Below are 72,089 nucleotides of genomic sequence, written 5' to 3'. Positions count from 1 at the left end.
CATACATCCACTGATTCATGCCACACATCACCATATAGGTACACAATTCACAAGATAAACACATAGCGATCCCGACTCATATCCCATGGTGACCGGTTCAAAATTGTAGGGCGAGTTCGCGACTTTAGGACGTTTCCCAAGCCTTTGCATTAGCTCCTACAACCTTTACCCCGGGTTCATTTTAATTGACTTCCTATATTCATTAAATTCATTGGTTACAGGTTTCAGGATCGTCGCTCTGATACCATTTGTAACACCCCCATACTCCAAGTGCCTTACCAGACCACTCGGGTATAAGGATGCCACCATCTCTTACTACCCGAGGCATGATATTCATAAGACAATAACGAAACAACTTTAAAAGTAAATAAAGTTTAAAGTGATTATATAGCAATTCCAAAATGATAAAAAGAAATACAAGATTCTCAGACGGTCTACTGCTAAAACTATCCAAGCTATAAAACATCGTCTGACACAGCGGAAGACTTCTAACTGCCACGTGATGACTCATCCCAGCTATCCCATACGCGTCATATCATACCTGCTCAATAATCGCCACCACCCCGAATGGATCACCACGACTTTTAAAACATTTAAACGGGGTCGAAGACTAATCACACAATTTATATAATCCAACAACACAACAAACAACACAGCTCAAACGGTCACACACACACAATCACACCACTCCCATCAATCTCCGTCACCGACTGTCCACTGGACCAGCCCTGCCAGTGGGGGACCGCAGCCGTTCCCACCTAAGCCCCGCTCATCATACCGAGCGATAACCCTGTCCCATTAATGTGCACATCCCCTTCCGTGGCGGGTTCCACGAAGGGCGAAACTAGGGCGTGAAGCCACTCCTGAAAGTGACCCCACTCAGCCGAGGACACGCCTCGAGAACCATAGACAAACAATCACAATCAACAAACCGTCACAATACAATTTCTATATTATTCAATCAACCACAACACATCAACAATCATCCCCTTATGGGACTAATACTGAGTAGGAAATCCTACCTGGAAAGCACAACAGTCAGACGGTATCAACAGCTGTATCAAAAAGCCTCTTCTACAAAACCTCCTCCTATCATACAAACACATAAACACTACCAAATCACAATCTACACAAAACCCCTAAATCCCCATATTAGGGTTTAACCAACTTAAAGGAAAAACAGTAAAAAGGGTACATAGATCTTACCCTCGACGCAAGGATCCTAACGGTATAACAAACGATGAAAACCGACCTTCCAAACTCCGAGATTTGCTAACAATGCGATTAAAGGGATGAACGTACTTGCTTTCTCTCTTTGACAGTAATTTAGGTTTTGAAAGGTGTTTAGAATGATGACGGAAAAGGTTATATACCTTAATCGCATAATTAACAAAACCCGAGAAATAACTCCCCGTAAACCGGCTACTCGATCGAGTAGCTAAGGTACTCGATCGAGTGCCCCCTTACTCGATCGAGTATCCTAGTTACTCGATCGAGTACCCAACAGGTCAGAAACTATTTTAAAACGCAACTCACCCTTACTCGATAGAGTAAGGCCTACTCGATAGAGTACCCAAAGACTCATAAATACGGAGTATTACATGGACAGCGCAAAAGTCAAAGTATATCCCCCAGGTCAATCGAGGATTATAACCTGGAGAACAAAGCGACGTCGAGGCGGCTCGAAAGGACTCGGGCCAAGGACATGCCGTCGGGAAGGGCGACGTCAAGGCGACTTGGGGAAACGAGTCAAGGACCTTTCATCAGGAACAGTTTAGAGTCTGTCGACTGTTCGTGGGGGTCGTTTAATGTCCGTTAAACTACGTACGAAGGCTCGCCAACCATAAGAAGGAATCATACCTAAGGCATCTTCCGGATATGTCCTTGAGTTGTGTCCTGTTTGTGCGCGAAGGCTTGCCAGCCGTGTTGCGGATATGATGGGGCATTGAGGGTGCGATTTGAGGCTCGCCAGCCATGTCGAAGGTGCGTTTTGAGGCTCGCCAGCCATGTCGAAGGTGGTATGTTTTGAGGCTCGCCAGCCATATTGAAGGTGGTGCGTTTTGAGGCTCGCCAGCCATATTGAAGGTGCATTTTGAGGCTCGCCAGCCATATTGAAGGTGCGTTTTGAGGCTTGCTAGCCATGTTGAAAGTGCGTTTTGAGGCTCGCCAGCCATGTTGAAGGCGGTGCGTTTTCAGGCTCGCCAGCCATACTGAAGGTGGTGCATTTTGAGGCTCGTTAGCCATGCTGAAGGTGCGTTTTGAGGCTCTCTAGCTATATTGAAGGTGTGTTTTGTGCGTTTTGAGGCTCGCCAGCCATGTCAAAGGCGCGTTTTGAGGCTCGCTACCCATATTTGAGGATGTCTTTTGAGGCTCGCCAGCTATGTTGAAGGTCAAATAATCGACCGTGGGAAGTAGCCGTGTTGGCTGGGAATATTTCGAGAGGTTGTTGAGTTAGTGGGCTCCGTGGGGAGGTTTTCGATATCCTGCTGGGGAATTTTGGTGTTCATGTTGGATGATTGTGGTACCGAAATGAGAAAGGCTTGTGAGCCTGGATTCTGTGGTAGGCGGTGATTTTGAATCTCGAAGAGAGGTAACGCTTTTTATTGCCGTTTGTTTGAATTTATAGAAATAGCGGATGTGAATTCAGTCATTTGATGTTTATTTGGGAGGTAATGGTTTTAAATCTTGTTTTCTCGTGATTCGAAATCTATGAGGAGTAGTGAATTTGAATTCCACTTTCCTGTTTTTGTTTGAAAAAGGTGATGGCTTTTAATGCCGTTGTAGATACCCAGTATCTGCACCGCTAAAAAACCACCCGATGAGGATCGGACTATAACGTGTTTTTGATATGCGTGCGTGGATTGGCTATACATGAGACGGTTTAATGCACTACTCGGATATGAAAAATGATTTCAAAAATTGTTCTCTAACTTCATTTGCATTGAAACAACACTATTTAGAATTAAAACCGTCTTCGGACCCAAAACCGACTCAGAAACCCGCAACTCGAGTCAACCCGAGTCAACCAAAACCTCGAATGTCAAAAATAATGCCATGAATGTCTTTATCATGTCATTTCCATTAAAATGACCCTAATTAGAGTTAAAACCGACACCGGGCCAAAAACCGACTCTAAATTCAAATCCCGACTCACACGGGTCAAACCCGAGTCAAGCACACAAAACGCCTACCTCAAGTAACACCCAAAATCATCCTATTAGATGTCCATATTGTTACACGACATCCTATTTGGATACCACACATCAAACCAACCAAACAATAGATGGAGAATTGGCCATGTCCAAATTGAAAGGGACAATACACCCCTTTCAGTCACTAGGTGGCTCGCGCCTCTTTAGGCATGCCCTTGGCCAGCAAGCAAACTTAACCGACTTGCTACCATCCCCATTTCTCTATTAATACCCCCCATCACACACCATAATCCTCACGCGAGTGTCCGCTCCCTCACCTCTCTCTTAAACTTCTAGACTCGACTTCCGAAGTCACAAAATCGACACGTGTTTACGACCTATCGATCGTGAACACAAGCCTTACACATTTTGTTTGGTACCGTCGCCGTGCATTCGACCGACCCGTTTGACCAACTTAATTCATCAATCAATATGTTTTAATTAACATATTTTCAAAACAAAATCCTCGTTTAAGGCACTCTTTTAAACTTCTTTGATCGTGAGTAGTCGCTACGAGAAAACCATCTCTAAAGTTGTCTACGTCGCAAACATCAATACACGTAAGTTTCATGGTGTAAATATCTCATTTATTTCATGTCTTTACTGTTTTTATGAGTTTATATGCATGAACAATGCATAACACGATTCAAATATAGGTTAGACGAGCCAAAACCGTATTTTGGCTTGAGACAGGGGCTACTTACGTAGAAGGTAGGCTCGCTCCTCAATGCCCTCTCAGGCCTTAATCCAGCCGTGTTTGTTCTCGTCTTTTCTCTTTATTTCATTTCTTATTTGCAATCGGTTTTTACCATTTCAAATGTTTCAAATCATTTTTATGACAAACTTTTTAGCCATAAATTATAATCATCCTTGGTTCCTTATACCATGACGGTTTATTCCGTGACTCGATGATATTATTGGCTAACTGCATTTTAATGAGTATTTTAACACCCTTTCCTTTTATTTACCATTTTTCCCATTTATTTACACTTGCAAACATATTAGTCATAACTTATAATCATCCTTGGTTCTTTATACCATGTCGGTTTAATCCGAGTACGATGACAAACTTGACTAATTACAAATAATTAAACTTAACATAATTAGTTCAAATCAAACAGTTTCCTTTTACACATTTTACTATGCTTTTCAAACTTGGAAATCCGACAACGAATATTACTAACATAATCGTAATTATTCCGAGTCATGCAAATCATACTTGTAAATCATCAATCATAAAAAAACGGTTTTAAAAAACCTTTTTAACAACCAGGAGACGACCCCTTGGGTCCTCGTCTGACTCGCGCCCCAAGAGGCCGTCTGTTCTCATATTTCAAAACCTGGGTAGAGCCTTTCCCTCGCCAAAAGGCTCGTGCGCCAATGGGCTGCCTGGCACTGTTCTGTCCCATTTTGGTACTTGTCTAGGACGATCCCGATTACGGTTTATCCGAATACGTGACGGATCAGATTGATGAGTTTGCATTTTATACTTTGTCTTTTAAACACACATTTTCAAATAAATGGATCGTGTTAAGCATCATAACCCAAATTTTGTAAATGGATGTTTAATTTCCGTTTTCACATGCATATCAATCTAAATCCAACTTTGACACCAATTTCTTGGTACCTGGATAAACAAACCGACTTAGGAAATTCTCACATGTTAGGTTAAACTTTTGGATGCGCATTCATGCATTTTCCGTTTTATCAACTCTTGCACTTAAATAACCACGATCGATCAGTAAAGGCTGCTAACGCGGGCGGGATTAGGTGTCCGATTAAAGGGCTTCCCAATACGTACCCTCACCCCGTTATTCAGAACCGTTGGATAGTGGATGGCCTTATCCAGGGCGCACGAGAGTCATTTTAGGCATAGAATGATAAAAGGGGGACGAGTCCTTATCTTTATTACCTATGTCAAGCACTGCTTTTTGCCTTGACTGACCTAGGTATAAAGTGGATTCAAACGGGTTCCAAGCATCCCACAAATGCTTGGTGGCGACTCCGAACATCTCAAACATCATTTTGGGACCTTTGCCGAGACGAAACCGACCGATCTAAAGCGATCCAGTCGAAAGGCTTTTTACGTCACCGAGCGTGGCTTTCAAAAGATCGTTGCATGTCCACAATTTGGCTTGGCGTGCAGGTGGCCCGTGACTACGGAGCGGTAGGCGGCTTACGCCCGCAGACCGGCTTGTGGCCAATGTCCACAGATTGGCGACTCCGCTGGGGAAAACTAGGACACTTGTGTCTTTGTGATCCTTAGAGGTGAAACTCGAACGAGGTCGTGGTTAAAGTGCATTAATTGATACCATGGTCATAAGTCGGGTTCCTTGTCGAGGCCCACAACCTAACCCTTTTCGACTAATTGGCTCGTCCCGTCGGCGTGAGTTTTCTCATCCCCGCGTTTCGAATCCCGATTGTGTCAAGCAAACCGTTGACGTTACACATTTCTGTTTCGTCAAAGAGCTTTCATTTCCTTCGTGCACGAGGCTAGGGCACCCTTCTTACACATTTTGTTTGGATTGGTATCTCTCTCGAAAATCGGGGATTTATCGCTTGGTGTGTAACCACCCTTATTAAGCTAAAACCCGTGTCAGCATTATGCATAATATAATGAACTGTGAGTGCTTATGTGTTTTGTGATCATAAGTCCTGCCGTGTAATTTTTCAAACATTCAAAAACACCTTTTTGCGCCGTTATAATGGCCGTTTCAAACCTCGGTCTTTCGCCGACCGTTGCAAACCTTTTTTATGCTGTCGTAATGACGACTTTCAAAACCGGTTTTCTACAACCGTTTTCAAAAACAAATTTCGCGCTGTTATAATGGCCGTTTCAAACCTCTGTCTTTCGCCGACCGTTGCACACCTTTTTATGTCGTCGTAATGACGATTTCAAACCTTGGTTTTTCTATAACCATTTCAAAAGCACCTTTTTAGGCCATCATAATGGCCATTTCAAAACCCGGTTTCTATAACCATTTCAAATACACCTTTCTATGCCATCGTAATGACGATTTCAAACCCGGTTTTTTTACAACCGTTTCAAAACACCTTTTCATGCCGTTGTAATGGCCATTTCAAAACTCGGTTTTTCGCCGACCGTTGCACGCCTTTTTTGGCCGTCGTAATGACGATTTTCAAAACCGGTTTTTTACAACGGTTTCAAAACACCTTTTTATGTCGTCATAATGGCAATTTTCAAACTCGGTTTTTATAACCGTTTCAAAACACCTTTTTATGCCGTTATAATGGCCATTTCAAAACCCGTTTTTTATAACCATTTCAAATGCACCTTTTCATACCATTGTAATGACGATTTCAAACTCGGTTTTCTCAAACCATTTCAAAATATCTTTTTACGTCGTCGTAATGGCCGTTTCACACCTCGGTCTCTCGCCGATCGTTGCATTTCTCAAAGCACCCTTTTACGCCGTCGTAATGACGAATTCTACCCTTGAATTTTCAAAATTCGAAATCAGTTTTCAAACAAAAACGTTGTTCAAACCGTCGTAATGACGATTTCAACCCGTGCAACTTTTAAAATTTCAAATCTCGTTTTCGAAATCAAATTTGGCTTTTCTAAACCGTCGTAATGACGTTTTCAATCCTCACAATTTTCGATTTGCATACCGTCTTTCAAAGGTTAAAACGTTTTTCTAACCCGTCGTAGTGACGAATTCAATCCTCATAATTTCCAATTTCAAATCATTTGAAAACAAATTTAACCGTTTTCAAATTTCAATTCAAAATCAAATCTTTGAAAACAAATTTAACCGTTTTCAAATTTCAAATTCAAAATCAAATCTTTGAAAACAAATTTAACAGTTTTCAAATTTTCAACCTAATTTCAAATTCTTTGAAAACAAATATAACCATTTTCATGGCCATTGCGATGACGATTCCAGAATCTTCAATTCTCGATTTTCAAATCCGTGATTCAGAATTTCAAAAACCGTCTTTGGAAACAACACGTTGTTTTTAGAGCCGCCGCAATCTCAACTTAAACCGTCTTTTGAAAACAAACCTAAGACAACCCTTTCAACTGGCCGACCTTTGGAAAATTTGTACTCTTCGGAAGCCGTCCATAGAACGACAAATGAATCTTTTTGAAAATTTCTATTTTTGAAAATTTCAGTCCACCTTTCTGATTCAGCCTCGAGTCGATTAGAGTACGGTCAATTTCAAGTCAAGTCGTCTAGATAACGTCAAATCTCCGCCGAAGTTAGTACCTACCTTCTGGTCTAGGTCGTGTCGCCTAATTGTTGAGACATCTTCAATGGCGTTAGCAGAGTCAAAACCTCTCGGATATTAAACCCCTCTTTCCCCTACATTACGGGTCAAAGGTCAAGTTACAAGTCGTCTGTCAAGGCATCACTATGCCAAAGTTGACACTCGAGTCTAAGTTCAAAATCATGCACCAAGAGTTCAAACACAAGAGGTCATTCACGATCTTTAATGAACTCGTAACATAGTCACATCGTCGCGTCTCCACAACAAAACTGCCTTTTGTACATATGTGTCGTACTTGCCTTTGTTTGTGCAAGCCCCTGCCAAGAGAAGTTATAACGCCTATCGTTATGTCAATTAGGAATCCCTTGGGTGCCATCGATTGTCAACAAGAAACTCAAGAAGCTGATCAACCTTCATCTGACATGACTTCTGCCGAAACCAACAACATGGTCCTTCGACTCCTAGCAACCGTGGAAAACTTGAGCACTCATCTCTGCCAAGTTGAGGACAACATGATAACCGGGAATTTTCCCTCTTCTGATATTGAGCAAAGGGTTAAGCTCCTTGAAAGCCGGCTACTTGCCAACGACAAAACCAACCCTAGTTGGAGGGCTACAGAAACCACTAAAGCCAATTCCTTAGGTGCTCCACCAATCAAAACCAGACGACCTCATAGGTCCTTTCCTGATTAGGGTATGCCTTATGCCACAGCCTTGGAAAGGCTAATCTCCAAAGGAAAACTCCAACTGATTGGTCCAACTTCGGACCCTCTACCAAACAAGCAAGGTCGAAGATGGAATGAAAACTTCTTTTGCCAATATCACCAGGGTCGCGGACATGACACTGAGATGTGTATCCCTCTAAAAGGTGCCATACTTGATATGATTGAAAAGGGTGAATTACCACTACCTCCCTCAACAAACAACAAAAACAATTGTCCAGAAAACCCTATTGGACACAGTCAGGAATCTTCCCTAGACTGCTCTCATTCCATCTCTCCTGACGATGAGAAAATTCATGCAATTGATGAGGATGGCATACAGAGCGCTATAATGATGCTCTCCGTCTCTATCAACAACATATTCTCAAAGCTGGAAGTGGCTATCGATGATTTGAACACTCGGGTAGCTAATTTGGAGAAGAGTTTTGGTAGTACCGAAAATTAACCTGACCATCAAGGAGAAAACCAACCCCCCGTTCACCAACCAACAGCTGTAGAAAATGAGGAGTCATCCAATGGTTCCCACATCCATGAACCCACAAACAAAGAACATGAAATTGCCTCACCAAAATACCCTTCAAAATATCAAGCAACATCCCAAAAACTTCCCATTGACAACAACCAAATCCTGCTTCCGCTCAGGGCTGACAAGAACAAAACTCACAAAAACATCCCAAAAAACACCAATGTTGGAACCATGGAAAAACGTCAAAGGGTATTCACAGATCTGGAAATAACATATGGCACCGCTCTGGGGATAATTGCTTCAGAAGGAATGCTCCAAGCCATTGGCCCGATTCCGGACCCACCAGAACACAGGACAAACCGATTCTGGGACGGTAATGCATATTGCCAATACCATCAAAGCAAGGGCCATGACACCGAAGCCTGCTTCAAACTCAAGAATGCCATTCAAGATACGATTGAAGTTGGCAAAATCATAATTGCAGCTCTCAGTCAAGACAGTCCTCTTGGATGTCTCAAGTCAAACATTCAGGTTGAGCGTTCTCAAAGGACATTCACCAAACTCAACACAACCTATGCCGCAACTCTTCAAAAGATTGTGACTGAAGGGAAGCTACAACCAATCGGGCCCACTCCAAACCTGTCTGAACAGAGGAAAACCCGTTGCTGGGACGGCAGTACCTATTGCCAATGTCATCAAGGAAAAGGTCATGACACTGAAACATGCTTCAAACTGAAACATGTTATTCAAGATATGATCGATAACCATGAATTGATAGCTTTATCCCTATGCCAACCAAGTGATGAAAACAACCCTCATGAACATCTCTTTCTGCAAAGAGATGAAAGCCTCATGGACTGTTATCCTCATATCGTTCCCAACAATGAGAGTGAAGTGCTCAAGTGGGTCAATGCTCAAGACTAGACATTCAAGCTGCTGGATGCTGTGAAGGAGACCTTCGAGGAGGAAAGTGATGATTAGGAGTTCGTATCTAAGATCGAGTCAGAGTCAGAGTCTGAGTCCGACTCTTAGTCTTTCTCATATCTATCCTAGTGTCTGTGCTTTTATTCCTAAGTGACAAACTGGGGGCTGTCCCCATGAGTCACACGTATTCATCGAGTCTGTGCTAATATCTTATTTATCTTAATAAAAGCACAATTTCCATCTATCATATATTCTCCACTTTACCATTTCCCGTTGATAATGAGAATTGATTTGAGAATTGATTTAAAACAAACAACATGTTCCAATTCAACGTGAGTATACTCGAGTGACATTCCGTACTGAGCAAGTAAAGGACCCGAAACTCCGTGTCCATTTTCTTTACCTATTCCATGTCTGGGAATAGAAACCTTTCAATAACACCCAATTTAGAACGAGCTTTTATCAAAGGGATTCTACGACGAACCTAGATAACGAAACCAGAACATCTCCTTGTTCATGATCAATGACGAAAGGCAAGCCCATTCCCCACAAAAACATCCCATCACCAAGTATCAACCTCTCACCAACGGGTACATCCCCGTCTGCACCTTTACCTTCCTCGAACGAAGGACGACAAAGAACCAGTAAATCAAAAACCAAAACCAAAAGGCCAAAAGCCATTCAGCCAATCTCCAAACACAAAGCCAAAGCCAGAGCCAAAGCAAAAACCCAAGCCAAAAGTCATTCACCCATGGCCAAAACATAAGGCCCAAGCCAAAAGTGATTCACCTAAAGGCCAAAACCAAAGTCAAGGCCAAAAGTCATTCACCAAAAGCCAAAGTCTAAGCTAAAGCAAAAACCAAAGCCAAAGCAAAAGCCAAGGCTAAAGCCAAAACAAAAACAAAATAGTGAAATTCAAATTCGCTATTTTCACGAATTTCAACGACGGAATCAAAAACCGTCATTTTCAAATTACAAATACAAAATAGTGATATTCAAATTCGCTATTTTCACAAATTCCAAACGACGGATTTAAAAACCGTCCTTTTAAAAAAAACTGAAATAGTGAAATTCAAACTCGCTATTTTCTCACAATTCCAAATGACGGATTTAAAAACCGTCCTTTTCAAACAAAAATGAAAAAGCGAAATTCAAATTCGTTATTTCCTCTCAATTCCAAACAACGGATTAAAAAAAAAACGTCCTTTTCAAACAAAAACGAAATAACGAAATTCAAATTCGTTATTTTCCCACAATTTCAAATAACGGAATTAAAACAGTCACTTTTCAAACTTCAGACAAATAAGTCCAACACACCAAGTCCAGAACCAACAAGTCCAAAGCCCAAGACCCATAAGTCGAACACACAAAGTCCAAGACCAACAAGTCCAAAGCCCAGGACCCATAAGTCCAACACACAAAGTCCAGGACCAACAAGTCCAAAGCCTAGGACCCATGAGTCCAACACACAAAGTCAAGGACCAACAAGTCCAAAGCCCAGGACCCACGAGTCCAACACACAAAGTCAAGGACCATCAAGTTCAAAGCCCAAGCCCCATGAGTCCAACACACAAAATCCAGGACCAATGTACAAAGCCCAAGACCAATAAGCCCAAAACACCAAAACAGGAAAACACCAAAGCTTGATGTCAAAGAGCTAAAATAAGAGCTCAAGACCAACAAATACAAAACACAAAAACACCAAAACGTGATGTCAAAGAGCTAAAATGATAGCTCAAGACTCGTCAACTAACAACAAACCCAACCTTTCTTCACCCTTAAGTCCTTCTAGAGACTGTCATAGGGAGACCTATCTAGGATCCTGGGGATTCCCCTCGAGATCATAACCAACACTGCTTCTTCCCTAAGTCCTTCTAGAGACTGTTATGGGGAGAACTATCTAGGCTTCTGAGGATTCTCCTCAAGCTCGTAATATCACACCTTAACCTTTAAGGTCCAGACATGGGATTCTGATCCCACATTTGTATATCAACCATTTCGTGCTCGGGCCACATTAAGCCTGAGACCCCATTCCACACCACATTACAAGCAGTAACCCATCGGCCTAAACATCACAAAATATAAACTCCATATTTTTATCTGTCAAATAAACCTTTTATTACCAGGCTCCACATTCCATATTGTCGAAGCCATTTTCACCCTGACCCCAATACGGAGTCTTCAAAAACATTGCTTTCATAGAGTCCACTTTTTAGTGTGCTCACGTAACAAGCAACATTTTCATGAACTATGCCTCTTCGATCCATGATCAAGAGGAAATTCTCCCCAATCAACTTTCGAGTCACCAAACGGAATTTACCATCGTGACCTTCAACCCCAGATTTTTATCTGTCAAACAAACCTATTATTACCAGGCTCCATATTCCATAATGTCGAAACCATTTTCACCTTGACCTAGATACGGAGTCTTCAAAAAACATTACTCCCTAGAACGAGACATGCCCATTGCTTTCTTAGAGTCCACTTTTTAGTGTGCTCATGTAATAAGAAAAATTTTCACAAGCTATGCATCTTCAATTCATGATCAAGAGGTAATTCTCTCCAATCAACCTTCGAGTCACCAAACAGAATTTACCGTCGTGACCCTCAGCTCCATATTTTTATATGTAAAAAAAACCAATTATTACCAAGCTCCACATTCCATAATGTCGAAGCTATTTTCACCCTGACCCAGATACGGAGTCCTCGAATGCTTTGCTACCGAGAACGGGACATACCTAATCTACCCTTAGGGTCCACTTTTTAGTGTGCTCACATGATAAGGAACATTTTCACAAATTACACCTCTTCGATTTATGATCGAGGGGAATCCTCTTAAATAAATTTTCAAGTCACCAAACGGCATTTACCGTCGTGACCCTCACACTTTAAGGTCCTAACAACTCGCTAAGGAACACATTCAGAACTACGATCTGGTTTGATTTCACTTCACGTGAATACGTAGGCAGTCCTTCACGGACGTAACTATACACCTCAAAATAAATTATCAAAACACATTCAGAACTACGGTCTGGTTTGATTTCACACCACGTAAATATGTAGACAGTCCTTAAAGGACACAACCATACACCCCAATTTCAATTATCAACACACACGCAGAACTACGATCTGGTTTGATTTCGCAAACACGCGAATACGTAGGCAGCCCTATTACGAGGACACAACCACACCCCCACACACATTCAATTTTCAAACCTTCAATTTGCAATCCATTGCAGACACACACGCAGAACTACGATCTGGTTTGATTTCGCAAACTCACAAATACGTAGGCAGTCCTACTACAAGGGCACAACCGCATACTCTTTTCAAAACATTTACAAATTTCAATCCTCAATAACCAGCTCAAAACTACGATCTGGTTTGATTTCGCAAACACGCGAATACGTAGGCAGTCCCCCAACAGGGACACAACCGCACACCCATTTCAATCTCAACCTTCAACATCAATCCTCAAAAGCAGCCCACCCAGCCGCAAAAATTAATCTTATACCTCTTTACTGGGGACTTCTTCCTTAAGATGTCACCCATTCCTTGTTTAGTTAAATTCCTACCTTCTCACTCTGGGGGCTTGTCTTTCAAGACGCCACCCATCCTTTATCCTCGAACATCTTTTGAGTCTTAACTACAGTCCAAAATAAAACCGCCCATAGCCTAGTGCTCGGTTCGAACAATGACAAGGTCTTGGTTCCGCTCTCCGAATCATCATGCCTCGAGAAGGGATCTTAAACCAGCAAATGGTGGCGAGGGTGTCTGGAGAAGATAATCAATTCGTATTCCCCAACCGAGCGGACCTTCTACCTCATGGATTTGATACGCGTTGTCACCCTTTCTTGGCTAGGAGTTGTACACACATGTGCAAAGTCTGTCAGAGTCAACCCCGTGTTGTGTCGATACTGAGTTTGTATCATGTTCACGACCGTCTGTTTGTCAGTCTGTCAGTATGCATCCATGTGAGTCAACGTCGCAACGGTCACGTGTCTCAAATCTATCAAATCACGAATTTACGAGCAACAAGACTCAATTTTAAGCTTCACAACTTTCAAAACTTCTATCTCCCCTCACGTGAGATATTATATGCTAGTTACTTATATGTTAATTGCTCCCATGCTTATGTGCTTACGTGCTTATATGCTTGCATGTTACGTGCTTGTCTATGCGACTGCGGATTTGTGTGGTCACTAACCATGCAGATAATCTTGAGAAGAAAAACGCACTCCAACTGGGTACTGGGTTCGTCCCAACAAACGGCGACCCATGAATTCCAAGGGCTTCAACCACATTGATTACATGGCATACACTACCTTCCAACGAGCAACAACTCATATCCCCGGCAAGTCCTGAGAAATTTCTAACTCCCCAGCGAGTGCCTATTTTCAAATGGATGTCGCATAGGTCTTTCAAAGATCCTCACAACATCATTCATGATGCCGACGCAGCGCTCCCCCTAAATGGTTTTCCAGAGAGCCTTGTTTATATGATTTATGCCCACGGAGTTCATTTTGGACCCCCATTTAGTTAGATTTCGTCCCTAGCCGAACTTATCAACGTCAACCTGGTTAGAAGTAATTACCAGACAATGTCTCGAAATACGCCCGACGTTTCAGGCTATTTTCCACAGTCGATCATTCGACCTCAACATGGCTGGCGAACCTCAAAACGCACAATCAACATGGCTGGCAAGCCTCTACGCACCGTCAACATGGCTCGCGAGCCTCAAAACATACCTTCAACATGGCGGGCGAGCCACAAAATACACGTTCGACACCAGCTGGCGAGCCTTTGCACGCAAACAATTCAAGGGCATATCCCGAAGATGACTCAGGTATGACTCCTTCTTATGGCTGGCAAGCCTTTATACATAGTCTAATGGGCTTGCTTGTTTTGATCTCAATTCATGCACATGTTATGTTTGATGAAATGTGAGCCTATGAATCCTTGCATTTTTTACCCATCACCTATCTTTTCAATGAGACTTGTAAGACATAAACCAACTCGAGTCTCATTAGACCATGTATGTTGTTGAGTAGGGAAGATTAAGTCGACTTGTAGGTGTTGTACAATCTAATCGATTCGGCTCCGGGACCCAAACTTTCCTAGGATTGTAAGATATAACCCAACTCAATCCATCTCAACAATAATTGCTTGCTTATAATTTGAGAACATGTTTGTATGATCAATTCCCATGATTCCCCTATGACCCCATGATACCCTGTGCTTTTTATCAATTGTTTACAACCCTTTCAATTCATCTTGCTTATTTACTTTCATTGCTATTTAGTTTAGTGACCTTCTACATCAACCCAAATTGTGACACCCCTAAGACACCACTAGTTTCAATAGAAATCTCATCTCAATTCCCGTCCCTTGGGATCCGACCTTTACTTGCCTCTTTACTAATTGTAGATTTGTTTGTGAAGTTATAAATTGTGTTTTGGTCTAGGTGCTTCCAACGACAATTGTTCCGAAAAATAGAATATAGCTCCGAACATAACCGATCAAAAAATAGCGCCGTTGCCGGGGACGGTGTTATCTTGATTTAGATTTTCTTATATTGTTATTAGTTGTGTCTTTCTTTGCCTTGGGGAAGTAAAACTCCTCAAGGTTTGCTCTAATTGTTTTCAAGTTGTTTGATATTTTGCATGTCTAGAAGGTCACAAGGTGATTTGTTACCTTTTGATCGTGAAATTGAAAGAACTTTGACAACCAATAGAAGACTTGCTAGGAGAAATTTGAGAGGTATTAGTGAGGTTGTAGATATTCAACCAACTATTGAGTTCATCAACCCTTTTGCAAGAGAAGGTGAGGAGAACCCAACACAAAATACCACACAAAATCAACCCACAATGCCTAAGTTTTCATCACATTCCGTACCCACCGAGGAGAACCTACCCAATGGTACTCCCACACCACAACATTTGACCGGAAATTTTATTGCCAAATCCGCCTTTATCCAATAGTCAAAAGGAGCCAATTTGGGGGGATGCCTAGTGAAGACCCTCATTCTCATATGGAAACCTTTTGTGACTATTGTGATGCGATTTCTCAAACCGATGTAACTCAAGACCAAATTCGATGGGTCTTATTTCCTTTTTCTCTAATTGGCACCGCGAAACAATGGTTGAAGGGCCTTGATAAGGCCACTCTCGGAATTGATTCTTGGAAGAAGTTGGCTCTAGCTTTCTACAAAAAATTCTACCCACCGGAAAAGACTGACATGCTAAGAGCTCAAATTACGGGTTTTAAGCAAAGGGATGAAGAATCTTTGTATGAAGCTTGGGAGCGGTTTGATGTGACCATAATTAGCGCATATTTAGCCCCCGAATTAGCCTTGTTCCCATGCTTTTTAGTGCATATTTGGGTCATTTCTTATCTTTAATTCTTTGTTTTGCATATTCTTTGAGATTTTGATCCCTTGGTAGGAAAGGAGTAAGAATCTTGCATTTTCATGGCAAAACGAGACTAAATTTATCGAATTCAATGACCAAGCATCAAGGAGAGACAAGATTAGAAGGCCTTTGTACATATTATAGTAGAAGAGCAATGTTGAGAAAGGATCCTTGAGTCCCCAAGGAAATCCCCAAGGAATTTATGAAGAAAAGGGAAGAAAAGAAGAAGATATGTTGCTGAGTGACAATCCGAGCGGATTGTCACCAATCCGTCCGTCCCCGTTGCACAATCCGTGCGGCTTTGTTTGAATCCGCTCGGATTCCACCTCCACAATCCGCCCGGATTCCCCGAATCCGCTCGGATTACAACGCTGACTCGCCCGTCCCGACCTTATTCCGCCCGGATTCGACTCCAGCACGAATTGTCTTCTCCAAGCAACGAAGAAAGAAGCCCTTCTCTCGAAAAATACCGGGTCCTCCTTGCTCAATCTAAAAAGTGTAATTACTAGTTTAGCCCTTAGTTAACCCTAAAGCATCCTCCCTAATTTCCACTATAAATACCCCATTAGTCTAATTAGAGGAGCATGTTCTTCTTATCAATAATTAGTGTAGTTAATATCAATCAAATCTCTCTTTAATATTGTAATCAAGTATTAATCAAGTTTTAATCCAAGTTTTAGTTCTTTAATCTCTCTTTTGTTCATCCTTTATTTTGGGTAATTGAAGATTATTTGGGTTATTGTTGGGAGATGGACAACCTCTCAATCAAGCATTCAAGTACTTCTTTTATCTTTTCTTTATTATTGGAATCATTAGTAGGTATAATCTCTTAATCCCTCTTTAATTATTGTTAATTACTTTCATTTATTCATCATGTTTCATATTGTTGGTATGATTGACAACCTTGCTAGCATGATCAACATGATAATGAGTGAGTAGTCTCTTAGCTAGGGTTAATGGGTGATTAGGGTAAACCAGCATGGGGAATGATTCATGCTTAAATTAATATGCTTTTATGTTTTATTTGCTTGCTTGGTTTGATCTCAACTCATGCACATGTTATATTTGATGAAATGCTAAGCCTATGAATCCTTGCATTTACTATCATCTTCTATCTTTTCAATGAGACTTGTAAGACATAACCCAAGTCGAGTCTCATTAGACCATGCATGTTGTTGAGTAGGGAAGATTAAGTCGACTTGTAGGTGTTGTACAATCTAATCGATTCGGCTCCGGGACCCAAACTTTCCTAGGATTGTAAGATATAACCCAACTCAATCCATCACAACAATAATTGCTTGCTTATAATTTGAGAACATGTTTGTATGATCATATCCCATGATTCCCCTATGATCCCATGACACCCTAGTGCCTTTAATCAATTGTTTACACCCCTTTAATTCATCTTGCTTGTTTATCTTCATTGCTATTTTAGTTTAGTAACCTTCTACATCAACCCAATTTGTGACACCCCTTAGACACCACTAGTTGCAATAGAAATCTCATTTCAATACCCGTCCCTTGGGATCCGACCTTTACTTGCCTCTTTACTAATTGTAGAGTTGTTCGTGAAGCTATAAATTGTGTTTTGATTCGACCGTGACCCAACGACCACATCTTAATTTGTGAACACTAAGCGGGATCGCATAAAAAAATGGCGCCGTTGCCGGGGACGGTGTTTGTTTGATTTAGATTTCTTTTTATTGTTATTAGTTGTGTCTTTCTTCGCCTTGGGGAAGTAAAACTCCTCAAGGTTTGTTCTAATTGTTTTCAAGTTATTTGATATTTTGCGAGATGGATTTCATAGATTGTTTTGTAGAGGACCACTTGAGTATCCCTTATTTCAAGGATCCCATGCAAGCATTAGAAGCCTTAGAAGCAAGTGAGGCTAAGAGCATGTATTGGGAGTTGGAGGTGGATCTCTTTGAGGCCGCTCTAGCTAACAAGGAACTTACTCGTGCACAATCCGAATTAGTGCATAATATTTTAGTGGAAGCATGTCAACCCATAGAGGATGAGCAATCCATCCTAGAGGATATTTTACAAACTCAAGAGCAAGAGGAACCCATCATGGGATTTGAATATGATGAGGTTGATGAAAGTGAAGTTGAGTATGCTATGAGAATGGAATGTCTAATGGAGATGGAGCAAATTCTCAATGAAACTCCAAAGGAGGAAAGTAAGGTACAAACTCCTACTTTGAAACCCCTTCCCCCAAATTTGAAATATGCTTACCTTGATGAATCAAAGACCAAACCCGTGATTGTTAATGATAGACTTGATGATGACCAATTGGGAAAGTTGCTTGATGTGTTGAAACAACATGAGAAGGCTATAGGTTATAGTCTAGATGACCTTAAGGGGATAAGTCCTAACTTTTTCATCCATAGAATTCATCTAGAGGAAGACCATAGACCTACCATTCAACCCCAAAGAAGATTGAACCCCCACATGCAAGAAGTTGTCAAAGGAGAAGTCATGAAATTACTTGATGCGGGAATCATATATCCCATATCGGATTCTTTGTGGGTTAGCCCCGTCCAAGTGGTACCTAAGAAAGGAGGTACCACGGTAGTGACAAATGAAAAGAATGAATTGATACCCACAAGAATGATCACCGGTTGGCGTATGTGCATTGACTATCGGAAATTAAACTCCGCAGCAAGAAAAGATCACTTCCCCTTACCATTCATTGACCAAATGCTTGAGAGGTTAGCCTCCAACAAATTCTTTTGTTACCTTGACGGGTATTCGGGATTGTTCCAAATCCCTATACACCCGGATGACCAACATAAGACCACCTTCACATGCCCTTATGGCACTTTTGCATATAGGAGGATGCCTTTTGGATTATGTAATGCCCCCGCCACTTTCCAAAGATGCATGATGAGTGTCTTCTCCGACTACTTAGAGACCATAATGGAAGTTTTTATGGATGATTTTAGTGTTTATGGAAAGGACTTTGACTCATGTTTGCATAATCTTTCTCTTGTGTTGCAAAAGTGTGAAGATGTTAGTCTTGTTTTAAATTGGGAAAAGTGTCACTTCATGGTCAATGAAGGAATTGTTTTGGGTCATTTGATTTCGGAAAAGGGCATCAAGGTCGATAAAGCTAAAGTTGAGGTGATAGAGAAACTCCCACCTCCCGTGAATGTTAGAGGGGTGAGAAGTTTTCTCGGTCACGCGGGTTTTTATCGTCGTTTCATAAAGGATTTTTCGAAAATAGCAAAACCCCTCACTCAACTTTTGCTTAAAGATGCCCAATTCTAATTTACTGACGAGTGTGTTGAAGCTTTTAATAGAATCAAAGAAGCATAAATCTCGGCACCAATCATTCAACCCCCGAATTGGGAGTTACCTTTCGAGATTATGTGTGACGCTAGCAACTACGCCGTTGGAGCGGTTCTTGGCCAACGGGTAGGAAGAGCTCTTCACGCCATCTATTACATAAGCAAGACCCTCGACCCCTCCCAAGTGAATTATGATACAACCGAAAAGGAGCTTCTTGCCATTGTTTATGCTTTGGATAAATTCCGTTCCTACTTGCTTGGATCCAAGGTGATTGTATTTTCGGATCACCGTGCTCTCCGACATCTCTTGATAAAGAAGGAGACAAAACCAAGATTGTTGAGATGGATTTTGCTTCTTCAAGAATTTGACTTGGAAATAAGAGACAAGAAAGGAGCCGAGAATGTAGTGGCGGATCACTTGTCAAGAATCCGGTTTCATGATGAAAATGGAGAAACCCCGATCAATGACTCATTTCCCGACGATATTTTGATGGCTATTCAAACACAACTTGAGAGGCACATCACTCCATGGTTTGCCGATTACGCCAATTATATTGTTGGAAAAGTGCTCCCTCCAAATTTGAACCACAACCAAAGGAAGAGATTCCTATTCGAAGTGAAGAGGTACTTTTGGGATGACCCAAACCTCTACAAGGAGTGTAGTGATGGGCTCTACCGGAGATGCATCCCTCAATGGGAAATCCAAGGAATCTTGGAAGGATGTCATTCATCACCCTACGGTGGGCACCATGGAGCAAGGAGAACCGTTGCAAAAATTCTCCAATCGGGCTTCTATTGGCCTACAATGTTTCAAGATACAAGAGAATTCATCATTCATTGCGATGCTTGTCAAAGAACGGGGAATATATCTTGGAGGAACGAAATGCCACAAAGGGGCATTCTAGAGGTAGAGATCTTCGATGTTTGGGGAATCGATTACCAAGGGCCCTTTATGACATCCAATGGGAATAAGTACATCCTTGTGGCCGTAGATTATGTCTCAAATTTGGTGGAGGCAATTGCCACCCCAAATGATGATGCAAAAATGGTTACCAAGCTTTTCAAGAAGATAATTTTCCCAAGATTTGGAGTTCCTAGAGAGATCATTAGTGATGGAGGAACGCATTTCCATGAGAAGAAGCTTGCATCCCTTTTGACCAAATATGGTGTTCAACATCGAACCGGCTTGGGATATCATCCTCAAACAAGCGGTCAAGTGGAAATTTCAAATAGAGAGATCAAGCAAATCCTTGAAAAAGTTGTGAACAAAACTCGGAAAGATTGGAGCACAAAGCTTGATGATGCTCTTTGGGCTTATAGGACGGCCTATAAGACTCCCATAGGAGCCTCCCCCTACAAGCTTGTCTATGGAAAAGCATGTCATTTGCCAATTGAATTGGAGTACAAAGCTTATTGGGCAATCCGAGCACTTAATCTTGATCTCAAGTTGAGTGGTCAAAAGAGGATGATTCAAATCCAAGAGTTGGAGGAATTCCGACTACAATCCTATGAGAATGCAAAGATTTACAAAGAAAGAACAAAATTGCTTCATGATAAAAGAATTAGACAAAAGGCCTTGCACAAGGGAGACAAAGTCCTTCTATTCAATTCCCGCACCGACTCTTTCCGGAAAGTTGAACTCTAGATGGATGGGTCCCTATGTGATAACCGAAGTTCGAAAATATGGAGATTTCGAACTCAAGGCGGAAGATGGAAGCAAGTTCAAGGTAAATGGTCAAAGGTTGAAGCCATACTATGAAGGAGCGTTTGTTGGAGAGGTCGAGGCTACCTACCTCGGGCCTCCTCCCCCTTGAAAGGACCATCTAAGGGAGAGTTTGGTGGAGTCCTCCCTAAACCACCACTTGTAAATATACTAACCCTCTAACTTGTATTTATTGCATTTGTTTTAATAAATAGCATGAACTCTTTTCATGAGCGTAAGTAAGGGAGGGTTGCTAATGAATTTTGAATGAAGGAAGGAACGAATTCTCAAGTGTGGGGACGTATCTAAGAGAGGAGAAGAAGTCAAAACTCGCACGCTGAACTGAATCCGTGCGGATTCCCCGAATCCGCCGCTTGCTGGAATCCGGGCGTTTAGAGGAGAAGCCGTCCGTCCAGCTGCGCTGAAAATTTGAAGATTTTTGGCCTGGAGTTAAATCCGAGCGTCCAACGAGGAAAAACGCCCGTCTTATAGAATCCGGCCGGACTTGAAGAAAGACGCCCGTCTTTCTGCCTGTGCTTTTCAAAGAAAATCATCGAGAGCGAAATCCGCCCGTCTTCTTAAGAAGACGCCCGTCCCATCATAAAAGAATCCGAGCGTCTCATGCACGGGACGCCCGTCTCGAAGCATCAAATTTTGGAATTTCTCGCTTTGATGAGAATCCGGGCGTATTGCCCGAAATCCGCCCGTCCGAGGAGCACGAATCCGAGCGTCTTCAGCTCGAATCCGCTCGTCTTCTCACGGTGTTTTGACCCGACTTTTTCCTAATTAAAATACACCCCACCACACATACAGTGACATATCACTACTCCTTCCAATTGCACTATAAAACCCACCTCCTTATGACTCCCATACATATCCAAATCACTCTCTTCACCCACAAAATCAAAAAGCCCCAATTTTCTAGGGTTTCCAACACTCAATCAACAAGGAACACCCTTACCCTTTCACAAATCAAAAGAACCCAACAAAAGAATCAAGAATGGCACCAAGGAGATCCTCTTTTAGGAGTGCAAGAAGACCAAGGATGATGGGAAGTTCTTCTACCTCCCATCTCAACACCATTAGAAGGGAACATGTAGAGATTGTAGATCTCACAAGGCTTGATGATTTCTGAAATGTGGAATTCCTCGATGATGTGCAGAGATTAGTCTTCCACCGGCTCCTAAGTAAGAATATTCTTCCCACTAAATTTTTATGTCATGCTACCTTGAGAAAACTTGGGATTGTTCACCAAGTGGAAGCTCTCTTTGAGGTTTTTGGCCTTTCAACCCTTTTTCGCATGTATGAACCAACCTATCGGTCCCTTGTGCTTGAATTCTTGAGCTTTTTGAAGATTACAACTTTGAACAAAGTGATATGCATAGAGTTTAGGTTGGAGAATATTTCTAGGATGATGACCCTTGTAGAATTCGCAAATGTGTTTGGACTTGATGTTTCTCCTACCCAAACATCCAAACCCAAAAAGTATAGTGTTGCACCTTTGTGGAGGGCCATGACGGGCCGGGATTTCATTCTTACCAAGGAATGTCTTGCTTTTCATATCCAAAACCCGATCTTGAGGCTTACATATCGATTTCTTTCGGGTACTCTCTTCGCCCGCCGAGATCCGGCCATCGTGAACCAATTAGACCTTGTGTTTATGGAATCATACCTCAACATTCAAGGGAGAGATGGGTATCACTTCAATGCACCTCTAGTTTTGCTAGAGAAATGGGCAAAGTTTAGAAATGGGGACGATGATGGAATGAAGCACATAGTGAATGGAGGACTCATAACTAGACTTGCAAAGCACTTCAACCCAAGGTTCAATGAGAACAATGAGTACACTCCACTTACGGGGAGCACGAGAATTAATGAAGATCTCCTTGTCGTCCAACACCATTGGATAACCCTTGAGGGGGTCGATAAGCGGATAAAGTGGTTGACAAAAGGGAGCGATCCGATCTATCTCCCAATAACCGATCTACCACGGATCTCCCCAAGAAGAGGAAACTTGTCCCGAATGCCCTCCTACCTCATCCCAAGTCAAACAAAGCAAGCTCCACCACCCCAAAATCCACCACCACAACAACAAGAATAACAAACCCAAAATGAGAAGATAAAAGTGCCTCCCTACCCCTTTCCCTACCAACCATATAACCATCCAAATCCCTTCATCCTCCCCCGTGACGACTTTGTCACGGGAATTTTGCAAGATTTACACTACCGTCAATACGAGACCTCCGTGGACACTTACTATGCTCTTTACCCCCAATACCATGAGATGGTTCAAAAAGGGCGGATTAGTGAGGAAGGAGCTTTCCCCTCATGGGCTCAAATGGAATTGCTCTTCCCCAACTCGGAGAAGGCTAATGAAGGGGCGAACGGTCGCCGAGAGGAGGAGAGTGGCAATTCTTGTGGAGGTGACACGGTGAAGGTTGAGAGTGAGGAAGACGAATTCATGGATCCAAGTTTAAGTGATGCTTCAAAGGATATTTGGGATACCGATATAGAGGGAGATGATGCCGATGTCTAGAAGACTACTTCATCACTAGGTGGAGCGGGCAAGGGGCACCCACCTAAGTTCAAGTGAAATTTTCTCATCTCTCCTCTTTATCTTTCAATGTTTTATGAAAAGAAGTTTATGTCTTGTTACCTTGTATTTTATTCATTGTTGGAGTAGTCCTAGCCCCATTAGAGGACTCGCACCTCGGTACCATTGAGGTGTTCTCATTTTATTGTTCCCATTTTCAAAATCCAAAATGACAAATTAGTTTCATGCATAGCATAGTGTGTGCATGAACTACACCCATCCTTGGACATTAGCAATAGTGTCTCACTCGGTTTGGGGAAGTTAATGCATACACAACGGGAGGTAATCTAAATTATCCTCTCCGTCATATCAAAAACCATGCATCATGAAGTATAGATTGCATTTAATATAGAAATCATGCATCATCTTTGCATAATTTCCATCATTTTGGCCATTGAGGACAATGCCCATATTAGTGTGGGGATGGGAATTCTAACATTTAACTCTTATTCAAAAATCCAAAAAAATTGAAAAATCTCAAAAATCATAAAAATTTGAAAATTGAAAACCCAAAAACATGTTTATTTCCTTTTGTAGTCTTGTATATATTGTCTTGTATATATTGTGTTTGTTCTATCCTTGTTCACATTGATTGACTACGCCACATACGAGACATGAGGATATTGAAGACCGCATGGTATGATCTTTCCAATCTCCTTTTTCCTCTTTATGTTAATGACTATGTGGCTTTATTTTGATTGATGTGGTATAACAATGTGAACTTAGGACTTGCATTTAGTTTATATGTCATATTAGTTGATAGAATCACTTGCATTAGGATGCTTATATTAGTTGCATCATGGCATGTAGTTGCATGTTAGAAATGTTTTGAAAAATGCCTATTTAGGAACTTTGACAAGAGCAACTAAGCCATTACAAATACTTGTTCAACTTAAGACTTTGCATACTAGAATGGTTGTAACACACCCTAGATAGTGTCATACTAGTGTCTTTTGACCCATGACCCAAAGCCTAGTCAAGGGTTTGCATGTGAGTCACCTATCCAACTCCGTGATGCGATGTGGACTTGGTTAACTTGTCTAGGTGACCTTGTTTGACCTTGTGGTAAGGCAACCCAAAAATATTTTCTATCAATAAGCATGAAGTGCTCATTTCAAAGAAATTTTGTCATGTGGAAGTAATGTAATGCCAAGGAAACCTCAAATGTTATGAATTGTTGAAAGTTGAGAAATTTAAGTTGTTTTGATGGAGGCGTACCACTTCGATGTGCTTTGGTGCGGGATCCATTGAATTGGGCCCCCATATGGTTGTGAATTCGGCCGCCTAGAGACAGAGTGACTATCACCCCGAAAAGCTATTGTCTAGAGGTTAACCGGTTGCCTAATAAGCGATTGGCGAAAGCAAAGGACACTAGCCCGGAAGGGACAAACCCCATCTTAAATTTTTGAAATGTGAAAGTGAAATGAGGACAATTTTGAATACTAGTCATATCCACCCGTTGTGAATAAAGATTTGAGCATTTCATTCCCAAAAAGCCTTTTGTCAAGCCACTTGGTCGAGTTTGGGACGATCCATGACCTTTACTTTTGTAGAGAATTCGAGACTTCTCATGTCATATGCTACTAGCATCATAGGGATCATCATTCCACCACCATCCGATCGCTCTTGACGAAAGCATTTGGAAATTGAGGACATAAGTAGTCTAGTTTAACACCATTTGGAGGTGATTTAGTGCCATCCTCTTAGACTTAGTAATTTGTTGAACTAGTATTTGTGAAGGATTACATGCTCTTAAATTTGTTCCTCTTTAGTGCCTCCGCCACTTGATGAGGGAGTGGCTATTCTTTTTGTAGATGCATCCATTATGTGATTTTGTGTGCTTAATGTTTGGATGTGTCGCCATTTTGGCAAGACCCACCTTGCCTTGCAAGAAGGCATCCTACCTCATGGTTGTCTTGTTGTGAGTTGAAGGGGCGGAGTGAGACCCGCTAATTGTCTCATATCGGCTATATTTTTAGGATAGGTTAGTATTGGTCCTAGTCTTTGTCACCTCTTTACTCGGGATGAGCAAAGGTTCGGTTTGGGGATATTTGATGTGACCATAATTAGCGCATATTTAGCCCCCGAATTAGCCTTGTTCCCATGCTTTTTAGTGCATATTTGGGTCATTTCTTATCTTTAGTTCTTTGAGATTTTGATCCCTTGGTAGGAAAGGAGTAAGAATCTTTCATTTTCATGGCAAAACGAGACTAAATTTATCGAATTCAATGACCAAGCATCAAGGAGAGACAAGATTAGAAGGCCTTTGTACATATTATAGTAGAAGAGCAATGTTGAGAAAGGATCCTTGAGTCCCCAAGGAAATCCCCAAGGAATTTATGAAGAAAAGGGAAGAAAAGAAGAAGATATGTTGCTGAGTGACAATCCGAGCGGATTGTCACCAATCCGTCCATCCCGTAGCTGCACAATCCGTGCGGCTTTGTTTGAATCCGCTCGGATTCCACCTCCACAATCCGCCCGGATTCCCCTGAATCCGCTCGGATTACAACGCCAGAATCCGCCCGTCCCGACCTTATTCCGCCCGGATTCGACTCCAGCACGAATTGTCTTCTCCAAGCAACGAAGAAAGAAGCCCTTCTCTCGAAAAATACCGGGTCCTCCTTGCTCAATCTAAAAAGTGTAATTACTAGTTTAGCCCTTAGTTAACCCTAAAGCATCCTCCCTAATTTCCACTATAAATACCCCATTAGTCTAATTAGAGGAGCATGTTCTTCTTATCAATAATTAGTGTAGTTAATATCAATCAAATCTCTCTTTAATATTGTAATCAAGTATTAATCAAGTTTTAATCCAAGTTTTAGTTCTTTAATCTCTCTTTTGTTCATCCTTTATTTTGGGTAATTGAAGATTATTTGGGTTATTGTTGGGAGATTGACAACCTCTCAATCAAGCATTCAAGTACTTCTTTTATCTTTGCTTTATTATTGGAATAATTAGTAGGTATAATCTCTTAATCCCTCTTTAATTATTGTTAATTACTTTCATTTATTCATCATGTTTCATATTGTTGGTATGATTGACAACCTTGCTAGCATGATCAACATGATAATGAGTGAGTAGTCTCTTAGCTAGGGTTAATGGGTGATTAGGGGAAACCAACATGGGGAATGATTCATGCTTAAATTAATATGCTTTCATGTTTTATTTGCTTGCTTGTTTTGATCTCAACTCATACACATGTTATATTTGATGAAATGCTAAGCCTATGAATCCTTGCATTTACTATCATCTTCTATCTTTTCAATGAGACTTGTAAGACATAACCCAACTCGAGTCTCATTAGACCATGCATGTTGTTGAGTAGGGAAGATTAAGTCGACTTGTAGGTGTTGTACAATCTAATCGATTCGGCTCCGGGACCCAAACTTTCCTAGGATTGTAAGATATAACCCAACTCAATCCATCACAACAATAATTGCTTGCTTATAATTTGAGAACATGTTTGTATGATCATATCCCATGATTCCCCTATGATCCCATGACACCCTAGTGCCTTTAATCAATTGTTTACACCCCTTTAGTTCATCTTGCTTGTTTATCTTCATTGCTATTTTAGTTTAGTAACCTTCTACATCAACCCAATTTGTGACACCCCTTAGACACCACTAGTTGCAATAGAAATCTCATTTCAATACCCGTCCCTTGGGATCCGACCTTTACTTGCCTCTTTACTAATTGTAGAGTTGTTCGTGAAGCTATACATTGTGTTTTGATTCGACCGTGACCCAACGACCACATCTTAATTTGTGAACACTAAGCGGGATCGCATCACGGTTCAAAGGAATTTGTCGCTCATGTCCTCACCATGGACTTAGCGAGTGGTTCTTGGTACAACAATTTTGGAACGGTTTATATGACGATTCAAGGAACATTCTCAACATGGGATCAAATGGAATGTTCACCGAAGTTGATGACAATCAAACTTGGAAAAAAATTGAGGAAATGGTGGTCCATAACTCATAATATAGTAGACCTCGCAAGGCTACTAGAGGAGGAAAGCATGAAGTGGACTCCGTTACTCAATTGGGTGCTCAACTTAGTGCTCACATTGACACAATCAATTTGAAGTTTGAAAAAGATATGGCTAGACTTGAAGAAGCCTCAAAATCACCAAAGCATCATGTTAATGCCATGACGGCATCTCAATCAATCCCAAGTGGGATATGTGAGAATTGTGGAACTTTGGGACATGGCCAAAGTGAATGTAGGGGAACAAATGAACAAGTGAATGCTTTCCAAGCATACAAGAGTGGTACCCCTTATTCCAACTACTACAATGAAAACACCAAATTCCATCCAAATCTCTCATATACAAAAGCCAAAATGTTCAAAATCCTCAAACAACATACACCCCACCTCCCATGAGAAACCAAAATCAAAGACCCTTTTACAACCAAAACCAAGGTTACCAAAATCAAAATCCATACAATCAACAAAATGACCAAGGTTTTGATGTTCAAAAAGCGGCCTCCAAATGGAAAAGAATCAACAAGAATTTTTCACTCAAATGCAAAAAGATAGTCAAGCAAAGGAGACCACCATCAACAACATTCTAGCTCACACCAAAATGTTGGAACCCCAATTGACTCAACTAGCATCTTCAAGCTCACAAAGACAAAAGGGGCAATTACCACCTCAAAGTAATCCCCCAAGACATGAAACGGTTAGTGCCATTCACTTGAGAAGTGGTACAAGGTATGAAGCACCGAAGAAGCAAATTGAGGATGAAGATGTGGAAGCTAGTGATAAGGAAGAAATTGTGCAAAACTCTAAAGATGGGGAACCATCAAAAGAAGAAATTTCAAAGAAAAATGAAGACAAGGTCAAGGAGAAGGAGTCCATTGTGATTAGACTTCCTTTTCCAAGTCGTCAAGCCAAGCCCAAATTTGATGACCAACTTGGAAAGTTTATGGAAATTGTGAAGAATTTGGAAGTCTCAATTCCTTTCACGGAATTAATCAATCACGTGCGGGCCTATGCGAAATACATGAAAGACATCCTCACAAAGAAGAAGTCGATCCAGAAGCTTGAGACTATCGCCTTCACTAAGGTGAGTAGTGCAATACTTCAAGGGAGTTCACCTCCAAAACTCCAGGATCCGGGAAGCTTCTCAATACCGTGTACCATTGGCGACGCCACGATCAACAAAGCGTTGTGTGATCTAGGGGCTAGTGTGAGTGTTATGTCGTACTCGGCGAGTAAAAGGTTGGGGATGGGAGAGCTTAAATGCACAAATATCACACTCCAAATGGCCGATAGATCGACGAAGACACCATTAGGGATATGGGAAGATGTTCCCGTACGAATTGGGAAGTTTTTAATCCCGGTGGACTTTGTCATCGTTGATATGGAGGAAGATTCCAACATTCCAGTCATTCTAGAAAGACCCTTCTTACACACCGCGGGTGCGTTAATTGATGTGAAATATGGAGAGCTCACTCTAGAAGTGGGAGATGAGAGTATAAATTTTAATCTTGACAAGACTATGAGAGCTCCCCGTTTACATGAACCGTGTTTTATGATCGATCATTATAGTCGGAAGGATGAAAAGAAGAAGTCGGAACTCCAATGGAAGAAGAAAATTGAAGATGCTCCATTCAAAGAGCAAGTGAATTGTGACAAAGAGAGCTTACAAAGCTCACCAAAGTCAAGCAATGAAGAAGATGGCCGTATTGGCCAAGAAAAAGAAATGGGAAAGTTGTCTTCACCAAATCAAGAGATTTTCAATGATCAACTTAATGAAGTTTGTGGTCTTTGGGACGACGAATTTGAAGGGATTTTTAATCCCTACATTGGTAATGCCATCGATCAAGACCGACAACAAGGGCCAAGTTCTTTTGAAGACCTCTATCATGATAATGAACAAGCGTTTGATTACTTTTTCAAGGTGTTGAGCAACATCAACAACACCTTGAACATGCCCCCTTGACATCTCATCAAGAATGAGAGTTTGGTGGAGTCCTCCCTAAACCACCATTTGTAAATATTTCTAACTCCCTAACTTGCATTTCAATTCTTATATTGCATTTTTGTCATTTTTGGATTTTTATACTTTGATCAAGATAAATATCATGTTTGAGAGAAGTGAGGGAGGGACTAATAATTTCAATTAAATGTGTAGTGCTTTAGCGTAGTGTGGGGACGGCAATTGCCTAGGCTATCCATGCCTTAGTAGTGCCTCCACAATGAAGAACACGAGATATGAAGAAGAATGGAAAAATGACAAGGGATATGCAAAGTACACGGATGGAACTCAATCCGGGTAAAAAGGGGTCGAATCCGAGCGGATTCAGGAGAATCCGCCCGTCTTCAGGCAATCCGGGCATATTGGGTAGAAGACGCCCGTCCTAGATGAGCTGAATTTTTGAAATTTCTGACTGTCAGCGAATCCGGGCGTCCTGCAGTAGAATCCGCCCGTCTTCATAAATCCGCCCATCCTGAAAGGAAGACGCCCGTCTTCTTGGCTGAGAAAAACAAGAAAAATCCCTGTAAAGGAATCCGCCCGTCTTGTCTAAAAGACGCCCGTACCGTGTTTGCAAATCCGAGCGTCTTCACTAAAAGCCGCCCATCTTTAGGCGAGTTTTTCCCAACCCAGAACAGGCAGAATCCGGTCGTCCCGAGCAAAATCCGCCCGTCTTCCCCCTGTATTTCAAATTTTTCGGGTTTTATAAACCCCCTCCCACATTCATTTCTTCATTCCTTCATTCATAACACTACTCATAAACCCCATAACTTCAAAACCCTCATCCTCTCCATTACAAAAACAAGATTCCTCAACAACATTCACCAAAATCAAATCAAAATATCCTTTTAACAACAAATCAGTCACTCCTCTTTCAACTAAAATCAAAACCAAGCACAAAATCTTCAACCTTTGAGTCAATTTTTGAATTCATAAAGGCAAAGCCTTTCACCTTTAAATCGATTTGGGTACACTAGAAATTGAAGATTTTCACTATTTTCTTGGTTTATTCATCAATGGCAAGGACTAAGGGAGAAACAAAAGCAACAAAAGCAACAAAGGCAAAGGCACCAAAGGCAAAGGCACTCTCATCAAGACAAAAGAGTCTTCAAGCAAAGAAAGCATTGGCTATGGTGGTAGCTAGCCCAAACATGGAAATGCAACAACAACAACCTCCCATGGAAGCAACAACATCTTCTACTCTGGAAATTGTACAACTTTCGAATTATCCGGAGGTAATTTTCATTTCCAAATCCCGTAGGGACACTTTTTCCAAGTTTGCTAGAAAATCATTTCTATCCACCAAGTTTATTTGTGAAGATACCTTAGATATGTTGGGTGTCCTTGAGCAAACTAGATCCTTCTTTAAAGCCATGGGGTTGGAGAAATTGTTTGAATCAAAAGAGTTGACATACCCCTCCCTTACCTTAGAATTTTTGAGTTTTTTGAAAGTCAACAAGGTTGAGACTATGGAGACCATCGAGTTTCGTCTAGCTAATGTTAGTAGGCGCATCTCCTTTGAGGAAATGGGTAAAGCTTTGGGTCTTAGTGATTCACCGAGTTATTTTAAGAATGTTGGCAAGTATGACCCCGACCCTCTTTGGGAGGCGATTTCCGGAAGGAAATTTGAGAACTTTCATGCTAGTCGCGCTCTACTAGTCCAACATCCGGGCATTAGAGTGTGGCACAAGGTCATAGGGAACACCATCATTGCAAGAAAAGACACCAACCATTTCACCAAACTCGATTTTATTCTTCTTGAGTCGGCTTTGAACATTGGAAGGGAATTCACCAAGCCTTTCAACTCTCTAAGGCTTTTGGTGGATAGATGGCTAAATATTGATTGTGGGAAGAAAGGCACTACCGTTATTGTGAATGGAGGCCTAGTCACTATCCTAGCTAAATACTTTGATCCAAACTTCAACAAGGATAGCAAGTATGAGGCGAAAGAGGGTGGTCATCTCATTGATATTAATACTATGATATACAAGTACAAGTGGGTTACCCATAACCCTCTTGACACCAAGTATGGATGGCTCACTAGTGAGGCTAGATCTTTCACTTTGCCTTCAAAGATTTGTCGATTGAGTGTCCACCGGACCAACTATCTACTTCCCCTTTTAAAAGAGGCCGAGTACATTATCCGACAACAAAAGGGTGAAATTGAAATGCCCTCCTCTTCCATTGTCACACCACCCTACCCTTTTGAGTATCAAGAGTTCAAGCCCGAAGGCGTTGAAGCAAGAAATAATTATTTGACTCTTCTCATGCAAGAGATGCACAAGCAAGCCTTCGAGGATCGGAAAAATGCCTTCGTGTCCTTTGCCTAGTTGGGCGGATAGGGAAGTCTTCTTTCCGAGTGCATCTAGGGTTGTTCCGGGTGATAATGAGGTTATCGGTAATGAAGAGGTTGATGATAACATTGATGAAGAAGCTAGTGAATAAGGAGAAGAGGATGATGAGCAAGGTGAACAAGAAAGTGAAGAAGAAAGTGGTGATGAATCCAATTCTAGTGAGGAAGATGATGATAGTGATGATATGATGGAAGATTAGCAAGCTTTAGAGGCTTCTACCCTCTTGAGGTTTGTCTATTTCTCTTTTTGTTTTATTTATTAATCTTGATCATTGTTGGAGTAGTCCTAGCACCATGGAGGACTAACACCTCGACCCCATTGAGGTGTTCTCATTTTATTGTTCCCACCTTTCAAAATCCAAAATGACAAAATTAGTTTCATGCATTGCATAGTGTGTGCATGAACTACACCCAACCTTAGGACATTAGCAATAATGTCTAGATCGGTTTGAGGAAGTTAATGCATACACAACGGGAGGTAATCTAAATTATCCTCTCCGTCATAAACAAAAACCATGCATCATGTAGTGTAGACTAGTATAGCTTGCATTTAGTGTAGAAATCATGCATCATGTTTGCATAATTTCCCATCATTTTGGCCATTGAAGACAATGCCCATATTAGTGTGGGGATGGGGAATTCTAACTTAACTTTTATTCAAAAATCCAAAAAATCGAAAAATTTCGAAAAACCATAAAAATTTGAAAATTGAAAAACCAAAAACATGTTCATTTCTTTTGTAGTGTAGTCATGTATATATTGTATATATTGTTTGTTCTATCCTTGTTCACATTCATCGGCTACGTCACATCCGAGACATGAGGATCATGAAGACCGCATGGTATGATCTTTCCAATCTCCTTTTTCCTCTTTATGTTAATGACTATGTGGCTTTATTTTGATTGATGCGGTATAACAATGTGAACTTAGGACTTGTATTTAGTTTATATGTCATATTAGTTGGTAGAATCACTTACATTAGGATGTATATATTAGTTGCATCATGGCATGTAGTTGCATTTATTTAAAATATTTTGAAAAATGCCTAATTGAGAACTTTGACAAGAGCAACTAAACTATTACAAATACTTTTTCAACTTAAGACTTTGCCTACTAGAATGGTTGTAAAACACCCTAGATTGTGTCATACTAGTATATTTTGACCCATAACCCAAAGCCTAGTCAAGAGTTTGCATGTGAGTCACCTATTCCAACCCCGTGATGCGATGTAGACTTGGTTAACTTGTCTAGGTGACCTTGATTGACCATGTGGTAAGGCAACCCAAAAATACTTTCTATCAATAAATTTGAAGTGCTCATTTCGAAAATTTTGTTATGTGGAAGTAATTTATTGCCAAGCAAACCTCAAATGTTATGAAATGTTGAAATGCTGAGAATTTAGTTGTTTTGATGGAGGCGTACCACTTCGATGTGCTTTGGAGAGGGATCCATTGAATTGGGCCCCTACACGGTTGTGAATTCGACCGCCCAGAGACAGAGTAACTATCACCCCGAAAAGTTATTGTCTAGAGGTTAACCGGTTGCCTAATAAGCGATTGGCGAAAGCAAAGGACACTAGCCCGGAAGGGACAAACCCCATCTCTAATTTTTGAAATGTGAAAGTTGAATGAGGTCAATTTTGAATACTAGTCATATCCACCCCTTGTTTATAACGATTTGAGCATTTCATTCCCAAAAAGCCTTTTTGTCAAGCCACTTTGTCGAGCTTGGGACGATCCATGACCTTTACTTTTGTAGAGAATTCGAGACTTGTCATGTCATATGCTACTAGCATCATAGGGATCATCATTCCATACCATCCGATCGCTCTTGACGAAAGCATTTGGAAATTGAAGACGAAAGTAGTCTAGTTTAACACCATTTGGAGGTGATTTAGTGCCATCCTCTTAGCCTTAGTAATTTGTTGAACTCGTATTTGTGGAGGATTATATACTCTTAAATTTGTTCTCTCTTAGTTGCCTCCGCCACTTGATGAAGGAGTGGCTATTCCTTTTGTAGATGCATCCATTATTTGATTTTATGTGCTTAATGTTTGGATGTGTCGCCATTTTGGCAAGACCCACCTTGCCTTGCAAGAAGGCATCCTACCTCATGATTGTCTTGTTGTGAGTTGAAGGGGCGGAGTGAGACCCGCTAATTGTCTCATATCGGCTATGTTATTAGGTTAGTTTAAATAATGGTCCTAATCTTTGTCACCTCTTTACTTGGGACGAGCAAAGGTTCGGTTTGGGGATATTTGATGTGACCATAATTAGCGCATATTTAGTCCCTGAATTAGCCTTGTTCCCATGCTTTTTAGTGCATATTTGGGTCGTTTATTGTCTTTAGTTCTTTGTTTTGCATATTCTTTGAGGTTTTGTGTCCTTGGTAGGAAAGGAGTGCAAACCTTGCATTTTCATGGCAAAATGAGACTAAATTGATTGAATTCAATGACCAAGCATCAAGGAGAGACAAGATTAGAAGGCCTTTGTACATATTTTAGTAGATGAGCAATGTTAAGGAAAGATCCTTGCATCCCCAAGGAAGTCCGCAAGGATTTTACGAAGAAAAGGGAAGAAAAGAAGAAGAACCAAGACTGAGGAGCAATCCGAGCGGATTGTCCTGAATCCGGCCGTCCTCAGCACGACAATCCGTGCGTCTTCTCCCAAAGACGCCCGGGCAGCAGCTCCAGAAGACGTACGTCTTCTCCCAAAGACGCCCGGGCAAAGGCTCACGAATCCGCCCGTCCCGTGCCTAAGACGCACGGATTCCAATCCAGCACAAATCCGTTTCTTCAAGCTTCAAAGAAAGAAGCCCTTCCTTCGAAAAATACCGGCGTCTCCCTGCTCAATCTAAAAAGTGTAATTACTAGTTTAGCCCTTAGTTAACCCTAATGCATCCACCTAATTTCCACTATAAATACCCCATTAGTCTAATTAGAAGAGCATGTTCTTCTTATCAATTATTAGAGTAGTTAATATCAATCAAATCCCTCTTTAGTTTTGTAATCAACAATTAATTAAGTTTTAATACAAGTTTTATTTCCTTAATCTCTCTTTTGTTCATCCTTTATTTTGGGTAATTGAAGATTATTTGGGTTATTATTGGGAGATTGACAACCTCTCAATCAAGCATCAAGTACTTCTTTTATTTTTTGCTTTATTATTGGAATCATTAGTAGGTATAATTCTCTTAATCCCTTTTTAATTATTGTTAATTACTTTCATTTTTTCATCATGTTTCCTTTTGTTGGTATGATTGACAACCTTGCTAGCATGATCAACATGATAATGAGTAAGTAGTGACCTAGCTAGGGTTAATGGGTAATTAGGGGAAACCAACATGGTGAATGATTCATGCTTAAATTAATATGCTATCATGGTTTATTTGCTTGCTTGTTTTGATCTCAATTCATGCACATGTTATGTTTGATGAAATGTGAGCCTATGAATCCTTGCATTTTTTACCCATCACCTATCTTTTCAATGAGACTTGTAAGACATAAACCAACTCGAGTCTCATTAGACCATGTATGTTGTTGAGTAGGGAAGATTAAGTCGACTTGTAGGTGTTGTACAATCTAATCGATTCAGCTCTGGGACCCAAACTTTCCTAGGATTGTAAGATATAACCCAACTCAATCCATCACAACAATAATTGCTTGCTTATAATTGGAGAACATATTTGTATGATCAATTCCCATGATTCCCCTATGACCCCATGATACCCTAGTGCTTTTTATCAATTGTTTACAACCCTTTCAATTCATCTTGCTTATTTACTTTCATTGCTATTTAGTTTAGTGACCTTCTACATCAACCCAAATTGTGAGACCCCTAAGACACCACTAGTTTCAATAGAAATCTCATCTCAATTCCCGTCCCTTGGGATCCGACCTTTACTTGCCTCTTTAGTAATTGTAGAGTGGTTTGTGAAGTTATAAATTGTGTTTTGGTCTAGGTGCTTCCAACGACAATTGTTCCGAAAAATAGAATATAGCTCCGAACGTAACCGACCAGTTTTGCATATTCTTTGACGTTTTGTTTCCTTGGTAGGAGAGGAGTGCAAACCTTGCATTTTCATGGCAAAATAGAGCTAAATTGATCGAATCTAATGACCAAGCATCAAAGAGAATACAAGACTTGAAGGCCTTTGTACATATTATAGTAGACGAGCAATGATGAAGAAATCCTTGCATCCCCGACTAAATCCCGGAGGATTATTGGAAGAAGAGAGGAAGAAAAGAAGAAAATAAAGGCTGGGACGAGATCCGCTCATCCAGCCATCAAGACGCCCGTCCAAGACTGCCAAGATCCGAGCGTCTTTGCCATATGGACGCTCGTCCAATCACGCCCCAATCCGCTCGTCAAAGCATCAATCCGCTCGTCCAAGCATCAATCCGCCCGTCCAGCGACCCCAGAATCCGCTCGTCCCGACCCTCGGACGCTCGGATTGTCTTACAGGCCCATATGTTCTCTTCTTCCCTCCATGAAAGATGCGCATATTTGTGAAAGACCGGCAAAAAGGAGACTCGCATCTTTTCTGAGAGGAGCGATTCCTCAAGGACTTAATCGTCATTTAAGCCCTTAGTAAACCCTAATTTGTGTACCTAATCCCCACTATAAATACCCCATTAGTCTAATTAGATTAAGCATGTTCTTCTTATCAATCCTTAGTGTAGTTTATATCATCCTAATCTCTTCTTAATCTGGTAATCAACTTCTAATCAAATATTAATACAAATCTCATTTCCTTAATTTCTCTTTTGTTCATCTTTTATTTTCGGTAATTGAAGATTATTTGGGTTATTATTGGGAGACTGACAACCTTCCAATCAATCATCAAGTACTTCTATTATTCTTTGATTTATTTTGGAATCATTATTAGGTATAATTCTCTTAATCCCTCTTTAATTATTGTTAATCATCTTCATTCATTCATCATGTTTTGCTTTGTTAATATGATTGACAACCTTGTTAACATGTTAAACTTGATAATGAGTGAGTAATTTCCTTAACTATGGTTAATGGGTAATTAGGGGAAACCAACATGGGGGATGATTCATGCTTAATTTAATATGTTTTCATAATTTATTTGCTTGCTTGTTGTGATCTCAACTTATGCACATGTTATGTTTGATGAAATGCGAGCCTATGAATCCTTGCATTTTTTACCCATTACTTACCTTTTCAATGTGACTTGTAAGACATAAACCAACTCGAGTCTCATTAGACCATGCATATAGTTGAGTAGGGAGTATTAAGTCGACTTGTAGGTGTTGTAAAATCTACTCGATTCGGCTCCGGGACCCAAACCTTCCTAGGATTGTAAGATATAAACCAACTCGATCCATCACAACAATAATTGCTTGCTTATAATTTGAGAATATGTTTGTATGATCAATTCCCATGAATCCCCTATGACCCCATGACACCCTAGTGCTTTTAATCAATTTTTTACATCTCATTTTAATCATCTTGCTTGTTTACTTTTATTGCTATTTAGTTTAGTGATCTTCTCATCTCATCCCAAATTGTGACACCCCTAGACTCTGCTACTTGCAATCCAAAATCCTACATCAATACCCGTCCAAAAATGAGTCCGACCAAAAATGGCGCCATTGCCGGGGACTGTGTTAACTTGATTTGATTTTCTTAGATTGTTATTTTGTGTCTTTCTTTGCCTTGGGGAAGTAAAACTCCTCAAGGTCTGTTCTAATTGTTTTCGAGTTGTTTGATATTTTGCATGTCTAGAAGATCACAAGGTAACTTGTTACCCATTGATCACGAGATTGAAAGGACTTTGACAACCAATAGAAGGCTTGCTAGAAACACTTTGAGAGGTATTGGTGAGGTTGTAGATATTCAACCAAATACTATTGAGTTCATCAACCCTTTTGCAAGAGAAGGTGAGGAGAACCGACATCAAATCAATCACAAAATCAACCCACAATGCCTAAATTTTCATCACATTCCGTACCAACCGAGGAGAACCTACCCAATGGAACTCCCACACCACAACACTTAACCGGAAATTTCATTGCAAAATCCGCATTTATCCAATTAGTCGAAAGAAGCCAATTTGGGGGGATGCCTAGTGAAGACCCTCACTCTCACATGGAGACTTTTTGTGATTATTGTGATGTGATTTCACAAACCGGTGTGACTCAAGACCAAATTCGATGGGTCTTATTCCCTTTTTCTCTAATCGGCACCGCAAAACAATGGTTGAAGAGCCTTGATAAGACTACTCTTGGAATTGATTCTCGGAAGAAATTGGCTCTAGCTTTCTACAAAAAATTCTACCCTCCGGAAAAGACTAACATGCTAAGAGCTCAAAATACGGGTTTTAAGCAAAGGGATGAATAATATTTGTATGAAGCTTGGGAGCGGTTCAAAGGAGTTTGTCTCTCATGTCGTCATCATGGACTTAGCGAGTGGTTCTTGGTACAGCATTTTTGGAATGGTCTTTATGAAGACTCAAGAAACATTCTCAACATGGGATCAAATGGTATGTTCACCGAAGTTGACGATAATCAAACTTGGAACAAGATTAAGGAAATGGCGGTCCATAATTCACAATATAGTAGACCTCACAAAGCTACTAGAGGAGGAAAGCATGAAGTGGACTGTATTCCTCAATTGGGTGCTCAACTTAGTGCTCATATTGATACCATTAACTTGAAGTTTGAAAAGGCTATGGCTAAACTTGAAGAAGCCTCAAAATCAGTAAAGCATCATGTTAATGCCATGGTAGCATCTTCATCAATCCCAAGTGGGATATGTGAGAATTGTGGAACTTTGGGACATGACCAAAGTGAATGTAGGGGAACAAATGAACAAGTGAATGCTTTTCAAGCATACAAGAGTGGTACCCCTTATTCCAATTATTACAATGAAAACACCAAATTCAACCTAAATCTCTCATACAAAAGCCAAAATGTTCAAAACCCTCAATAAACATACACCCCACCTCCCATGAGAAACCAAAATTAAAGACCCTTTTTCAACCTAAACCAAGGTTACCAAAATCAAACTCCATACAATCAACAAAATGACCAAGGTTTTGATGTTTAAAAAGCGGTCCTACAAATGCAAAAAAATCAACAAGAATTTTTCACTCAAATGCAAAAATATAGCCAAGCAAAGGACATCACCATCAACAGCATCCTAGCCCACACAAAAATGTTGGAAAAACAATTGACCAAACTAGCATCTTCAAACTCTCAAAGACAAAAGGGGCAATTACCACCTCAAGGTAATCCACCAAGACATGAAACGGTTAGTGCCATTCACATGAGGAGTGGTACGAGATATGAAGAACCAAAGAAGCAAGTTGAAGATGAAGTTGTGGAAGCTAGTGACAAAGAAGAAGTTGTGTAAAACTCTAAGGAAGGAGAACCAACAAAAGAAGAAGCTTCAAAGAAAAGTCAAGAAAAGGCCAAGGAGAAGGAGCCCATTGTGATTAGACTTCCATTCCCAAATCGTCAAGCTAAGCCTAAGTTTGATGACCAACTTGGAAAATTCATGGAAATTGTGAAGAATTTGGAAGTCTCGATTCCTTTCACGGAATTAATCAATCACGTACCGGTCTATGCTAAGTACATGAAGGACATCCTTACGAAAAAGAAGTCAATCCGGAAGCGTGAAACTATCGCCTTCACTAAGGTGAGTAGTGCAATCCTTCAAGGGAGTTCACCTCCGAAACTTAAAGACCCGGGAAACTTCTCAATACCGTGTACCATTGGCGACACCACGATCAACAAGGCTTTGTGTGATCTAGGAGCAAGCATGAGTGTTATGCCGTATTCGGTTAGTAAAAGGTTAGGGATGGGAGAGCTTAAATGTACCAAGGTCACACTCCAAATGGCCGATAGATCGACGAAGACACCGTTAGGGATATGGGAAGATGTTCTCGTTAGAATCGGCAAATTCTTCATCCCGGTGGACTTTGTCATTGTTGACATGGAAGAAGACTCCAATATTCCGATTATCCACGTTAGACCTTTCTTGCAAACCGCGGGTGCGGTGATAGATGTGATGCACGGAGAGTTTACTCTAGAAGTAGGAGATGAGACCATAACTTTCAATCTTGACAAAACCATGAGAGCTCCCCGTTTGCATGAACCATGCTTTATGGTTGATCACTATAGCCGGAAAGATGATAGGAAGAAGTCGGAATTCCAATGGAAAAAGAAAGTTGATGATGCTCCATTAAATGAGCAAGGAAATAGCAACAAACAGAGCTTGAAAAGCTTACCCAAATCCGACAATGAAGAGGATGGCCTCATTGGCCAAAACAAGAAAGAAGGAGAGTTGTCTCTATCAACTCAAGAAATTTTTAATGATCAAGTAGACGAAGTTTGCGGTCTTTGGGATGATGAGTTCGAAGGGATATTCAATCCCTACATTGGTAATGCTATGAACCAAGACCATCACGGAGAACAACAAGTGCAAAAATCTATTGAGGACCTTTATCATAACAATGAACAAGCTTTCGACTACTTCTTCAAGGTGTTGAGTAACATCAACAACACCTTGAACCTGCCCCCTTGACATCTCACTTTGGATGAGAGTTTGGTGGAGTCCTCCCTAAACCACCATTTATAAATATTCTAACTCCCTAACTTGCATTTCAATTTTTACATTGCATTTTTTGTCATTTTTGGATTTATATTTTTGTGCCTTGATCAAGATATTCATCATTTTGAGAGAAGTGGGGGAGGGACTTATGATTTTATTGATTTGTAGTGCTTTGACTTAGTGTGGGGATAGCAATTGCCTAGGCTATTCATGCCTTTGTAGTGCCCTCACAATGAAGAACACGAGAATTGAAGAATGAAAATGTTACGGGTTATGCAGTACCCGCGGATGGACCCGAATCCGTGTGGACAAGGAAGAATCCGAGCGGCCAAAAAGGAAATCCGCTCGTCGTCAAGGAATCCGAGCGTCCAAGGTGCAATCCGCTCGTCTGGCAGAGCTGTAGAATTCAAAAAAATGGTGTGTCACAGAATCCGAGCGTCCCAATTGAGAATCCGCTCGTCTGATTCTGGACGCTCGTCTTACCGAGAAGACGCTCGTCTTTCTGCTGTTGATTTTTAAAGTATCACCCTGTAACAGAATCCGAGCGTCCGTCCAGGAAGACGCTCGTCTCAAATTGAAGAATCCGCTCGTCTTTGCTGAAAGACGCTCGTCCTGTGGCGTCATTTTCTGAGTCAAAATACAAAGAATCTGAGCGTCCCAGCCCTTGGTCCGCTCGTCCCCTACTGCTGTTTCAAAAATAACGGGTCTTTTAAACCTTTTTTCCCTCATTCATTTTCATTTCTTCTACATTCAAACACTACCCACTACCCAAAAACCCTCATCCTCTACATCAACAGAACCAAATTTCCTCAACCAAATTCAACAAAATCAAATCCAAACTTCGTCACAACAAGATTTAATCACTCCTTTTACAACAACAATTGATTTAAACACCAAAATCTTTAACTTTTGAGTCGATTTTTAAGATACAAAGAAACATTCTTTCATCTTAAATCGATTTGGGCATAACTAAAAATTGGAGATTTCAATCTTTCTTTGGTGTAATCAAGAATGGCAAGAACTAAAGGAGGTAACAAGGCACCCCCAAAGAAGACACTTTCAAAAAGGCAACAAACTTTTCAAGCAAAACAATTGTCAAAGGCATTGGTAGTTCATGAGGCAAGGTTGGAGGTTCAACAAGGTCCCCCTATGGAAGCTACAACATCAACAACTCCAGTCATTGAGCAATTATCCAATTATCCAGAGGTAATTTTCACTTCCGACTCTCATAGGGATAAATTTGTTCTCTTTGCTAAGAAGACCATTATGCCTAAAACAATTATTTGTGAAGATGCTTTGACAAAGTTGGGTGTTCTTAAACGAACCAAAACCTTCTTTGAGGCTATGGGATTGGGTAAATTGTTTACCATGAAAGAATTGACATACCCCTCCCTCACCTTGAAATTTTTGAGTTCCTTGAAAGTCACAATGGTGGAAACTAGAACCCACATCGAGTTTCGTCTTGAAAATGTTGATAGACGCATCACTTTTGGTGAATTGAGTAAGATTTTAGGCCTTAGCGATACCCCGAAATATACAAAGATCCCCGACAAGTATGACCCCGCTCCTCTTTGGGAGGCAATTTCCGGAAAGAAATTTGTGCGCTTTCATGATTGTCGTGCTCTATTAGTCCACCATCCGGGCATTAGAGTGTGGCATATGGTCATAGGGAATACTTTGATAGCAAGAAATGGCACTAATCATCTTACCAAGCTCGATTATGTTCTCCTTGAGTCGGCCTTGAACATAGGCATGGAATATACTAAGCCATATAATGCTCTAAGACTTTTGGTTCAACGATGGCTGAATGTCGATTGTGGTAAAGAGGGCACCGCTTTCATTGTGAATGGAGGACTAGTTACCCATTTGGCCAAGCACTTTAACCCATACTTCAACAAAGACAACGCTTATGTGGCGGTTAAAGGAGGCCATCTCATTGATATGGACACCATGATTCACAAGTTTAAGTGGGTCAAGCATGATTCTCTTGACACCAAATATGGGTGGTTAACCAATGAAGCTAGATCCTTCACTTTGCCTTCAAAGATTTGCCGATTGAGTGTTCACCGACCAAACTACCTTCTTCCACTCTTCGAGCAGACCGAGTACATTATTCAACAACAAAGAGGCGAGATTGACGAGCCCTCCTCCTCCATTATCACACCACCCTACCCATTTGAGTATCACGAGTTCAAACCCAAGGATGTCGAGGTAGGAAATGATTACATGACTCTACTCATGAGGGAAATGCACAAGCAAGCTTACAATGATAGAGTGGATGCTTACAAGGCCCAATATCCGCCCCTCCTACATCTAGCTAGGCAAGGACTTCTTGATCCATCATGTCCTTTGCCTAGTTGGCGGATAGGGAAGTTTTCTTTCCAAGCACCTCTAGTGGTGGAAGACCGGGTGGAGAGGAGAATGTTGATGGTGAGGGTGTTTATGAAGAAGGTGAAGAAGAAGAAGAAGAAGAGGTTCAAGAAAGTGTTCAAGAAGAAGAAGCTCAAGAAGAGGAAGAAGAAAGTGAGGAAGAGCAAGGAAGTGAAAGTGGGAGTAGAGATGATTCCACATCTATGGAGGAAAATGATGATATGATGGAGGATTAGCAAACCTTGGAGGCTCCTACATTCTTTCACCCCTCTTACGGTTTGTCTATTTCTTTTGTTTTCTTTACTTTATTTTGATCATTTGTTTGTGGAGTCCTAGCAACATGGAGGACTAACACCTTGGCTTCATTAAGGTGTTTATTTTTATTGTTCCCAACTTGTAAAATCCAAAATGACAATTTGTAGTTTCATGCATTGCATTTCATGTGCATGAACTACCTCGAAATTCAAGACATTAGAAATAATGTCTATTTTGGTTTGGGAAAGTCCATGCATATGCATCGGGAGCTAATTTAAATTATGCTCCCCGTCATAACAAATACACATGCATCATGTAGTGTAGCTTAGTATAGTTTGCATTTAGTTTAGAAATCATGCATCATGCTTGCATAATTTCCTATCGTATTGGCCATTGAGGACAATGCCCAAACTAGTGTGGGGATGGTAAATTCTAACTTGACTTTTACTCAAAAATCCAAAAAAATAAAAAAAATTCGAAAAATCCAAAAAAAAATTGAAAAAAATCAAAAACATATTCATTTCATTTCTAGTGTAGTCTTGTATATATTGTTTGTATATATTGTGTTTGTTCATCCTTGTTCACATTGATTGACTACGCCACATCCGAGACATGAGGATATTGAAGACCGCATGGTATGATCTTTCCAATCTCCTTTTTCCTCTTTATGTTAATGACTATGTGTCTTTATTTTGATTGATGCGGTAAAAATAATGTGAATTTAGGATTGCATTTAGATTATTTGACATACTAGTTGGTAGAAGCATATGCATTAGGATGTATAAATGTTAGTTGCATCATGGCATGTAGTTGTATTTAGGAAAATTTTTGTGAAATCGTCTACTTGGGAAGCTTGACAAGTGAATATAGGCCCTAGTAGATGTTTTTTCCCTTTAAGACTTTGCTTGTTAGAATACTTGTAAAACGCCCTAGGATGTGTCATGCTATATCCTTTGACCCATGGATTAAGGCCTAGTCAAGACTACCTTGTGGTGTGATAACTCCTTGGCTACCGTTTATTCCAAGGTGACCCTTGAAACCATGCAATCATCATTCATCCATGTTCTACCATACATTTTGTCATCAAAGGGAATGGGCACAAAAATTGTTCAAATTTGAGTTCAAGAAATGAAAAGAAAAGTAAAGAAAAGTTTTCAAATTGCATTAAAAGAAAAGAGTAGTAAAAAAAATGAAAAAACTCCTATGCTTCAAATATAAGGCACCCTCACTAAAAATGGGGTGACTTTGAAAATGTTCAAAAGGAAATGCAAAAAGTTGAAAATTGTCAAGTACTGAAATGCCAAAAATCAAAAGAAATGGCAAGAAATTGTTCTCAAATGTTATATGCCACAAGAAATTGGGGCGAAAAACAAACAACAAAGCAAACTCCCAAAATAAAACTCAAATACTATTGATCCCTTATCCATCGTATCCACTTTTGTGCATGGTAGAGAGGGGATGACCCGGCCCTTCTTCCTGTCTAGGCAAGAGGGGGAATTCCGCGATCCTCCAGTGTTTCTAGCGCCATAGGGAGTCTATTCTTGACAAAAGCATTTAACGATTGAGGACAAAGGTACCCTAGCTTGACACAACTTGGAGGTGATTTATTGGTATCCTTCTAGGCTTAGTAGTTTGAAGAAATCGTATCTATTAAGGAGTGTGTACCCTTGAATTACTTCCCCTTTAGATAATTTTCGCCACTTAGATGAGGAAAGTGGCTATTCTTTTGTAGATGCATCCATTACTTGATTTTGTGTGCTTTAATGATTGGATGTGTCGCCATTTTGGCAAGACCCACCTTGCCTTGCAAGAAGGCATCCTACCTCATGGTTGTCTTGTTGTGAGTTGAAGGGGCGGAGTGAGACCCGCTAATTGTCTCATGTCGGCTATATTAGTAGGATAGTTTAAATAAAGGCATCCTACCATTATTTGAGCATATTTAGTCCCCGAATTAGCCTCGTTCTTATGCTTTTTAGTGCATATTTGGGTCATTTACTACCTTTAATCCTTTGTTTTGCATATTTTTTGAGGTTTTGTTTCCTTGGTAGGAGAGGAGTACAAACCTTGCATTTTCATGGCAAAATAGAGCTAAATTGATCGAATCTAATGACCAAGCATCAAAGAGAAGACAAGACTAGACGGCCTTTGTACATATTATAGTAGATGGGCAATGTTGAAGAAATCCTTGCATCACCGACTAACTCCCGGAGGATTATTGGAAGAAGAGAGGAAGAAAAGAAGAAAAGAAAGGCTGGGATGAGATCCACTCGTCCAGCCATCAAGACGCCCGTCCAAGACTGCCAAGATCCGAGCGTCTTTGCCATAGGGACGCCCGTCCAACCACGCCCCAATCCGCTCGTCCAAGCATCAATCTGCCCGTCCAGCGACCCCAGAATCCGCCCGTCCCGACCCTCGGACGCTCGGATTGTCTTACAGGCCCATACGTCCTCTTCTTCCCTCCATAAAAGATGCGCATATTTGTGAAAGATCGGCAAAAAGGAGACTCGCATCTTTTCTGACAGGAGCGATTCCTCAAGGACTTAATCGTCATTTAAGCCCTTAGTAAACCCTAATTTGTGTACCTAATCCCCACTATAAATACCCCATTAGTCTAATTAGATTAAGCATGTTCCTCTTATCAATCTTTAGTGTAGTCTATATCATCCTAATCTCTTCTTAATCTTGTAATCAACTTCTAATCAAATATTAATACAAATATTATCTCCTTAATTTCTCTTTTGTTCACCTTTTATTTTAGGTAATTGAAGATTATTAGGGTTATTATTGGGAGATTGACAACCTTCCAATCAATCATCAAGTACTTCTATTATTCTTTGCTTTATTTTGGAATCATTATTAGGGATAATTCTCTTAATCCCTCTTTAATTATTGTTAATCATCTTCATTCATTCATCATGTTTTGCTTTGTTAATATGGTTGACAACCTTGTTAACATGTTAAACTTGATAATGAGTGAGTAGTTTCCTTAACTAAGGTTAATGGGTAATTAGGGGAAACCAACATGGGGAATGATTCATGCTTAATTTAATATATTTTCATAATTTATTTGCTTGCTTGTTGTGATCTCAAATTATGCACATGTTATGTTTGATGAAATGCGAGCCTATGAATCCTTGCATTTTTTACCCATCACTTACTTTTTCAATGAGACTTGTAAGACATAAACCAACTCGAGTCTCATTAGACCATGCATATAGTTGAGTAGGGAGGATTAAGTCGACTTGTAGGTGTTGTACAATCTAATCGATTCGGCTCCGGGACCGAAACCTTCCTAGGATTGTAAGATATAAACCAACTCGATCCATCACAACAATAATTGCTTGCTTGCTTATAATTTGAGAATATGTTTGTATGATCAATTCCAATGAATCCCCTATGACCCCATGACACCCTAGTGCTTTTAATAAATTGTTTACATCTCATTTTAATCATCTTGCTTGTTTGCTTTTATTGTTATTTAGTTTAGTGATCTTCTCTTCTCAACCCAAATTGTGACACCCCTAGACTCCGCTACTTGCAATCGAAAATCCTACATCAATACCCGTCCTTTGGTATCCGACCTTTACTTGCCTCTTTACTAATAGTAGAGTTGTTTGTAAAGTTATAAATATTGTTTTGGTCTAGGTGCTCCTAATGACAAGTAACCGAAAATTAAGCTCCAAGTGAGTCCGACCAAATTCCGTCGTTGAAATTGGTGAAAATAGCGAATTTGAATTTCACTATTTGTTTTTTTTTGTGATGAAAATGACGATTTTTATTTCCGTCGTTGAAACTTGTGAAAATAGCGAATTTTAATTTCACTATTTGTATTTTTTTTTGTGATGAAAATGCCGGTTTTTAATTCCGTCATTGGAATTTCATAAAAATAGCGAGTAAATTGGGCCAAAGCCCAAAACTTCGCTGAATAAGCAGGTGAGCACCTCAAGGAGGTGCGAGCCATCTTGCGAGTTAAGGAGCCTCTCCTTTTTTCTGTAAAAAGACGCGAGAAGGTCGAGCTCCCCATTGTCTTCGTCTTCTTCGAAAAAAAATCGCAAAACTCAGCAAAAATCGCCTTTTCGACTTTGCTATTTGCTTGTCTTCATGCCCTTGTCTTCATCTCATCTTAAGATATGTAAATTCTCTTGAATCCATTTGAATTTGTTTGCCTTTTTGTTAATTGAATTAGGGCGAAACCCTAACCCTTCAAAAATAGTTTTGGGCGTTTTTGCTTTGCCCATTTTCGAGTGAAATTGATGATTGCATTAGGTTAGAAACCTGTTTAGGAGTATAGGGGTGCTTTTAGTTTGCATTTTTGTCTTCATTCCCGCGGTCTAGAAGCAAAAAACGTGAATGAGACAAAAGATCATCTTATTTCACAATGTTGTGCTTGTTTGCTTGAGTTGTGTGCCCCACTAGGTTGCATTGTAGTCGGGGAAGACCGTCTTTTCCATATTGAACCTTCGTTGGGCGTTGTGGGCAAAATTTGAATGTTTTCCTTTGTGAGACGGTCTTATGCTGACGAAATAAGCGTCTGTTTAGGCTCATACTGAGTCGGTTTGTCTTAAAATGGACCTTAAAGGAAGTTTAGGTCACTTTGAGATGTGATTAAATCACGTTGTTTTGTGCTGGTCGTAATTTGAATTTTTGACCTGTTAGTGCCCTAATTGCACTACGCCAAATAAGACCTTCAGTAACGGTCAAGTAACGCAATTACAGTTTTTAATAGAAACACGGAACCGTTATTGCAACGACGGTTGTTAAATATATACCACGGTTGTACAAATAACACGCGACCGTTATATAACATCAAGAACCGTTATTAAATCTTTCAAGAAACCGTTATTAAATCTTAAGAACGGTTTCAAATCCGTTGTCGTAGTTTACTATTGACAACATCTTATCGTTCCAAACCCGTTGTTAAATATTATATATGATAACGGTTTATTTCGTTATCTTATTTAATTGAATGTCAAAATTTAACAACGGCTTTATTGCGTGCAAACCGTTGTTATATTCATCTTTTGACAACGGTTCTGCTTAAATAAACCGTTGTAAAAGTTTTAAACTCGACAACGGTTATCGTTCGTTATCGTATATTTTTGGCGGTTTGAATGGGAGGATAAATATGTCAACGTTTATTTATATAATTAAAGCCATTGTCAAATAATTGTTTGCAACGGGTTGTTTTTAACCGTTATCGTTTTTAATTATTTTTTTTTAAAAAAATTATTTTTGCTTTTTTTGCAGCTGCTAATATGCTATTTTTTTAGCAACGTTCGTAGCTTCTGCTGAAAATAGCATTCCAGCAGCTGTGCACTGCAAAAATTCAATTTTGCATAAAAATATTACACCCCGCGATCAATTAAACCCAGTGTCAAAACAATACAAACAGGATGATCAAAAGTCAAAACACAACTTCCTCAGAAAAAACAAAAGAAGCCAATACACAATGGCTCTATATATACACACTCGTACATAATAAAGAATCATTCATCATTAGCCAAATTATGAATACAAATAATATCCAAATACCAAATAGACCCTCCATAGAATCCCCACGAGTTAGAGCCATTTTTTGTTAAGATCAAGGAAAGCACTTTTTCTTGCTCCGTAAAGAATTCTTCTAAAAATTATGAACCTAATCTTTTCAAAAAAGCACGCACAGCACTTTTGTGTTTACGAGCCAAAGTTCTAGCATGAGAAAACTATTGAGACTCCGCTAATGAAACAACATAACTGGCTCACATACTTCTCATCTGGTTGATGTCCTCTGGTGAATATTCTGTGACTTTGTTGAGTATTAGTGGAAACTACAATTCAAAATATAAATAATCAAAATAGATATAATACATGGAAGTATACAGAATTGAACTCAATTTACGTGTGAAATAGTTTTTAAATCACACTAACCCGTATCGGAATGGTAGAAAGTTTTCTGTTGATAACCTCCCACATGGACTGACAAACGTAAAAGGCGCATTGTTTGTCGTCTGGAGCTTTAGGAGACTATAATATAAATCACACACAAATCAGCTGAATTAGATAATCAACCTCTCGCAAAAACATAAATTAAATTATACGAGTAATTATTAGGAATACACTTACTAATGGCGTGATAAAATTGGGAACAGCGTTGCTTTCATATTTCCCAAGTGGACATAATCTTTTTTTTGCTTCAAAAACACTAATTCATAAATATACACACATGCCATTATTATTTGCATATATATGGCTCAAGTCATACAATAACAAATGACATTATTGAAGGTTGTAAACTTACTCAGTTATCATCCTTACACAACTGTCAGAGGGTTTGCCTTCGCGAGAGTCAATCCAGTACACTGTTTTGTTTCTACTTGGAATGCCAGTAGCACCCAATGCTTCCTATTCATTTTGGGACATTGAACTGTTAGTTCATTTACATGCATTTAAGCATGTTAATAATAAATTTATAGAACCATAATTCATTACAATAATCATGTACTATACATACATATTCTCATGGTAGGGGGCAAGCCATAGTTTTTTGGTCGACATCAAGCGACGAGCGATACAATTGATTTGTTCTTCGTACGAAATTCAGTGCACAGAGAACGCGTTAAGACTCAAGAATCCGTAGGCGTGAATTGGGACCTTCCACTCAGCGAACTGATTATTAAGGTACCTATTATGCCACATGGAACTAAGAATGTTATTGTAATTGATAATTTACTTTAAACAAACATCATTATTCGTAAATGGAAATGACTAAATAGTTTTATTAATAAAAGTTACTTCATCCAAATCAAAATGTGACATCATCTAAATTGTTAAGGTCGACAATTTCCTCTTAAATGTTAATCATGACTACATTCCCTCTAGGTGACTTCTTTACAACCAGGTTGTGCAAAGCCTTCAGCGAAGTAGTTTTCATTTTTTTCTTATATTCACACGATTCATAATAAGAATCATAAGCAGGCTTGACTGCAACAACTTCCGTTGCTGCCGCCATGGCTTTGCTTAACTTCTACAAATGTAAAGATTAAAGTACTTACGATGTATTAATATTTGTACCCTAATATATTTAAAGAACAAGTAATAATTAACGTCTGCGTATAGGTACCTCGGGGATAACAACATTGATGAGGTTGTTAGGCCATTGCACATAAGAGCTTAGTGCTTCTTTCAAATAAGTGATCTCCTCATTAGGAAATGGTATTTTTACTTCCCCATACTCGTCTTTATATAATTGGGACACTTCCACTTTATTGCAATTGTGACGAAAGGGTATACCATGAACCTTAACTTGTTGAAGTCGGTCGTAAGCGAACACGTATCCCCTGGCAAAAACAACTTTCTGTTTCCCCTGTAAATAGAACAGACGACAAGCCACCTTGCAATCGCCCTTCACGACAGATTTAATCAATTAGTACACATACATTCACTACCTTTGATAAATTTCATAAGTAAAAAACATGTACTGAGATGAATAATTATAAACTAGCAGCTATTACCTTTTTCGGTGTAGAGAACAACGTCTGTTCATAAATTACCTCAATCTCATATTGTGTCACGGCCTTCCTGGCTTCCTCTTCCTCTTCAACTGCCTGATATCGATCCTCGGCTCCCACCTCAGTCTCCTTTGCCATTTCCTTCTCCTTTGCCATGTCCTCCTCGGCTTCCTTCTTTACATTTAAGTATTTAACACTTGTCCATATAACACGTACTGATTTTCCAAATCATATAACACAGTGTATATATATAAGACATAAATATTATTACCTCTCTTTCCTTATTCTCCTCCTCCTCCTCCTCCTCCTCCTCCTCCTCTGCTTCCTTTATGACTTCTTGAACCATATCCAACTCTTTTTCTGATGGCTTTTCCATAGTTTCCAACATTCTCACCATCAACCTGGCTATTTTCTGTAGTTGTGTAGTAGAAATTAATGTCAGCATATAGAGTTATAAATTACGTTGGTTCAAATACAGTATTTATAGATTACCTTCTTGGAATCATCACCACTTCGAGTAGTTTTCCCAAAATACTTAGTGATACCAACATACGTCGATACCCCTCTCACATGACCTGGATGCTCTGCTTTGCCGATTGCCCTAGCAAGAATGTAATGACGTCCTTCAGGCTTCCATTTTCCTTCTTGTGCCTCCTTCTCACAGTTCCTCTACATACACATAAAACCATTAAACAACTCACAATTATATAACTCCGACCACCAGTGGTAGGAGTGACATATTTATTCAAACATACAATTTTCTCTTTGATGTCCTTATCATATTCAGTTTCCGTCTTTCAATTCTTAGGAGTGTGACCTTCCACCCCAGCACCGTGACAACTGAATTTTCCAAGCTTCGCCTACAATTCATTCATCACATTGATATCCTCTCAAAATATGTATGATTACTATGAACATATATAACAGTCATCACCTAATAGTCTAATATTATAAGAATTATGTACTTACAAGTTTCTTCTTAATCAATCTATAACCACCTCGGGAGCCGTAAAAGACTGTCTTTTTCTTTGAAATGTTCGCCTTGTTCCTCTCACTCATAGCCTTCATCAAATAAATTGTATCAGGAAACGTAAGCATGACCAAACACTAAACTAAGTATACTTCTTTACTTATTATTATTAAGTTACCTTAAACTTGTCAGACTGCCTATAAGCGATATAGCTATACCAATGGTCTTGACTGACATACAGATACTTCTTTGTTGGTGGTTTCTTGTTCATCTCCTCGGTTTCCTTATTGAACAAGTGCTTCTCGGCAATCATTAACTTCCAAGAACTGAGGGCTTCCCCTGTCTTTTTTTTAGGTACTTTTCATACATTTCGGGGACAACGTAAGCTAACTGCATATATGATGAGCATAGTTGGTACAAGATTTTCGGCTAATACACATATAAAATAGTAACTTAATTTCAGCTAAAACATTTATTATTGTATATACATACCTTTATTCTGTTTATTAGCATGGTGTTTCGTATTTTACTCAGTTCACTGATATGCGGCGTACCGAGAGGCACATACTTTCTTACACAACAACCAATCCAACTCGCAAAATACCCGGCATACTCACCATATGGCAGCCCCGTATCTTTATCCCATTGTAAAGGATTAGGTATCTTTGAATTTATTGCTTCTAGGGAAACCCTGTGGCGCATTCGACCCGTAGTGTGTTGCAAATAATTCTCATCACCTGAGTCGTCGCCTGACGCATTTCCATCGTTTCTTTTGCGATTTTCGACCATATCTAAAGGAGAAATTAATAAACAAATAATAACAATGCATACTTATAATAACAAACAACTCTCTAGAGAGGAGGGTTTATTACTTCTTTAAAGAGGAGAATCCGGATTGATCTGGCGGCGTTAATGGCGATGATGACGATGACTGCGACCGCGATGGGGTAAGCTGGTGGTTGAGGGGAAGCTCAATATTTGAGGATATTATGTGGGGGAGGGGAAGCTCGGAGTATATATGTGAATAATACAAGACTTGCAAGACCTTGTTTATTGGAAAGTAATAACCACGGTATAAGAAAAAGCGTTATATTTTATTTCCAAACCGACAACAGTTTTGTTTGAAACCGTAATTGATTAGTACTATCTACAATGGGTTAGAAATAACCGTTGTCTGTAATATTTTAATTTTTTTTTATTTTCCCGCCAAGAAAAAAAGCCATCATTTTTATATACATAACAACGGTCTGAACCGTTATAACTGTATACGTCCTGGACAATGGTTTGTGTATAACCGTTTTATTTTATATTTAATTGTGTTTGATTTTACCGCCAAGAAATAAAATATCATTTGGTATATGCCAGCTAATTACAATATGTTTCTCAGAAAATCTTGCTTATTTCCATTAATTTAAAGGATTACAAGTTTACACATAAAGAGTACAAACTACCACCATACATAATAAATTAGGTAAATAACAATTAGAAGAAGAAATATGATAATTAACTTAAGCCATGCCTCATTATTTTCGAGTTCTACGATATCCATGGTTAACTTCTTGCATTCTTCTTTTGCCTTCAATATTTCACTTTCATTTCCCCGCTTCGATTCTTCAAGTTGATGTAGTATACTTATCACTTGAGTAATCTCTATATCCATGCTCTTTTTCTCATTCACTAACCTGTTTATAACCTTCCTCTGCCACTCAGTCATTGGTTCATCAACTCACTTGAAGTAATTGCATCCACGCATTTTAGTCTTGGCATTATAGAATTTGCAAGTAAGAAACTTTCTTCCCGAATTTTTCAAAGTCCAAGAAGTCCGCAATGCTGTCGGAACTAAGCAATTACATGTCCCTGTTGAAATAGAGGAATAAGAAGAGCTACCACTTGACATAATTTGGGTAATAAGAGAGAGAGAGAGAGAGAGAGAGAGAGAGAGAGAGAGAGAGAGAGAGAGAGAGAGAGAGAGAGAGAGAGAGAGAGAGAAAGAAAGAAAGAAAGAAAGAAAGAAGGTTATTTAAAATATGTTATTCAGTAATCGCATAATTTATAAGAACCGTTGTAATTATATTATTAATATCTTCCCATTTTCATTTATTTTTAGAGGTGTTTATATTCTAACATGGTTCTTATGCACTACCGTTGTATATTATACAATAAAGAGTAGAACTATATAGAGTAGAATCTATGTTAATAAGCATTTGCATGTAATAAAGAGAAAAACTATATATTAAAACGAGCATATTATACAATGGCGAAAAAAAAACAGTACAACAAGGGAAAAAAAAGGAAACACGATTAAAAATAAAAAACCACAAAAACAAACGGCTAACTAATTAGTAAATTAATTAAACACCCTAACATGAGTTTGACTACGAGGTGGGTACTGAGGATAAACTTGATTATAAATCAAGCTTACTACATCGGTATCAAGACGGTGATCAAAATGAGGCACTTCTTCATCTTCCCATGATTTCGGCACATTAATAAACCTGTACGGTATGAACCTTCTCATCAGATGAGCGTCCTCAGTTGTGGCTGTGAGATTTATCTGTATGCATCCCTTTATATTCAAGGATTATAACGAATTTTATGAAGATGATCACTAGTCATAAAATAAAATTACATAAACAAAAGTAAAGGATTAAGAAATAACCTTCGGTCCTAGCAAATACGGCCTATGAACAATATCGCAATGATATTCTCCTATCAGTTGCACCCAAGATGATATGAGATATGCCCTTTGATTGTGCTAGAATCGATCCAAATTTTCTGTAAAAATTTAGGTTTTTGTGTTTTTCTGATGAGAGAGGAGAGATTAGGTTAAAAGAGAATTAGGTTCGAATGATTGTACTCCCTCTCTCCCTATATGTCGTGTATTAGGAAGTAATTAGGGTAGATCATTCTATTAATTCTCAGCCCATTTCACCGAAATAAGGAGTATAATTTCCTTATTTTCGGTTATTCCAAAAAATGTATAAAATGTGTTAAATTGTCATCTAGTGAGGATCGAACCCATGACCTCTTGGTTTGATTACCCTCACTATTACCACTATGACACATTCATCTTGTTGATATTAAATATAACCGATTACATTTAATTACGAATTAACAGATTAATTCGTCCAAGCTAACATTACATACATTTAATTAAATATAACTTATTATATTCAATTTACGAATTGACAGTTAATTCGTCTCAACTAATATTATTTAATCTTTATTAAATAATTGTCTCATCAACACATTGACTAACTGTTTAGTCATATAAGGCATCAATGTGATCATATTTCTATAACCACATCTCTCAAACACATCCTATAGGTGTGACCTTTAGGGACCAGTTGATCACCGCCATCTGTATGATAATAACGTCAAACTTTCTAGCAAGCCAACCGTTATTAGGTAATCGTTAATCAACTGATTAAAATACAAAGTATACCCTTGTTAACCTGTAAGAGATTTACAAATGTTATCACACTAATTTGTGGAGGACACAAGCTCCAACAAACTCCCACTTGTGCTCACAAGTGTATGTGCGATAACCGATTCTCATATCCTAAAATTTCTCCCACTCAATGTAAAACAATTTCCAAATCTGTATTCACAAAGGTCGTATTTTACAAGCGATCATCATCAAGAGTGGTTTCCCCGACTAGAGAGTAACTTAACTGATAAACGAATCAACATTCGAGCATGGCCATGCATTTCAGTTACAACTCCTCGAGTGGCCCTGAGAAATAACTATACCAGATAAGGGTTGGATATTTTCCTCAACTCGAATCCTGCAGATGTAAGCACAGTATGAAATGACCCAGAAAAAATATACTTAGCCTCCAGTTACGGCAGACCGTGAGAAAGAAACCAAAGTCACCCAAAAACTGCCTTAATCTGAAGAGACAATCGATAATCAAAAGAATCGACTCTAGGAACACAATGGATGTCCTATCCACGACCTGGCACCGAATGTTATTAAACATTTAGGACTCCATTACGTTGTCACAAAAATTTCTCCTACGAGGTATCGTTATAATCTCGCATTTGTGATCGATCAGTCAACAATTTGACTTATGGCTCGTTGAACCCACCATCAATCGACTGCACAATATAATAGCCGGAGTTATCAGCTCACATTGGCGATTACGGACCAAAAACAAATATAATGTAATTAAGTTCACTCTGTGGCGTTCAATGTTGTCAGTACAATCCACATGAAAAACAAAATATTATAATAGAACGATGAAGTTATAAATAGTATATGAAAAAGATAATGTATCAAATCCATAATCAAGTACTACAACTCAGGAACACGTTTAATTCCCATGGAAATAACGTGCCCTACATGCTTATCATAATTCAACGGTTTAGTGAGAGGATCCGCGATGTTATCATCCGTCGCAATCTTGTCAATCACTATCTCTTCTTGCTCCACGTAATCACGGATCAGGTGAGCTTTCCGATGTACATGTCTAGATTTGTTGCTAGACTTTGGCTCCTTAGCCTGGAAGATGGCACCTCTATTGTCACAATAGATGGTGATCGGGTCATTCGAACTAGGAACTACCGAAAGTCCTTGTAAGAATTGACGCATCCATATCGCTTCCTTTGCTGCCTCCGAAGCGGCATAGTACTCGGATTCAGTAGTAGAATCTGCTACAACACTCTGTTTGGAACTCTTCCAAATGACCGCAAAGACCATTAAGAGTGAAGACGAACCCGGACTGAGATTTTGAGTCATCTCGATCCGTTTGGAAGCTAGCATATGCGTCACCGATTGCGCATAGCTTAGTATCGCCTCCATAAGTCAATACCCAATCCGTAGTCCTCCGTAGGTACTTGAGGATGTTTTTGACAGCTATCCAGTGTGTTTCACCTGGAGTCTTTTGGTACCGACTCGTCATACTCAATGCATATGCCACGTCTGGACGTGTGGATATCATGGCATACATGATCGATCCTATTGCAGATGCATAAGGAACACGACTCATGTGCTCAATCCCTTCAGGCGTCGTGGGTGACTGAGACTTGCTCGACTGCATCCCAGTCGTCATTGGAAGGTTCCCTTTCTTGGAGTTGGTCATGCTGAACTTCTCAAGAATCTTATCCAAATAAGACTCCTGACTAAGTGATAACGTCCGTCGTGATCTATCTCGGTAGATACGGATTCCCAAAATGCGCTGTCCCTCACCCAGATCTTTCATCTGGAAATGGTTCTTCAACCATCCTTTAACCGAAGATAGGAGAGGAATGTCATTCCCAATCAGGAGTATGTCATCGACATACAATATCAAGAATACAATCTTGCTCCCACTCGACTTGATATATAAGCATGGTTCTTCGACCGATCGAGTGAAACCATACTCTTTTATCACCTGGTCGAAACGATGATTCCAACTCCGAGAAGCGTGCTTAAGTCCATAAATGGAACGCTTAAGCTTGCATACTTTTTTAGAATGTTCAGGATCTATAAAACCTTTGGGTTGCACCATGTACAACTCTTCCTCCAAATAACCGTTTAAGAAGGCAGTTTTCACATCCATTTGCCAAATTTCATAATCATGAAAAGCGGCAATCGCTAAGATTATCCGAATGGAATGTAGCATGACTACAGGTGCAAAAATCTCATCATAATGCAATCCGTGCACTTGAGTGAAACCTTTTGCCACTAGTCGTGCCTTATAGGCATCTGGTTGCGCGTCTACAGAACGCTTTATTTTGTAAAGCCATTTGCATTGTAGAGGTTTTACCTTATTAGGTAAATCAACTAGATCCCATACGTCATTCTCATACATGGGGTCCATCTCGGATTGCATGGCTTCGAGCCATAGCTTTGAGTCGGAACAGGTCATAGCACCTTTATAGGTAGCGGGTTCATTACTCTCTAGGAGTAAAACGTCATTCTCCTCAACCATACCAATGTATCTGTCCGGAGGATGAGAGACACTACCCGACCTCCTAGGTTCCTCAGGAATGCTAACCGTATCATTAGTTGGACGAACAACTTCCTCCATCCATTCCTCGGTTGTTGGTTCTGGAATCTCCGACAGCTCGAAGGTTCTATTACTCGTCTTATTCTCGAGAAATTCTTTCTCTAAGAACGTCGCACTAGCCGCAACAAAAACTCGATGTTCGGTAGGCGAATAGAAGTAATGACCAAATGTTCCTTTTGGATAACCTATAAAGTATGTCTTGACCGATCGCTGGCCGAGTTTATCCTCGTGTCTCCACTTGACATAAGCCTCGCAGCCCCAAACCCGAATAAAGGACAAATTAGGGACCGTTCCCTTCCACATTTCATATGGAGTCTTGTCGACAGCTTTAGTCGGACTTCGGTTAAGTATAAGAGCAAAATGACAAAGAGCATAACCCCATAATGAATCAGGCACTACCGTGTGACTCATCATGGATCGAACCATATCAAGTAAGGTTCGATTTCTCCGTTCGGACACACCATTTAATTGAGGTGTTCCAGGTGGAGTTAGCCGTAGAACGATTCCACAGTCTTTAAGGTGTTGATCAAACTCATTTGAAAGATATTCGCCACCCCGATCTGAACGGAGTGCTTTAACCTTTCTTCCCAGTTGGTTTTGTACCCTGTTCTGGTATTCCTTGAATTTCTCAAAGGACTCACTTTTATGCTTCATTAAGTAGACATATCCGTATCTACTCAAATCGTCCGTGAAAGTGATAAAATATCTATAGCCATCTCTAGCGGTAATTGACATAGGTCCACAAACATCAGTATGTATGAGTCCTAATAGGTCACTAGCGCGCATTCCAACACCTTTGAAGGAAATTCGAGTCATTTTGCCAATGAGACATGATTCACGCGTGCCATATGTAGAAAAATCGAATGCGGGAATAGTCCCATTATCGACGAGTTTCTTCACGCGTTTCTCATTTATGTGTCCCATTCGACAATGCCACAGATAGGTTTGATCTTTGTCACCAACCTTTATTTTCTTATTATTCACGTGTAATACTTCCGTGGTTTGGTCTAAGATGTAAATTCCATTCATGGAAACTGCTTTGCCATAAATCATTTCATTAAAAGAGAAAATACAGCTATTATCCTTTATCGAAAATGCAAAACCGTCTTTGGCAAGTACGAAAACTGAAATAATGTTCTTAGACAAACTGGGTACATAGTAACAGTTATTTAAAAATAACTCAAAACCACTAGGGAGTTGGATTACATATGTTCCCTTCGAGACAGCAGAAACTCGTGCTCCATTCCCGACTCGCAGGTCCACATCACCTTTTTCGAGAGGTATGATGTTCTTTAGTCCCTGCAAATGATTACACAGATGAGAACCACAACCAGTATCAAGTACCCAAGTTCCGAAACTTGCATGGTTAATCTCAATCATATGAATATAAGATAACATACCAACAGGAACAACGCGGCCTGCTTTGATGTCCTCACGGTAGACGGGACAGTTCCTCCTCCAATGTCCAGTCTTGTGATAATGGTGGCACTCTATGTCACCGCCCTTGCTCTTTGCCTTGCCCTGTGAGCCACTAGTCTCACCAGGCGCACTCTTACCGTTTCCTGGCTTCTTAAACTTTGGCTTACCTACAGCTAGGTCGCCATGAGCCTTGCCCTTACCTTTACCCTTGTTGTAAATCGTGAGAACATCATGCTTCATGCTCCCACTCAATTTCATATCCTTCTCGGTCTATACGAGAAGGGAGTGTAGCTCATGAGGACTCTTTTTCAAGTCATTCATGTAGTAGTTCGCCCTGAAAAGCGCAAAACCATCGTGAAGAGAATGAAGCATTCGGTCAATGACAATGCTCTCACTGATTTTACAATTCAGTGCCTCCAGCTTCTCGACATTCTCAATCATGTGAAGAATGTGTGGGCTAACCGGTTGGCCCTTCTGGAGTTTCGCATCAAAGAAGCGACAGGTATGCTCATATGTAACGATTCTCGATGCTTTTGAGAACTCGTTAGTGAGCGTGGTGAAAATCTTGTTCGCACCTTGGGCAATGAAACGTCTCTGCAAATTGGTTTCCATTGCAAAGATGAGTACGTTCTTTATCGCACCCGCTTCCATAACAAAGTCACTATAAGCGAGTGACTCGTTGACTCCTGCATTGGGGCCTGGGTTGACCGGTATTGGCTCAGTTAAGTACTTGAGCTTACCGTCAGCAATGGCAGCATTCCGTAGTACCGCCTCCCAGTCCGCAAAGTTGGACCCGTCATTTTTTAGACGTGTGAACTGATTCATTTGGTCCATACAAATTTTAAGCCAGGACGCGCGATCGAGTGTTGCACTAGGCATTGGGATTTCGTTATTTCCAGCCATTTTTTCTAACAGTATTATCAAAAATAATCGTGTTCTACACTGCGAAAAAGAATAAAAAATAATAAGCATGTGCATCGTTTTGATTTTAAGTCTAATGAACTAATGTCATAACGCGAAAACTCAAGCATTTATACAATTGACCTCCCTCAAGAATTATATAAATGATCCCAAGACTCAATTCTCTATAAATTGATAAGCTAACCTTTTAGCTAATTCTACCGTTAGAATTCTTGGTCGATAAATTTCTGTAAATTCTATCTTTTAGTCCATCATAATCACGAGAAACTCTTCGGGCTATAATGTTGAGATAAACTAAGTCAACACAACTACTTACCCAACGTAGAAGGGGTCATATTATGCCTACCGACGAAGAAGGGAATCATAGTTGTTTGCCCTTATAAAGACTAGTCTCAATTTCCGTTTTAGAGGAAGATCCCATCAACTTTATTTTAATTCATTTTAAGTGAACTAATATCTAGCATGCGTGAATGAATAAACTAAGGTAATGGCTTAATAAAAAGTGACATATGTATGTCCACGAAAACTAACATACAACCTATATGTGTCAATTTTCATGCATTTTAGTAGGTGGTTTGGTTTTAGGCGGAATATGATGCATTAACTAGCATGTGAATGAAAAGCAATAGGAATGAAAACGTAAAAACAATAAAAAGTCCTAGTGTGGCCTGTCCTATCAAAATGAACATAAATACAAGTTTGGAATCCTCCTTGGACCCGAGAAGCTTGTCTTGATGTTCCATCTTGATCCATGTAGCGGGAGTGAGCTCCAATCTCCATCTTTAGTCTTCTTTGAAATTACAATAAATAAATTACATAATAAACCTATTTATTACATTCTAATTTCAAAACCCAAAACTAAAGAAAAAAAGAAGATACGAGATCTCATAATTACATTAAAAATTATGTTCCCATCATTACGAAAACATAATTTGACTAAGGCCACACTAAGTATTACAATTTACAACCGATTGCAAAAAAAAAAATACGTAAATAAATTCATTCAACGATTCATTCAACAAAAATAAAATGCATCAACTAAAAATAAATTAAACATACTTGACACAATTCCTTAATTATGTTGATTAATTTATCCAAACCACCTATTTAAATTAAATTAAGTGACAAATCCTCAATTAATCACATTAATTTCAATCTTAATTCATATTAAACTTGTAATATGAATTTAATCCATCAATATTTTAAACTGCTTTAAAATAATTAGGTATCTACTAATTATGAACCGCTTCACAATAATCAATTGGCCAAAATCAAAACAAAATTAAAAACCTTTTTTTTTTCTTCTTGGGTCTCGGCAAAAAGAAAAAAAACAGGAAATTTTTTTTTTTTTTTTAAACTCAGCTCACGGCCAAAAAAAAAAAAAATTAACAACCCTTCCATTTTTTTTTCTCGGCAAAATAGGAAAAACAAAAAAAACAGAATCTTTTTTTTTTTGGCTCGGCATTTCAGGAAAAATGCAACAAAAAAAACAGAAAATTTTTTTCTTGAGCTCACGGCAAACCCTAAAAATAAGCCGTCATTTTTTTTCTTTTGCGGCAAAAAGCCCTAAAACAAAATTCGATGAAGAAAATATTTACAGTTGCTATTAGAACATGATTTAGCAAATGAATTAATAAAACATGATTAATCGTATATGCTAAAACTATATAGCAAACAAATTTTTATATCATCGCCATGACGATTCAATTTGCATTTTAACTTAATCTGCATTAAATCAAAATCTACCAATTCTTCATATGATAATTTTAACTGATTAAAAAAATGATATGAAAAATGAAATTGGAAATAAATCATCAAACAAAAGATAAAAACGAAAAACAGACCGAAAAAAAAATCTCTCGGCAGAAAAAATTTTTAGCCGAAAATCCCCTTTTTTTTTCTTCGAAATTCCATATATTGTTTACATACAATTTTATGAAAATCATCAAAATTAAAATTCGTAGCCTTTGCTCTAATACCACTTGTGAGATTTTTCTGTATGCATCCCTTTATATTCAAGGATTATAACGAATTTTATGAAGATGATCACTAGTTATAAAATAAAATTACATAAACAAAAGTAAAGGATTAAGAAATAACCTTCGGTCCTAGCAAATACGGCCTATGAACAATATCGCAATGATATTCTCCTATCAGTTGCACCCAAGATGATATGAGATATGCCCTTTGATTGTGCTAGAATCGATCCAAATTTTCTGTAAAAATTTAGGTTTTTGTGTTTTTCTGATGAGAGAGGAGAGATTAGGTTAAAAGAGAATTAGGTTCGAATGATTGTACTCCCTCTCTACCTATATGTCCTGTATTAGAAAGTAATTAGGGTAGATCATTCTATTAATTCTCGGCTCATTTCACCGAAATAAGGAGTATAATTTCCTTATTTTCGGTTATTCCAAAAAATGTATAAAATGTGTTAAATTGTCATCTAGTGAGGATCGAACCCATGACCTCTTGGTTTGAGTACCCTCACTATTACCACTATGACACATTCATCTTGTTGATATTAAATATAACCGATTACATTTAATTACGAATTAATAGATTAATTCGTCCAAGCTAACATTAGATACATTTAATTAAATATAACTTATTATATTCAATTTACGAATTGACAGTTAATTCATCTCAACTAATATTATTTAATCTTCATTAAATAATTGTCTCATCAACACATTGACTAACTGTTTAGTCATATAAGGCATCAATGTGATCATATTTCTATAACCACATCTCTCAAACACATCCTATAGGTGTGACCTTTAGGGACCAGTTGATCACCGCCATCTGTATGATAATAACGTCAAACTTTCTAGCAAGCCAACCGTTATTAGGTAATCGTTAATCAACTGATTAAAATACAAAGTATACCCTTGTGAACCTGTAAGAGATTTACTAATGTTATCACACTAATTTGTGGAGGACATAAGCTCTAACAGAGGCAACCCATAAGTAAGGTTCAGCGTGTACATAACGATCCTTAGGGACGTCACCATAAAAGTCACTTTTGCCCATTTGATGGTCACGTGATGCATACCTTGCAGCGAGTTGTTTTGCTTGGCGAAAATTGTCAAGACCATCCCCTCGAAACATGATCAGAGCATATCCAAGAAACCCACGACCAGAAATCCAAGCCGAGTGGATTGCCCTAACATTTGAAAACCCATTTTCAATGAGGATGTCCCTCAATGGGTTAAGAGACTTAGAAGCTGGCTTCCCAACAACATCGCGTATGACTGGGAGATTGTGAATTATGCACATAATCGAGTTGATATAACGGGTTACCGATTGCCGAGGAGGTGCGACTGCGGATGATGAAGACGACGACATTCTTTTAATTATTTTTTTGAAATAACATTCTTTTAATTATGATATGTATATGTATATTATTTAAAAAGTGAAGTAGAAAGGTTAGTAATAATAAAGTGATTCTTATTATTACTGCAAATGTGATGCCATTTATAGTATAATAAAGTTATAATTAATTAGATTAATTTCATCTATACGTTACATTCAAACTTGTATTAATTGTGCATGCATGTATGAGGTGAAAAATGGTTAAAAAACCAATAATAATAGGGCATGCATTGGTAAAACCACAAACTTTTCATTTTTCATAGTTGATGTGTATTTACAACGGTTATAAGAAAAACTGTTGTTTATTGGTGTAATATGACAACGGATTTTCAATAACCGTTGTTGATATATGAAATCTGATAACGGATTAACAAAGAACCGTTATCATTTTGTGTTATACATACGGTCAAACACTCAATACTGCAACTTTGAATCAGAAAAAGTAAAAATTATAGGGTATGCATTAGTCAAATCACAAACATTAGAAAATCACAGATAATTAAACAATTTTTTTTTAAACGGGTTTTCTCCAACCGTTGTTGAAATATGTCATATGATAACGGCTTAACAAAGAACCGTTATCATTTTGTGTTATACATATGGTCAAACACGTAATACTGCAACTTTGAATCAGAAAAAGAAAAAATTATAAGGCATGTATTAGTCAAATCAATACCATTGTGTTTTAAGTCATTGGACAACGGTTTTTTGATAACCTTTTTGTTTTTTAATAATTGGACAACGGTTTTTGGATAACTGTTGTAAGCTAATATGTTTAACACGGTAGAGTTGACCGATTCTTATTTAACTTTTACCGTTTCCACTGTCCAATTCTTAACTTGTTAAGTTTCCAATTCTTATCTTATTATTATACCGGCTCCAATTCTTACTATCTTATTATACCGTTTCCAATTGATGTGACTCATATTTGAGCACATTTATAGTCCCCGAATTAACCTCGTTCCTATGCTTTTTAGCACGTATTTGGGTCATTTATTATTTTAGTTTCCCATTTTGCATATTCTTTGAGGTTTTGTGTCCTTGATAGGAGAGGATGGCTAACCTTGCATTTAAAAGGCGAAATGGAGCTAAATGGATCGCATCCGATGACCAAGCATCAAAGGGAAGACCGACACCAGAGGCCTAAGTAGATAAATAAAGTGAAATGGGCAATGATAAAAGGATCCTTGCATCTCTAACACGATCATTGCGGATTGATAAGGAGTTAAACAAGAGTAGCAATCTTCCCAAAGATCCGAGCGGCTAGAGCATGATCCGAGCATGCCACACTGCAAGGATCCGAGCGGCTTGATCCCAGGACGAGCGGACTGTGCAGCAAAGATCTGAGCGTCTCATCCCTGATCCGAGCGGATCAAAAGACAGAACAGCCCGGGCCTCTGCACGGGACGAGCGGATCAAGGTCGGACTAGCAAGAAAGATCCGCGCATTTCCCTCGGGAGTAGCATTTCCTTAAGTTTTCTTAGGGTTTTAATAGTCATTTAAGCCCTTAGTAACCCTAATCCTTGTACCTAATCTTTAGTATAAATATCCCTTTGTACTACCTAGATTGGCATGAATTCCTAATCACTTCCTAATCTATTCCTAATCCATTATTAATCCATTCAAAATTTCGTCTTAATTGAGTTGTAATACAATTCTCAATATTAATCACATCTTAATCTTTCCTTAATTTATCTATTGTTCTTCCTTTTATTTGGGTAATTAGAAGATTATTTGGGTTAAATTGGAGGATTGACAACCTTCCATCAATCATCAAGTACTTCTATTTTTCTTTACTTTATTATTTGGATCATCTCCATAGGTATAATTCCTTCTTAATCTTGTTTAATTATTGTTAATCACTTTTATTTATTCATCATGTTTTACTTTGTTAGAATGATTGACAACCTTATTAGCATGCTAAACTTGATCATGAGTGAGTAGTTTCTTTAGCTAGGGTTAATGGGGAATTAGGGGAAACAAACATTGGGATTGATCTATGCTTAATCTAATATGTTTTCATGCTTAAATTGCTTGCTTGTTGTGATTTCAACCTATACACATGTTATGTTTGATGAAATGCGAGCCTATGAATCCTTGAATTTTTTGTCCACCCCTTATCTTTTCAACGTGGCTTGTAAGACATAAACCAACTCGAGCCTCATTAGACCATGTATAGAGTTGAATAGGACGGATTAAGTCGACTTGTAGGTGTTGTACAATCTAATCGATTCGGCTCCGGGACCCAAACCTTCTTAGGGATTGTAAGATATTCACTAACTCGATCCCATCACAACAATAAGTGCTTGCTATCTAATTGAGAACATGTTTGTATGATATACCCACATGAATCCCCTATGAACCCATGACACTCTAGTGCCTTTAATCAATTGTTTACAAACACCTTTAATTGCTTTACTTTGTTTTTATTCATCTTGTTGATTAGTTTAGTTTACCTCTCATCTCAATCCAAATTGTGACACCCTAAGAAATGGCTTTTTACAATTGAGAATCCTACATCAATACCCGTCCCTTGGGATCCGACCTTTACTTACCTCTTTACTAAGAGTAGTTTGTGAAGTTATAAATATTGTTTTGGTTGGTAGCTTTTGTCGACGTGTTATATCCACACCAAAAATGTCGTCGTTGCCGGGGACGTTGTTAAATTGATTTGATTTTCATTAATTGTTTTTAGTTGTGTCTTTATTTACCTTGGGGAAGTCTATCTCCTCAAGGTTGTTCTAATTGTTTTCGAGTTGTTTGATATTTTGCATGACTAGGAGATCACAATGTAACTTGTTACCCATAGATTTCAAGATTGAAAGAACCTTAACCAACAGTAGAAGAGTTGCTAGAGGAGTTGTAGGTATTGGAGAGATTGTGGACATTCAACCAAATAACATTGAGTTTACCAACCCTTTTGCAAGAGAAGAAGAGGACAACCTAATACAAAACCAGCCACAAAATCAACCCACAATGCCTAAATTTTGATCACATTCCGTACCAACCGAGGAGAACCTACTGTTGGAATATATGTCCTCCGACAATAATGCGATCACGACTGTTGATCATGATGATCACATGTTTAAGTCTCATTAAAATGAATGCAATTGGGAAGTAATATTGTTACTGTCAACTGGTCAACATATATCGGTAATGATTGGCTGACTAGAGTTTGACATTACTGTCGTGTGACGGTGGTGATCAGTTGACCCCCTAGGTCATACCTAAAGGGCAATACTCTTAATTGATTATTTAATTAATCGTATAACGTTACGAGTTAATTAAATTACTTGAATATTGACGGACGATTTTGGAAGTAAAATTTACGTATCATATTGAAATGTGATTAAATGAGATACGGTCTGAGTAATCGAATTGTTTCATTACTCGGATGAAATTATTGTTTAAGGAAACAATCGGAATTGAATGAATTTTTGTAAATGCGATTTATAAATTGGTAAAAATATTTCGGCACAAGTAATTATGAAATTACTAAATCGATTTTTGTATGTGACGTATTTTTTAATACGTTGATTTTTAATATGTTAAAAATACATAACAAATTATGTTACATGTGACATGTTACATATTGAGAAATTGACAAAAATAATATGGACACCATATTATGATTGTACCGAAATAATGGGGTATTGGGTTAATATTGTGTTGATTAATTTATTAAGTAAACATAATAATTACCTAATGGTCTAGCCATGCAAGCCTATGAACATTGTTAAGAGCAACAACTTCATGCATTGGCTCACCCAAAAGCCCCCCCTACCACCCGGTTTTTGAGAAGAGAAAACCATGATGGTTTTCTCATATTTTTACCTAACTATATACAAAATGTTTTGTATTATATTCATTCACTTGTTCTTCCAAAAACAACAATCCTAGAGAGAATAAATCCTCCTAATCTTCTCTCATAAAAACCGAAAATACTCAAGTGTTACAATTATTTTTGGTTCAATTTTCTACCTAGATTAATATTATACTAGCTCAAAATAATATTAATTAGATTAAGAGAAAGCCTTGGGTATAAAGCTTAGGGAGAGATCTTATACTTAGATCTTGTTCATCCATAAGGAAAGCTCAAGAACAAAAGAAAAGGAGATTTCTTTTGTGCCCAATAAAACCGAAACATCAATGTAAGGATGTGATTTCTCTTCTATTTATTATTTGTTTGCATGCATAAAATCCGTTTTAATTTTATGACAAATTAATTTAGACATATATGAGTATGTTAATATGTATATGAATCTACATTTCCTTCAATCGGTATCAAGAGCCACGGTTGTTTGCATGCAAATTGGTTAAAAGTTTTTCCGAGTTATAAGAATAACAAATAAAACTTGTAAAATTTGTGTTATTATGATATATCACGAAATTATTACATGCATGTTAATATTTCTGGTCCTAAAATGTTTTAGGATATTTTGGTTAATTTTTCGGATTTTTATTGTTCATAATTTACAATAATGGCATTTAAATATGATTTTATGAGTAAAAATGTCATTTTTGGTCTAAAATTAGCTATACTTCGAATTTTAAGTTGATTTTTGGATATGTTGTCACATATATTATTTTGAGATAACCTGTAAATTTTCATAATTTTTGGACTTGTTATGCTCGAAAAATGAATTTTTCATTATTAAATTCGGATTTAGGTGAAAAATAGGTTAATATGAGTTAAATTTCGAATCTGGTCATAGAAATTTAATATGTTGTCACATGAAATTTTACAAGATGTGTGTAAAATAATTGGCTATAAAGAAGGCTTTTTGCATGATTTATGAATTTTTGAAGAAAAATAGCATAAATAGTGACATTATTAGTGGAAAATTAATAAAACATAATCTATGACTTAGGAAAAACGTCTAATGTTGCATTTTATTATATTTTTCAGATCTAAAATTGAAAAGTTAATGAAAATAATTTTTCCATGTTTTTATGATTATTTTATTAAAAATCGATAAACCGCAACATTGTTTTTCCGGAAAAATTTCGAAATTTTTAACCTAAGATTTTGAACATTATGAGTGTCATGGAATTTTTCCAGAATGTTCATGATTTTAAATTTCAAATTTTGAATTTATTTGAAATTTTGTGATTTATTTGAAGTTTAATAGCTTATTTTGTAATTTTGGTCCATTTATGAACAAATTTGTAAATAAAGGTTAATTATGGTCAATTATTAGTGAAGACTATATTTTGAGTCCTAAGAGGTTAGGGTAATTAACTTATGCATAAATATGAGTTTATGTATTTTTGTGATTATAAAATGTTGAAATCACGCAAATCCGCAAAAACCGAGTAATATACGATATTGGCAATTTAAAGGCGATTTAGCATAAATTTGAGCATGTTCATACATATTATAATGCTGCATTTTCTTTATGATTGTCATAATTTTAATTTATGTAATTTTTGAATTATGTAATTTTACTTAGTATGGCCTTAGATTTAATTGGTATTTCCCGAAATGTATGGGAATATCGATTCGGTTGTAATTTTTATTGTGATCTCGTATCACCGTTTTGTAATTTAATAGATTTATTTTATTTTAGTTACAAATGTATAATAGGAAATTATGTAATTTGTTATGTAATTTTATTCCTTCCGGAGTTCCAAAAGACGGATTTCTTCAAGAATGACGATACATAAAGACGGTGTTACCTCGAGATGTGTGCCACAACCGAAGTTCAAGGGACCAATGGAATTGGTTTCCGAATATGTAATAGTTAAATAGTTTTTCTATTTTAGGAAGGCCATACTAGGATTTATTTATCTTTTTGCTTGCATTTTATTTTATGTCACATGCATCGCTAAATCGCCATAACTAAACATGCATTGTCTTATCGAGTTTATCGACCGTGTCAATTAGAATTATCGTAGTTCACCGCTTTAGTTCACTTAAAACGTGATAGATAATAAATTGACATGACCTCTCGCTAAAACAATTAATTGAGACATAGCCTTACCAAAGAGTAGAAACCATGAAAACCTATTTCGTGAGGGAGTGCACTCGGCCACACCGGGGTACAAACCTTGTTACGTAGGGGAAGTGGGTGATGAATGTTAATCCACCGAATTCATGTTGATGAGGGATGTATCGGCCCCACCGTGCCCAAGTTAATGTGGGTTTGGATCATGGACACATTTATTCGAAATTTGGATTGAACTCAACAAAAGTATTTGATAAGGGATGTATCGGCCCCACCGTGCCCTTGTCGATGTGTTTTGGGCTATAGATAATTGTTAATGTAATATTATCGACCAAGAGTTCTAACAGTAGAATCGATTAAACGTTAATCCACCGAGTTATATTGATAAAGGATGTATCGGCCCCACCGTGCCTAAGTCGATATGAATTTGGGTCTTGGAATCATTTATTATAGTTGGGTAGAGGTCACTATATAAATGTTCATATCTTGTTAAATTTTGCAAGTATGATTTAAAAAGACAAATGTTAATATTTCCTTTCCTCCATATTTGTAGTGCATTACAATGAATCCAACAAATGCTACCGCACCAATTACTATTGAGTCATATCACCATGTTCTTGACGACGTATGCTCCAACAATAATTTCGATACAACTAGAGAACTTCATTTCGGGATAGGATCAGATGGAAACCTTAATTTCATCACCTCTTCTAAACCACCCACTACTACTAGACCTCGTGTGAGTCCGTCTCAGGAAGACTACCTCATGCAAGCTATAGGGTCTTTGTCTCTGGAAGATAAAGATGCCAAAGCTAGTGGGAGCTCTAGCAATCAAGTTCTTGCTACAAAGGGCAAGAGGTTCAAGAAGAAAGGAAAGAAAATCAAAAACTTCAAGCAAGTTAATGATGAGTGCCATTATTGCTATGGCATGGGACATTGGCTTAGGAATTGTCCCGTGTATTTGCGAAATATAAGGGAAGGACTCATTACTCCAAAAGGTACAATTCCTAAAGAAATTTATGTTATTGATATAAATTATACTTCCACCACGACATGGGTACTAGATACCGGTTGTGGTTCTCACCTTTGTAATCATTTACAGGGTTTAAGAAATGTGGAGAAGCTTAACAAGGGAGATGTGGATCTACGCCTTGGAAATGGAGCTCGGGTAGCGGCCGAATCCAAGGGAACTTATGTTTTAGCTTTGCCAAATGGATTTGAGTTGTATTTGCATAATTGTTTTTATGTACCTACACTCTCTAAAAACATTATTTCAATCGCCATGCTAGACGTGGACGGTTTTTGTTTTGCCATTAAGAACAATTGTTGTACTATTTCTAGGAATGATTTGGTTATTGGCCAAGCTACTTCCATCAATGGCATTTACATTTTAGAGACCTCAAATCCGACAAGAGATATTTATAACATTCAATCAAAGAAACTCAAAACAAGTGACCCAAGTGAAGCGTTCATTTGGCATTGTCGATTAGGTCACATAAACGAGAATCGCATCAAAAGATTAATTTCAACTAATATGATTACACCATTTGATTATCAATCATATGGTACATGCGAATATTGCCTAATTGGCAAAATGACTCGTAATCCTTTTAGTGGTAAAGGGACACGAGCTAGTGAGCTATTGGGACTCATACACACCGATGTATGTGGACCATTGACTATCACCGCTCGTGGTAATTATGACTACTTCATAACCTTCACCGATGATTTAAGTAGATATGGGTATATCTATTTAATTAAACATAAGAGTGAAGCGTTTGAGAAATTCAAGGAATTTCAAAACGAAGTAGAGAATCAATTGAATAAAAGGATTAAGGCACTACGATCCGATCGTGGTGGGGAATACCTTAGCCTTGAATTTGATTCACACTTGAAAAGTCGTGGTATTATATCACAACTTTCTCCACCCGGAACACCTCAACTTAATGGTGTTGCCGAAAGGAGAAATCGAACCTTACTTGATATGGTTCGATCCATGATGAGTCAAACCGAGTTACCGAACTCGTTTTGGGGATTTGCGATACAAACCGCAATTCGATCTTTGAATAATAGTCCCACAAAGTCCACCGAAAAGACTCCATGTGAGATGTGGACGGGTAAGATCCCAAATATATCCTATATGAAGATTTGGGGATGTGATGCTTACGTCAAAACTAAGAACGACAACAAGCTTGCCCCAAGATCCGAAAAATGCACCTTTGTAGGTTACCCCTCGACCTCTCGAGGATATTACTTCTACAAACCTCAAGATCATAAAGTGTTTGTGTCTTGCGAGGCTGTCTTCTTAGAAAAGGAATTTATTTCTAAGAGACATAGTGGGAGAAATTTTGAACTTGATGAAGTTCAAGAGCCACAAACCGAAATAGAGACGCAAGAAGATGTTCCTTCGTCGTCTAACGCGGTTGTACCTCCTCCACTAAGAAGGACGGGCCGAGTTATTCGCCATCCCGATCGATATGTGGGACTTATCGAGGAAGATGGAACACTCGATGTGTTGCTTATGGAAAGTGACGAGCCCGCCACCTACAAGGCCGCAATCTCTAGTCCTAATTCCACCTTATGGCTTGAAGCCATGAAGTCCGAAATGGATTCTATGCTTGAAAACCAAGTTTGGGACTTGGTAGATTTGCCTAAAGGGGCAAGACCCCTCCAATGCAAATGGATATTCAAGGTCAAAAATGGCATAGAAGGACATGACGATGTCTACAAAGCTAGGCTAGTGGCAAAAGGATTTACCCAAGTCCAAGGTCTCCATTATGATGAGACCTTCGCCCCCGTAGCCATGCTAAGATCCATACGGATTTTGTTAGCGATCGCCGCATTTCATGATTATGAAATTTGGCAAATGGATGTCAAAACCGCTTTTCTAAATGGGCATTTAG

The 72,089-nt window shown here is 38.9% G+C and overlaps 1 non-coding gene across 1 annotated transcript; it reads right to left on the bottom strand.

The window, feature by feature from the left end:
- Positions 1-38,189: 38,189 nt before the first annotated feature.
- Positions 38,190-38,296, bottom strand: LOC141650054 (small nucleolar RNA R71). Its single transcript, XR_012546117.1, has one exon. It is a non-coding gene; the product is annotated as a small nucleolar RNA R71 (small nucleolar RNA).
- Positions 38,297-72,089: the final 33,793 nt, after the last annotated feature.

Source organism: Silene latifolia, chromosome 3 (assembly GCF_048544455.1).
Source record: "Silene latifolia isolate original U9 population chromosome 3, ASM4854445v1, whole genome shotgun sequence".
Taxonomy (NCBI): Eukaryota; Viridiplantae; Streptophyta; class Magnoliopsida; order Caryophyllales; family Caryophyllaceae; genus Silene; species Silene latifolia.
The sequence above is the reverse complement of the archived record's forward strand: the minus strand, read 5'-3'. Positions and strand labels throughout refer to the sequence as shown.